This window comes from Sturnira hondurensis, unplaced genomic scaffold, assembly GCF_014824575.4.
Source record: "Sturnira hondurensis isolate 20B ecotype Veracruz unplaced genomic scaffold, ASM1482457v3 Scaffold0010874, whole genome shotgun sequence".
Lineage (NCBI taxonomy): Eukaryota > Metazoa > Chordata > Mammalia > Chiroptera > Phyllostomidae > Sturnira > Sturnira hondurensis.
The window spans coordinates 178,356-250,444 of NW_028083505.1; the positions used below are offsets into that span (position 1 = coordinate 178,356).

Sequence of the window (72,089 nt, forward strand, 5' to 3'; positions counted from 1 at the left end):
TTGGATTTCATGACTTGGAATACTTCTTTCCAGCCCCTTCTTGCCTCTAAGGTCTCTTTTGAGAAATCTGCTGACAGTCTGATGGGCACTCCTTTGTAGGACCAAAGAGGACTCTCTGAGCTTCCTGGATTTCCTGGAAGTCTATTTCCTTTGCCAGATTGGGGAAGTTCTCCTTTATTATTTGTTCAAATAAGTTTTCCACTTGTGGCTGTTCCTCTTCCCCTTCTGGTACCCCTATAATCTGGATGTTGGAATGTTTAAAGATGTCCTGGAGGTTCCTAAGCCTCTCCTCATTTTTTTAAATTCTTGTTTCTCCCTTCTTTTCTGTTTGGTTGTTTCTTTCTTTCTTCTGGTCCACTCCCTTGATCTGAGTCCCAGTTTCCCTTCCATCACTATTGGTTTCCCGTGCATTTTCCTTCATTTCAATCAGTTTAGCCTTCATATGTTCCTCTAATTTGTGACTAAAATCAACCAATTCTGTGAGCATCCTGATCACCAGTGTTTTGAACTGTGCATCTGAAAGTTTGGCTATTTCTTGGTCACTTAGAACTGTACGGAAGTCCGACAACAATGAACCACCCAGCAAGACAGGTAAGAAGGGCAGAGTCAGTGGCGGAACGGGGTGGAAAGATCGTTTGGTCCAAACGACCCAGGAGTGAAGGCTGTTGGTGGATCCCAGGAGGAGGGTGGCAACGGGCGGATCCAGTGAGGGTGCAGGGCGGCTGGCTGACTGTGATCACACATTCTCGCACAGATAAACCAAGCAAAGGAGTAAACGGTGAGACAGACTGCTCATGCTAGGGCCCCAGTGATGGAAATTAGAGCCTGAAAGCACCAACTGGAAAGACTTTCTCAGGATTGAGGGGCCAGGAGAGGTTCTCAGGCTCACAGTTTGTTGGAGAGACCCATAGGGTCCTGGAGAGTACCCGGGCCCACACACCCTGGAACCAGCACCAGAGGGGCCCAATTTGCTTGTGGGAAGCCACAGAGGGGACAGAAATCTGAGAAAGAGCGGAGTAAAGCAAAGCGCCATTTTTTCCCCCTCTCTGACCCCTCCCCCACATAAGCATCACATCGCAGTTACTGGGTTGCCCACCCTGGTGAACACCTAAGGCTCCACCCCTCATACATAACAGGTGCAAACAGACCAAACATTATGACTCAAGAACAGCTCAAAGCCCCAGACCCAGGAGATTCTGATGCATGCTCAAGATTCAGAACCACTGCCCCAGAGAAACTCTCACACTTGAGTTCTTGCCTGTTTCAACAGGATATTGTATCCGAAACTAGGGATATGTTTTTTGACACATTTTCTAGGAAGACTGACAAACTGGTTCATTAAGATAGAGTGTCACTGCAAGTCAAGGGACAGTGTTTTCTCAAGTACACATTTACACAAAGAGGTACATACAAGGATGTCAGTATAAAAAGAAAACATTTAGCTCTGGTCAAGTCACTCAGTTGGTTGGAGCATCAACCTGTATACCAAAAGACTGCAGGTTCTATACCTGGTCAGGGCACATGCCTTGGTTGCAGGTTCAGTCCCTGGTTGAGGTGCACACAGGAGGCAGTTGATCACTGTTCCTCTCTCACATGGATCTCTCTTTATCTCTCTCCCTTCCTCTCCCTTCCCCTCTCTCTAAAACCAATAAACATTTCTTCAAGTGAGTATTTAAAAAAATTAAAAAATCTAAAAACAGCTGCCAAAAGAAGAATGGGTGCAATGGTATATTATGTGGCAGTTAAAATAAAGTAGATATACGTGAATCAGCAGGGATAAATCTTAAGATATAATACTGAATGAATGCAAGTTGCACAATTATACCTACAGTGTGATACTATTTAGCATTAAGTTCAAATCTCTCCAAAAATGATGTAATTTTGCATAAATAAACATTTGTATGAAAGCATCAGGAATATGTATCTGGGAAGTCCATCTACTCATCTCTAGATAATGCCTACCTGTGGGTGAGAAATGAAAGAATGGGATGGAGGAGCACAAAGAGAATATCAACTGTAAGACTGTAGGTTTCTAAAAAACTATCACACATATGTTAAAAGGTTAATATTTGTTAAATCTGGGTTGAGGTGAGATGTATAATTTACAATATTATTGTATATTCTTGTGCATATTTGCAGAATTTCATAATTTTAAAATTTAAAAGTAGTATTTTATTATATTTGTGAGCACTGTACAAAAAGAAATTTTTCAAAGTCACAGCCTCAAGAATTTGTGCTCCCCCCAGCCCCAGCTTCACTGGGGCATAATTGACAAATAAAATGTATATATACTTAAGAGTAGTACTTGAAGTTTGATATACATATACATTGTGAAATATCACCACAATCAAGCTAACTAATGCATCCATCAGCTCACATACTTACCATTTATTTATTTGTGTGTGTCTGTGTGGTGAGAACACAATCTAAGAGGTAGGGCTTTTAAAAACTGAATCTTTGTGACATCTAGTGGTAGCAGGAACAGTTACAATTTAGTTATAACTAGAATCAACCTTGATTCAATGTATTATTTATATCTAAATCTAGGTTTAATTAAATTGTCACAAAATTTAAAAGCTTGTGCTTTATTTTTATTTGTGTTTTAGTAGTCTATACTTGAATATTTTTTATACATGAGGGTGACACTTTGGAATAAGTTATCTTGCATCTATTATGTGGTTCGACCACCGGTCTAAATGTGTATTATTTCATTTGTAGAGTTCCCCAGACAATGTCCTCCTGTCCCCCTGCCACCCTACTCTCTGGATCACTGAGAGCAGCAGGAACAAGCTCTGAGCTTCTCCCTTGCAACCTGCTACACACCCAGCTGGCTAGGTGTCCCTCCCTGCCCCAAACCTGTACCTCTGCGTCATCTTTCTAAGCCATATAAGGCCCCACAAGTTTTCCAGGTTCCTGGATCTTCCTATTTCCTTTACATCCACAGAATCAGCTTCCAAGTCAACCTATAGAAGGCGTCACACCCACTAGTGTTTTCTTTTTTGTTGTTGACACTATCACAGATGTCCCCATTTTCCCGCCATTGTTTTCTTTATATCCCCTACTAGACTGTGAATCACCAGAGAGTAGGAACCATGCCTTGCATATAAGTTCACCAGAGAACCTAGGATCGTTCTTGGCATGTACTAGATACACATTAAATGTTCATTAAGTGAATTTCCACTACTACAACCCAGGTTCAGACCTTCATTACCTAAAGCCTAAACAATTGCAAATAGCATCCTAAACCCAAACCACCATTTAAGGATCTTAAAATATCTCTTAGCAAAATAGCACCACTTTCTCATCTTTCATTCCCAATAAATGTACATTCCTCATTTCTATTCTTATTGTCACCAGATAGTGGCTGAACTTCTTGGCTTAGAATTTAATGAGCTTCACAATTGGATCCAGATCAACATTCTTGAACTTCCTCTCTCACTACATCCCTGCAGGGACTTGCTACTCTTCAAGCACTGCACAGGCATTCCTGGCTTTGTTTGCTCTGCTCACCTTGTCCTGCCCACCCACAATCAATTACCTTTGTTCTTTGTTTTTTTTTTTTTTTTTTTTTGATGCGTTTTGGTCCCACACTTCAGTGAAACTCTAAGTGAGTTCTCTCCTTGTAGAAAGTTAAGTACTAACTGCCAAACTGGTCATTGGGAGCCTGCATCATTATTTACCATCTTTCTTGTGCTTTGCTCCACAACTGGAAGAGGGCTTCTCAAAGGAACTGACTACCTGTCAAACCAGTGTGTGCAGTAAGTCCTCAGAGGGGAGCCAAATAAGAGATATGTCGAAATGAGGAAAACTAGGTAAATAGTAAAAGACCATTGAGGAGTCAGCCCTGTTGACATCTCTGGCCCTACTTCCGGAGGGCAGGTCAGGGTCTGGCTCTTTAAGTCGCCCCTCCCCCACCCTAACTTATGCCTCGTGCAAGCGCTGATTTGTCCTCCAGCGTGGCCCCACCAGTGGCAACCCTGATGCCTTGGAGTGCTTCGTTTGGAAGGAATTTCAGAATGATTTCGTGTTTATTGTTAAGACTATGTTCATTGTACATTCTATCTGGTGGCCAAGACCAAAGAAGAAGTGCAGGTGTGGATATACAGCATCACTTAGCTGCAACTTCGGCCACCGGAGGGGTCTTGTGGATTCCGTGAGAGCCCCTCTTATACACCCTCCCCCCTCCAGCCACATCCTGGCAGCTTCCTTCACAGAGCCAACACTTCAGCTCCTTCCTACCTAGAGATGGCCCAAGCACTAATACCATACCACAGGTACTGAGGAAACCGGAAGTGAGCCAGCGTTTCCCTGCCTTCCCGATTATGTGATTCTGTCCGGCTGTGAGATTGGAACACTGTGCCGTGCCAGTTTACCCACCAGATGTGACAGCTGGCTAAACTCAGACCGTTCGTTGGAACAGACTTCATTCGATGATGTTTTTGTTGGTGGCCTGCAGCCGCTGCCCTGCATTAACTCTGCCCACCGCTCACCCCATGGAAATGGATCTCAGGAGGCACCTTACTACCAAGGCCTTAGGCTTCCCTGCTCTGGATTGAGATATCAGTGGGCCCTCTGGGGACCACTTTTCTTCACCATTCTGGAAACTTCCTTAAGTTCCACCATTCGGGTAGATAAAAACCAAGGTTCCTTGTCCTGTGGGGTAAAAGAAGCAGACACTGTATCCAACATGTTGCCTCCCCACCCTGCTAAGCCAATCCATCTCCCTGAATAGCGCCAAAAGGAGCAGCTCCTATGGAGCGGGCACAACAGTATCAAGAAGCCAGAATGCACCACGGCACCAAGAAGAATCTTTCTCTGTAGCTTAGATAACATGAGACCATGGAAAGGTGATGTAGAAGGCCAACCTTTAAGACACCATGACAAGCTGCATAGTTTAAACTTACCATGAAGGTTCTCCCCAATGTGCTCCACAGCTTCAACCAGTGAATGAAGATAGCTACATGCCTATGGGCACCCCCTGGCCGCCATCTCTGGTCTCAGATCCCTGTGCAGGTCTCATGATGAACACCCCAATGAACACAGGAAGCATATCCAGTCCACTGCCCCTGCTATCTGCTGACCTGAAACCTCCCCTAGTGAGTAAAGATCTCAAGCCTCAGAGGAAAGCATAGTCATCTCCCCTAGACCTGAGAAATCTTTTTACCATCCAGAAATATGCATCTCTAATCAGGACCCACACTGCCTTGCAATTGGACCAGCTTTCTCTCTCCAGAAAAAAAAAATGGCATTAATTCTGCAAAATTTTTTGCCAATTCTGTTTCCAGAGAAGAGGAAGAAAGCATCACCCAAGCAAGGAAACACTGAACCGTCCACTCTCTAAGCAGGGGTGCTCTGATGTGCACAAAGAACTTCAGCCTAGATTATTTAGCCCTGGACTTCAATCAGCATCCCCAGACCCTGTACAGCAGAAACTCGACTTTTCAGAAGAACAAAGAGTAGACTATATCCAAGTGGATGAGCATAAAGCATGAGCTCTCCAGAACACAAAACAGAAATGGATTGATGAGAGGCAATCCAAAGTAGAAAGAGGGAGAGAGAGAGAAAGGGAAAGTAAAATACCAACGCAAGAGAGAAGCATTGACTGATTGCCTTCCCATATGTACTAGAACAGACTGGGGATTATATGTGCCCAGACTGGGGACCAGACCTGCAACCTAGGCATTTGCCCTGATCAGGAATCAAACCTGCAACCTTTTGATTACAGGATGGCATGCCAACCAACTGAGCCACACTGGCCAGGGCAACAATTTGAGATTTTTCACTAGAATCACACTGATGTTCAACACAGGTCAAGATTTAAAGAGAACGTCTAATCCCATGGGCTTGACAAGAACCTTTGGGAGAGAGGACCTATTTGTATATATTAAATGGAGAAAAGAAGGAAGCAGTGTCCTCCCAGAGGGGACTCTGATGAAGTCCAGCCCCTGCCCTCACCCCCACCCATCGCCCAAGTTGGCTTCTCTGGCCACGCTTGCCTATGCACAGAGCCTCAAGGATGCTTAGGGTTGGCTCTACAGTCACAAGAGACAGAGATGGAATTCCACAGCCATGGACTGGCATGTAGAAAACTCCATTCAGACAGGGTAGGAACAATAACAACAAGACTTCAGAGAATATTTTTTTTAGTTTGGTTGAAAATCTTGCCAATGGAGATTTGGAATGCAGACTGAAGCCAGTGTCACTGACAGGAAGACATTGTTTGACTCCAATATCTGAAATAGACCTCTCCCCTGTACTTCCATGGAAACTGTAAATTTTTCTAGCAGAGGAGCCCTAGGAGATCATCTGATCCTAACACCTGAAAACATGGTTGGAGAGATCAAGACTAGCAATGGTGGGAGAGTCTGCACTCCTTACATCATAAGTTGCAGCAGACCAATAATTTCTTTCTCCCAAAGAAAGACAATTCAAGTGATGGGGCAGTGAGTCCTGGGCTCCATGATAACCATATTAGATGACACCAGTGGCTCTCAGGACATAATGGTTTAAGCTGCTACTTGTGGCTGGGTATTCTATTCCCATTGGCCCTTTTCCAGCATGTTTTCAAGTGCATCATATCCTGTCTTCCTTTAAAAGGCCTTGAAAGCTTGGGTTGGTAGATACTATTGCTCCCACCTTGAAGAAAAGAAAATTAAGAACCAGAGGAGGGTGTACTTGTCCAAGATCACTCATAGGTCTGAGACACAGAGTCAGGTTTAGAATAGAGCTGGCCACACTGCCCAGTGCAGGCTCCTTCCACCATCTCACACTGACTGTGAGGGTTTTGAGGAAGTCAATCAGTTTGATCAGCCTCGGAAACCTATGAGTAACATGTGCAGATATGAGACAGATCATCATCTCCTCTCCCTTTCACAGAAGTTTGAGTAGTTACTTTTATGCTTGAATGTATGTCAGGCCAGGGTTTCTTTGCATTGTGTACAAACGGGGAACTCTGACGTAATCAGTAATTACCATCAGAGATAACTCCTGGCAATTGGTGTGAAATCCATTCTTGGATTGCAAGGTCTACTTGCAATGTGTTTTTCATGAGTAGGCTAACACTGGCAAAAGAATTTTTGCAAGCTTGAGAAGGCATAAATTTTCCCTGGCTATTCTGTTTCAGACCCAGGCTCTTCAGTGATAAAGAATTATGATCAGGACCTGGCTGGTGTAGCTCAGTGGACTGAGCGCGAGCCTGGAAACCACACGATTACAGTTCGATTCCCAGTCAGGGAACATGCCTGGGTTGCAGGCCAGTTCCCAGCATGGGACTCACGAGAGGCAACCACACATTGATATTTCTCTCCTTCTCTCCTTTCCTCTAAAGATAAATAAATAAAAATTTAAAAAAAGAATTATGATCAGGAAAAAAACACAAACAAACAAAAACCAATGACTTGCACTTCCAGGTTTCCCAGCCAATTTCCCCTGTCCCTGCTTTTTGGAGTACTAGGGTTTAGGAGACTCAGATGAAAGTCTCACTCAGGCATGAGACTTGATGTCTTTTCCTGATCCTTCTGAGCACCTGTGGCCAGAAGACAGCTCTGAACAACTGTGAATTAAGCAGTTACTGCTCCAACATTTCAACTGACACTGTGTCCTTCATATGAGGATGAATCAAATAGGCAGGCAGGTCCATGGCTGTCGGGGTTACTCAGGACAGTTGTAGGCTTTACTGCATGGTTTGGGCATTTCAGAGTGCCCCCAAAGTAAATAAATGCCAAAGACTTGTTTTTCTCAGATCATAAAGAAGTAATTGTGATGTTAAAGGCAGCAGAATCTGGTAACATCATTTTCTTCCTGGAGCAAGATGGGAGGAAACTACTGAATCAAATCCTTATTGAGTGCAGACAGAGCAACAAGAGAGCTCCCTCACCCCGTGGCCAGCTCTGTGTCACCACACGCAGAGGCTGGAGCTGTAAAGAGCTGCCTTCTTCCCTAAGTGACTTGCAAAGAGTCACAGAGCCTCAAGCAAGAATCTAGGGCTGCAGACAGCCAGTTTCCATGGATGGCAGCTTCCTCATATATGGGGCTCCTGTGTTTAGACCACTAAGTACCTGACACAGGCCAGTGCAGAAAAATTACATGCCCAAGTGTCAAGAACTACTCCAGATTGAAAATAGAATGGAAAAGAAAATACAGCTGAAATTATGTTGAGAGTGAAATGTCATTCAATTGACAAAAGAAAATCTTTTTCTGTAAAACAGTAAATTACCCACAAGGAAGCTCCCACAAAACTGTCAGCTAATTTCTCCGCAGAAATATTTCCAGCCAGAAGGGACTGGTGTGAATTTTTCAAAGTAATGAAAAGCAAGAACTTACAATGAAAAATACTGGGTTGGTCAAAAAGTTCATTCTGTTTTTTAAGTAAAAATAAAAAATACATTTTTCATTTAAACCAACAACGTTATTGAACAATGTATTAACCATTTTGTTCCACTACCTTCTGCCATCTTTCAGGCAATTTTGTAATTCCATTTTCTAAAACTTTTTATCTTTTTGAGCAAAGAACTGTTCCAGATGCCTACTGAGGTCTTCCAAGGAATTTATTTTTTCCTATTAAGAGAATCTTGTAAAGAACAAAATAAATGGAAATCTGAAGGTGCAATGTCTGGCAAATACAGCGGGTGAATCAGAACTTCCCAGCCAAGCTGCAACTGTTTTTGCCCGGTCATCAAAGAAACATTCAGTCTTGCATTAACCTTATGGAAGATTATGCATTTTCTGTGACTAATTCTGGATCATTTTGTCAAGTGCTGCTTTCAGTTGGTCTAGTTGGGAGCAGTACTGGTTGGAATTAATCATTTGGTTTTCCAAAAGGAACTCATGATAGAAGACTCCCTTCCAATTTCACCATAAGACATATAACATCATCTAACATCATCTTATTTGGATGAATACCGACCGGCCTTTGGTGTGATTGGTAGTGGTTTATTTTGCTTGCCCCCTGATCTCTTCCATTCCACAGTATTGTAAAGTATCTACTTTTCATTGCCCATCACAATTTGCTTTTAAAATGGAACATTTTGATTATGTTTACATAGAGAATTGCTTGTGGAAATATGGTCAAGAAGGTTTTTTTATTTTTGTTTTTTTGCTTAACTTATGTAGAACTCAAACTTTAAACTGATTCACATAACCATGCTGGTGCAAATAATTGTCAGTGCTTGATTTGGATATTTTGAGTATGTCAGCTGTCTCCCATGTGGTATAATGGTGATTGTTCTCAGTTAATACCTTGATTTGATCGCTCTCAACTTCAACTCATCTACCCGACCATGGAGCATCATCCAGCAAGAAATCTCTAGCATGAAGCTTCAGAAACCACTTTTGACAATTTGATCAATCACAGTACCTTCTCCATGCACCACATTAATCTTTTTTTTTTGCATTTCAGTTGTATTTTTACCATCCTTGAAATAATAAAGCGTAATATGAAGCTTCCATCTTCAATATTAAAATAGCTACACAAAATTTCATCAATTCTGATGTCTTTTTTAAATGCAGGCTGATATGACAGCTATCGCAATACAATCTAACAATATTGTTTTGAATAAACTTAAAGACAACTAAATGCTGCTAGAGCCATCTTACCAGGAAAAAAACAGACAAACTTTCTGGCCAACCCAGCAAGGCTATCATTTAAAATTGAAGGAGAAATAAAGAGCATCTCAGACAAGAAAACCCATAGGAGATTGCTATCGCCAAACCAGTATTACAAGAAATTTTAAGTGTCTTCTTTAATAATAAGAAAAAAAGCAGAACAAAAAGGAGAACATAGTTAAAAGAAAAAAAACGGCAATAAATGCATACCTATCAATAATTACTTTAAATATAAATGGCTTAAATGCTGCAATCTGATGCAGACTCTGGCCAGTGGTGTTGTGGATGCAATGAACAAATTCACACAGACTACACAAGTCCTGTGGAGAAAAAGGGATGGCTTGGCCACTCTCTGAGAGAGAAAGCACCTCAACCTTTGCCTGGACAGGCTTTTATTGCTTTCTAATAGCATTACATCAAAGAAGATTCTCATTCATTATGCTCAGGTTTGCTTTAGGTGATTACTTTTTACAGATAACAGAGGAAAGAATGTTACTGATTACTTCTTATAGATTAACAAGGAAAAATGTTGCAAATGCAAGGTAATGATAAGAATGATTGGTTTGATTACACTGCCTCCTTGGGAGAATTAGCACAGACTTCAGGAAGTTACTTTAAAGATATGCAGTAAACATTTTCTGCTTCAAGTCAGGGTGAGGGAGTTTTAGCAAAAGTAAGTGTCAGAGCATCCTAGGTATAATGCAGGCCTGGTTTCCCACATGAAAGCTGATTTGTGGGTTTGGCTTCCTGTGTGCCGACTCATACCTGCTGATTTTCTGATAGGGCTGGGCTACATTTGCCATTGCCAGGCAGATTGGTTCCCTATACCAATTAAAAGGCAGAGAGTGGTGGATGAAGAAGACCCATACACATATGTGTGGGAGCGACTTTTGCAAGTCCCCCTGGGTGCCACAGATGAGAATGAATATGAAAGAGATATGAAGTGATCTGCTTAGGGAGGAGAGGTGAGCTGTGGCCAGTTTCTCAGGGGAGACAAAGGCCAGCATTGGCTAGTTTCTTCGAGGAGAAAAAGGCCCCGAGCGCCCTCCTTCATAGCCTTTTATTGGGTTGTAATACACAGGAATACTGGGCAGCAAGGATCAAACAGTAGATAACATTTCAAAGAAATCTGAGGGCTTAGCCTGAGTCAGTGTCTGTCAGGAAGAGAGTTGCAGAAACTTTGGGAGACATACTCATTTCCTCTTGGACCCTTATCATATGAATGAAAGCACCCTTAGCAGAGCAGATTTCACAGGTTTATCAGCAAGTCTTTGTGATGCCAGATTTTTCCCCAGGACACGCTCTAGCAAAGCAAGGAGCTGCACTTCTCCTCGATAGGTATTCACGCTTAAGGGGATTAGAGCCAGGAAGCATTTCTCCCAGAAAACATGGGGACTTGGCCTATGTCAAAGCCAGGGGGTGAGAGTCCATTGCTCTTTGTTGCAGCAACCCCCCCGCCCCAAGTCCTTCCATGAAGGCCTCCCAAGTCTGGCTTAGGTTGCCCTCCACTGTGAGGGGTCTTACCGGTCATTGACTTCCGATCAAGCTTTGGGGGCAAGGAGAGAAAACTGAGGCAGTGTTTGCTACCAGAGACAAGCTTTGTCTCCTGTGGCTGGCATTCCAGAGGTTGTTCCTCGCCCTTAGCCACAAGGGGTTGAGATACAACTCCTAAAACCAGGCAGAACGGTCTGCAACACATGTGCTGACTACAGGAGAACCACTTCAGACTGAAAGATACACAGACTGAAAGTGATGGAAAAAGAAATTTCATGGAAATAAAAATGAAAAAACACTGGGGTAATAATACTAATATTAGACAAAATAGACTTTAAAACAAAAAGTATAATAAGATATAGCCCCTGGCTGGTGTAGCCCAGTGGGTTGAGCACGGGCCTGCAAACCAGAGTATGGCCGATTTGATCCCCAGTCAGGGCACATGCCTGGGTTGCAAGCCAGTTCCCAGCAGGGAACACATGAGAGGCAACCACACATTGATATTTCTCTCCCTCTCTCCTTCCCTTCCCCTCTAAAGATAAATAAGTAAAATCTTTAAAAAAGATTAAAAAATATTTTTAAAAAAAGATACAAAGAAGCCCCCAGCAATTCCACTTCTGGGTACTTAGCTGAAGAACTCAAAACACTAATTTAAAAAGACACGTGCATCCCTATCTTCACTGTGGCATAATTTACAATAGCCAAGATATGGAAACAACCTAAGTTCCCATCAATAGACAAATGAACAAAGAAGACATGATACATATATATGATGCCAGATTGCTCAGCCATAAAAAAAGAGTGAAATCTTACTATTTGTAACAACATGGTTAGACCTAGAGGATATTATGTTAAATGAAATCAGACAAAGAAAGACAAACACCATAATTTCACTTATATGTAGAATCTAAAATACAGAAATAAATGAACAAACAAAGCAGAAACAAACTCAGATACAGAAAACATTGTGATGGCCAGCAGAAGGGAGGAACTTAGGAGGCTGGGTGCAAAAAGGGAGGACATTAAGATGTGCAAATTACCAGTTATAAGAACAGGCACAGGGCCCTGGCTTGTGTAGCTCAGTGGATTCAGCACGGGCCTTCGAAACACACGATCGCGGTTCGATTCCCAGTCAGGGCACATGCCTGGGTTGCAGGCCTGTTCCCAGCAGGGGACTCACATAAGGCAACCATACATTGATATTTCTATCCTTCTCTCCTTTCCTTCCCTTCCCCTCTAAAGATAAATAAATAAAATCTAAAAAAAAAAAAGAACAGGCACAGGGATGCACAGCACAGGGAATATAGTCAGTATTATTGCAATAACTATGTATGGTGTCAGATGGGTACTAGACTTCTGAGGGGATCACTTTGTAAGTTATATCTAATCACTATGTTGTATACCTGAAACTAATATAATACTGTATTTTAACTGTAGTTGAAAAGCTAAAACAATTAAAGTTAATATGTATTTCAAAGCTCTAATAAATAAAGAGTATGGCACTGCATAAAAATCCACAGAGATATTAAAGAACCAGAGTTTGGTAACAGAGACTCAATTATATGGGGAGTTGGAAAGGTTTCAGAAGGGTCAGCTGTGTGATGTGCTGGGGAGGCTGAATTCTAGGCCCAAAGAAACTCTGGTTCTGCTCCCTTGTCCCCAAAGACCCCTGCATTCCAAGTGTGAGGTGGATATACCGGGGTCTGCTGGACATCAAAGGATCTGCAGTCTGGGTCAGTGGACCAGTGTGAGCAGTGGCTGATGACCAGAGGGGCTTCCCTAGCTGCTGACTCATGTAGGACCTCAGAATCTTTGCTTAATCCTCAAGTTAGGGAAGAACAAACAGTTTCATAATGCTCAAAATTGAGAGCCCCTATAATGACCAAGACTGAATTTTTCATTTGCCTTGTGGGATGTGTGCTTTAAGTCTAGAGTAAGTTTTCTTAAAATTAAGCCTGATGCTTTATTCCCAAAATATTTTTTCTTACAAACAAAAAAAGTGAGAATTAAAGAATGACAAAATTGTTACCTCTATTCTTGCTCCCTAGCCTGAAAAAGAGAGTATTACTAGACCCTCCACATTTTACATACCCCTGATCCTAGAGGGAACCATCATTCTGAACTTTGTGTTAATGATTCTTCTAGCATGTAAATGTATCCCCAAGCAAAATATTCAGTTTTTGTATGCTTTTTTATTTTTATAAATAGAATAATATAGTAATTATTTTTTTCTATTCAGCTTAACCTTTTTGAGGTTTAATCATGCTACTCTGCTGGTATGAGTGTGACACAATTTAATCATCCATACTCCCGTTAATGAAGACTTAGATGACTGTCAGGTTTTGACTGTTGGAAACAATGCTATACTCTGAATATTCTCCCAGATGTCTTTCCGTGTACATGTGTAAAAACTTCTCCATAGACACACTTTGGAATGAGCTTATGAGCAACATTTCTGGGTAAGACCCATCTCTCTTCCAAACTGGCTTTATTAATTCACACCCCTGACAGCAATGTATGTGAACTCCCATGCATCTACCTCCTTAGAAGATTTGAGATGGTCAGACTCTTAACCTAAAGAAAAAGAATGCCTCTTCCTGGCATCTATGTTTCCATGCCTATACCCTTTCTTGGAGAAGAGAAAAACCTCATGACATAGATTTGGAAGAGTTTTATAAAGGACGTAAAGTTCTCCCTAAAGTTCAAGGCTAGACCTGAAATTTATAGGAAGCTTGGGACCCACAGACCACCCAGTGTCCATTCAAGGAAGCATGCTGCATGGCCTGTGTCCAGTGCAATTGTCCACTGATTGTTCCAGAACAAATGATGCTTCTCTGTATTCTTACCCATCCTTGCCCCATCAATAAGAACGGATTAAGTGGCACTACAAAGCATCACTTCCAAGCAAACTGAGGAAATCTTTGCAGTTGGATCCTAGGAGGAAATGACAAATCTAAAGCATGTTGAATATTCCTGACACAGTGGCATCCTGTCCCACTTTTCATAGACAATTACTCTCACCTCAGGTAATCTTGTCCTCGATTACACACATTCTTTACAGTTTATCTCTCATGTGCCTCTTTTAGCTGCTTTGGGAAACTCTCATGCTCTGGCAATGGGATCATATGAATAACTGGTTGCATTAGGGAATCCAAAGCAGGATTTTAAGGCCTCCCTGGAAGCCCATTTATAAAGCTATCTGTAGAGGAAAAAAAATAGACTTCAAGTTTGGAAGAAAAAATTCAGTTGGGACTTCATATTTTGAAACTTGGAACAAGCTGAAAAATTTATTGCTCTTAGCTTTGTTGATCCTGTGAATCTTGATCAATGTTCAATGCAACCTAAAAAGCAAAAATGAAAAGTAAATATGTTTTAATACAATTAGGACTGTGAAAGTGTATAAGCCAAAGAAAATAGAGTTAGGAAATTTCTATGTGACTATGTAAATGAAGCTTTTTCATGATTTAAAATAGAACCCAAATTCAATATAATAACTGTATCCTTGATGTATTTATAACCCACCCTCTCTTCTACTTCTCTTAACAGAGAAGAGAAGAGACCCTGCAACCAAGCCACAACACTGTGCTATGTCAGTTCCTTGAAAGCATCTTCCTGTCTCCACCCTCTGGGTTTATCTCAGCTGATTCCTTAAAATCAATTCCTCGAAGAGGCATGTCCAGGCTGGGTCATGTTTCCCTGCCCTGTCCTCTCAGCCCCTTCTCCAATAGCCTATTGCCTCCAAAGGGCAGGAACCCAACCTGTTTTGTTCACTGTTATTTTCTAGCACCCTGCATAGTACCAGAACATTTAATAAAAATGTCCCCACTGACTGATTATCACCTAGTTCTTCCAGCTCCACCTTCTGAAAAGCTTTCAAAAACACCATTTGCTATTGCCTACCACCCATGTCAGCTCTGCCTGGGTGACTACAATAGTTTCATAAACTTCTTCTCTTCACTCCATTCTCTGTTATATGCTGCCACTCCATTCTCTTTCACATGCTGTAGCCAGATGGCCTTTTGAAAATGAACTTCTAATCATATTGACCTTTAGGATAAAATCTAATAATCTAAGCACAGGTTAGAAGTCCTTTCATGGACTGGCCTTCTCCCCTTCGTTCTCTCCCCCGCCCCCCTGCTTCACACTCTCTATCATCTGCGTTAGCTGGGTCTTCACACTTGCTGTGCTGTCAGGCCCCACCTCACCGCTGAGGGACAAATAACTGACTTCCTTCAGGAAGCCTTCCCTGACCAAGGTTCCTCAACTAGGCTGCTGTCCCACTTGTCAGCGCACATGGATTAAGGTGACTACATGTATTCGCCTGCCAGGACAGTCCCCGTTTACACCTGCTGATCTGCTTCATTATCAACACTCCTTCTTTCACTCTCGAAGCATACTAACTTGGACAATAAATTCCTTGGTCATTCTACCAATGACTATTAATCTCTTACCTAGTTGTCGGTTTCTTCCCTAAACAAGGTCAAAAACAAGGTCTTATTCACAACAGCCTCAGGCACAATTGTTGGTGTGTAGAAAGCACTGTATATTTCTTAAATGAAAAGATTTACATACCACTGTAAAAGTATGTATTTTCATCAAGATACTTATTTGGTTCCAGGGTTTGCAACAGAGAACCAAAATATTGGTAGCCCAAATTTAAAGATTATGTATTTCGCCAAATTACTTTAAATACATACTTTGAAAATTTTAAAACCTGACTCCAAAATACATATATCACCCTCTGCACAAGAGGACCCCCTGCTACCTCAATGTAAACTTCCAACTACTGTGCCATCAGTGCTGACCCATTTGGAAGGAGCCAGACGTGTGCCCATCCTCGTCCTGCGGCCAGCTGCGCATGCTCACAAAAGGGCAGAGGGCCAAGTAGGGATGTGGAACACCCTTATTAGGGAACTGGTTTTCTTCATATGGAGCAAAAGGCCCATCTACCAACCAACTCTGGCCTCATGTGCACAAGGCTTTTCCAAAGTAAAAAAAGAAAATCTGGTTTTTACAAAACAGTCTCCTAGAGATACTTACATCGGAGAGCACTGGTTCCTCAAGTTCTTCCACTGTGCTCAAGTTAGGTGCCCCGTATCGATCACTGATTTCAGCTAGTGTCTTGTTTGAGTCTGCTGCTGTACCCTACAATCATAAAATTCATTTAGACTTTTTTCTTTTTTTCAATATATTTTATTGATTGTGCTATTACAGTTGTCCCATTCCCCCCCATTTCGACTTTTAACTAACTTCAAAATTTATACACTGACTTTCTTAAAATTTTGATAAGAAATTTCCAAATTACATCAAAGTTCAGCCTTGCTAATTAATGGAATGAATAAATGTGTATTGATGATAAGAGAATTCTAGGAATAAATTCTAAAACTTGCATAAAAATACACTCAGAAATATAAAATATATCATTGTAAGTAAGCATGTGTCAATATCTCATAAAATTCTTGTCTTTAAAACTACAAACAGAAATCAAATGTCCAATTTTTATCCACTTTGAGGTTTTGTTTTAAAATTTAAAATACATCATATTTGTGGCTTCACATTACTAGAATGTATATTTGGCCTATCAGCTTTGATAATCTCCTGATTAAAAATTTAGCTACTGCCTTGGATGGTGTGGCTTAGTGGATTGAGTGCCAGTGTGTGAACCCAAGGGTCACCAGTTCAATTCCCAGTCAGGACACATGCCTGGGTTGCAGGCCAGGTCCCCAATAGGGGTCTCGTGAGAGGCAACCACACATTGATGTTTCTCTCCCTCTCTTTCTTCCTCCCTTACCTCTCTCTAAAATAAATAAATAAAATATTTTTAAAAATTCAGTTACTAATGTATCATAATAAAGCTTAAAATAGAATAAATTTTTCTTCTCACCTTTGGGGATGAAGTATCTTCACCTCTAGCTATATTTTCTATCTTCATTTTCATCTCCTGTAATACATATGCAAAGAAAAATATTTTGAATATACTTTTCATTTTGATTACATTTAATTTTCAAATATTTTTATTTTTACATAAAGCTATGATCAACTTAACAGTGGAAATGTTAGCACTTTTAAAGGAGTTATTTTAATATGATTAATATAAAACTGCCATTCAGTCTCCTTTAATACTCTATACTAATAGAAGACAATCATGTTTTGTTTACAATTAATACAATTTTTAAAAAATGAAATAGACTGAAACATCAAAGCTGAAGCCAAATACTAGCAAGCATAAAAAGTGACAAAACAAATTTTTTTTAACATTTAAAAAATTTTATTGAATTTGCCAGGGTGACATTGATCAATAAATTATATGGTTTCAGGTGCACAATTCTATAACACATCCTCTGTACGTTGTGTGTTCACTACTCCAAGTCAAGTCTCTTTTCATTATCATTTATCCCCCTTTACTTTATTCTGCCTCTCCCTATCTGCCCCATCACCCCGCTTTTGCTCTGTGAGAACAGTATTCACCATACTGTTTTCTGTGTCTATGAGGTTTTTTCTTTGCTTAAACTCATCAACTTTTCACCCAGCCTCCAAATGCCATCCCACTCTGACAGTCAGTCTTTTCTCTGTATCTATGAGTCTGTGTCTATTTTACTTGTTAGTTTAATTTGTTTTTTAAAATACATTTTATTGATTATGCCATTACAGTTTTCCCATTTCCCCACCTTCATTCCCCTCCATCCTGCACACCCCTTCCCCCCACATTCCGCCCTTTAGTTCATGCCCATGTGTCATAAATTCTTTATCTTCTACATTTCCCACACCACTCTTGCCCTCCCCTGTCTATTTTATCCCCACCACATATGCTACTTATTCTCTGTACCTTCTCCCCCTTCTCCTCCTCCCACTCCCCTGTTGCTAACCCTCCATGTGATCTCCATTTCTATGGTTCTGCTATTCATCTAGCTGTCTGCTTAGTTTGCTTGTGAATAAACTCTTAGAATAGGGATTTTAGAGAGAACTTGCAGTTAAATAGAATTGTACACATAGTAAGAAAGAGTTAAATATTTCTGAAGAAATTAACCTGGCCCCAGTCACTATCAAGTGCATGAATCCTACCACAGTACCTGAGCAATGTCCTCTGTAGTATTCTGAGCACATGGAAGGCCTTGTTCTTAATGTGAAAATGTGTTCTTCCAACCAACAAAGTCTTGCTATGGCCTCTATCTTTTCATTTTAAGATGGCAAGATGAACTAAATGATCTTGAGCTGATTCATTTTGGCTGTTTAAAGATTAGTGATCTCTTGAACATGTATGTGGTCACCATAATTATAGGAATACATCTGGTATATTTCTCAAGGCCATTCCATTCTCCTGTAACATCTTAGCCCACATCACCACATAGCTATAGTGGCAGGGGTCCATGTTCTCATAGGACCTTGTCCCCCAGCCAGTGGATGAATACCTGACACAAATTAAGCCAGTCAGCATCCTTCCCTAAGAAGCAAAAAAAAAAGGAATCCACTCCTCTTAGATGGTAGGAGTCACAACATTGTGAAACCCAAGAGCCTTCAAGGACTATGTCTTTCACCATGTGCAGCAAACCAGGCCATTGTGAGAGATACTGAAACTAAGGACCAAAAAATAGCAGAGTCGAGAACCCAGGTAACATCTGATTTTCATCCTCCCAATTGTACCAGAGCCCTTCACAGTTTAGTTGTAAAACCCTTTCTTCAACACAAGATCCTTCCAATAAATTTCCTTTTGCAAATGATAGTTTAAATTGTATCTCTGCAGCCACCAAGAGGCCAGGGTGAAAAGACAGAAACTGACCCATCTCTGAGCAATAGGTAAGGCAGGAGTACTTTGCAGGAGAGAGGTGAGGAGTGATAAACCGCTAGAAATATGGACTTATTGAAGTTATTGTGGTTCTGGTCACAAGGTCTAATGATACACACAGAGAGTAAATTATGAGCCACAAAACAATCCAGTCCCTCCTATAAATCATAGAATTTCAAACATTCAAATATAGTGTGAACCTTGAGGGGAAAAAAAGACACCTACTAAGAAGGGTACCACTGTGCTCAATTTTTTAAAAACAGAGCCTAGCAGCCATTTCTGCACTGGGGTTTCTCATCTAAACTGCACTCCACAGAGAAGCTATCACTGAACTGCCTGCCTGCACTATGTTTCTACCATCTGAGCCAACCCTTATAAAGAAGTTCCTGGAATCCTATTTCAACCAGCAAGACTGAGGCTATCCCCATCCCACTGGAGCAGTGCAGTGCCAATCAGGAGTGACCAATCAGGACAGTGCCTTTTGGACTAAACTGGGGTTGTAGAGTCCTCATCTGCACAAGGATGGACCAATTGGGGACTTAGGGCAAGGACTCTGCCCATATAAACCAGCTCCCTGCCTGGCTCAGAGAGTGCATTTTCCCTCTCCAGAGAAGAATGAAGACTGTGTATCATCCCTGACTGAGCTGAACCACCAAATATACCTAGCCAGAGCAGAGTGAAGCATGCCATCACAAAGCAGAGCAGACCAGCAGCACAAAGCAGACCTGCATGGAGCAGAGCAGAGCTGACTAGCAGGAGACGGGCCAGGCCCCAGGGCTGCTTGGCCTTGGAGCTGTTCCACAGCATGCTGTTTTCACAGCCTTGCTAATCACAATTGAGCTGTTTTGCATTGAATAAAGTTTCCTTCTTCACCGCACCCCAAACTGGGGATCCTTGATGGTACTGAATATAGTGTAAACCACCATTGTTGACAATAGCAATCAGGGTATCTCAATAAAAAGTACTTTCAATTCTCTTATAATTTTGATCATTGTCTTCTTGATATTCTGTTTTTTCTCCTTTCATCTTAGATCATGGAATCTCAACTGAGTAGAAAAAGGGTATGCATTTGTATGTATGTGTATGTGTATGTGTGCAGGCATGTATATCCATGTGCCCTACTATACTCAGTCTAAGCATCAGCATCTGTATATTTTAAAACCATTTATAAAACTTTGAATTTATCCTTTTAAAGCACATCTTTTAAAATTCAGTTTACCCTTACAAGTTTTTAAAAATTGTTTTAAATAATGAAGCTCTCATCTAAGCTGTTAATAAACATATTCTATAAATTTTGCTTCTATTTTTATTTAATTATGTAATAGAAGGACAACATTTACATGACAGGTGCTAGCTATACACATGCAATATGAAATACCCAGCTGAAAAGTATAGCTCAGTCATTCAGAAGTTTAGTCTATATGACACATACTTTTGGGATAACAAGAAGTATTGGTCAAACTAGAGGCTTGACATATCATGCAGACACAGTAAATGGAGGTGGACTTTTTTATTTAAGTTACAACATAGATTATTTAATAAAAGACATGCAAAATCCATACTGATAACATATTTTAAATGTAAATTATTGTTGGTAACACATCAAACATGAAGAAAAGAGATGCACTACTGTGTCAGAGATCAGAATACCCGATATTACAAAGAACTTAACCTTCAATATCAACCACCCTAGTTAGAAACAACATCAACCACCATAATTAGAAACAACTATCTCTTAATTAAAATGTTGATAATATCACTATTAAAGAACTATTAATATCACTATTATAAAACTGCTCACAAAGCAGTTTTAAACACATGATTTTACTTGATCTTTAAAATCATTCAGTGAGTTATTGCTAATAATATACTGTTATCTCTATTTTTAAAAAATGTAAACAGAGACTAAAAAAGTTGTAAGACTTGTTTGAGTCACACAGCTAATGGGTGGCAGGTCTTTAGACTATGAATCCATGATAACATCTAGAAAAAAACAGGTTGAGAATCCTGAGAGGTTTTAAATAAAACAAACATTTATAAAACTTCAAATTACCTTCTCTAATTGTTCTTGAGTTCTCTGTAATTCTTCCATTCTCTGTCTCTCTTTTTCTTGCATTTCCAACTCCAGCTGGAAGGCCAGCTGTTGCTGAATATTCCAAAAAAAAAAAAGGAAGTCATGTTAGAGTCAAATCAATAGCAAGAAATTTCCTTTATCACTCTGAAATGTCCCAGGATAATTAACTGTACACCCACCTACATTTCAGAAACTTACAAAAATAAATTATCACAGCTATCTAATACTTAAGCTTTTACAAATATTTCCTGAAATATAAAATTAAAAGGAAAGCTTCCTTAATTGCAAATTGTAGGGAAGCAGTTTGAACAAAATCAAGTCATCTTCTCTGTTCTTCCTGAAGCAACAAATAAGGTTACAGTAATTTTTTCAGATAAAAACCCACTAAGTATAGATGGATAGGTCTTCAAACAACCAAAACTTGGTTACAGAGAGTGAATGAGAAAATCCTAAGTATATTTTCTGAAATCATTCATAATCAACAATATATTTGGTCCCAAATCAACATATATAGCATACTAAATTTGGGGCTGAAAAATCGGGCTGAATCTGACCCGCTCCTGTTTTTGTACAGTGTTCAAGCTAAGAATGATTTTTAAATTTTTAAGGGGTGAAAAAATATTAAAGATAATAAAAATTATTATGCAAAATTCAAATTTCAGTGTCTATAAATAAAGTTTTATTGAAACACTGCATGGTCATTCCTTTACTGGTTTTGCCCTACAATAATACCACAGTTGAGTAGTTACAACGCAGACCACAGGTGGTGCTCTCTTCACTCTGTATCCCTGCTCAGCACACTAGGAATTATGGTGACACCATTATAACTTGACAGTTTTGCAGTGCCACAGTAACACTATACTGCAATTCTTATTTTTAATCAGTGTACACCCATCATGTATTATATAAACAGGGAATGGATTTGAATGTTCCACTTTAAGAGAGTGGAGAGTGGATTGTTTAATTACCAAATTAAATGACAAAGTATGGTGCTTTTTAAATTGCTGGACACTGTACTAAAACAATACAATAGTATCAACTTTATCTTATTACCAGATTAAGCACTCATTACAATATTATCAAGTCACATAAAAATGTCAGAAATATCTTAAAAGTTAAAACAATTTTTCATCACAACAGAACTTTTTCACAAAAATTAAAATGAAGTTACAACAAAAGTAAGTTTCCCAGTGGCTCATTTGTAAGTCGAGAAAAGAAACATGTTTGATTAAACATTAAATCACATTTTCCTAATGTGATTTAATTAAAACATGTTTGATTTCAGTGTCCAGGAAAAAAAACTAGCTTTTTAACATTTTTAGCCTTAGGGTAGGAAAAGTTGCTTGCAGAGCTGATAACATTGGGAGAAACATCAATAGTAAATTAAATACAAAGCAAATAACTCTGAGTGGTTTTCCTCAGCTCTTGATGAGTGGACAGATGTTCCCAACACTGCTCAGTTGTTGCTTATTCGAGGAGCCAATGCTGAATTTGAAGTGACTGAAAGTAAAGTGATTGAAGAATCAACCTCTATGATGTCTTCATGGGACAACTACAAGCAATAATATTTTCAAAAAAGTTGAGAAACACTAATTCAGTCCATCAAAAAGTAAAATCTACCAAGATGCGTTTCAACAAATGGTGATAAAAACATACATGGAACAATGAAAGGCTTATTTGGACAAATTAATAAAGCCTGTGAAAATCCCATGTTTAAAGCCTATGGGAATTCATTGTATTATTCAACAGTAGCTACTCTGAAGAACACCTGTCATGTGCATTGAGCCAGTAGTGCCGACAGTGTCCTTCATTCACTGTTATGAACTTAACCATCATCAGTCCTGTGGGTTTTTGTCAGCACTAGGAGCTGGATAAATCTTGACTTGCCCTACCACATGGCAGTTTCATGGCTTGACGATGGTAATGTTTTATTGTGAATTTTTGAGCTCGGGGTCAAGACTGAAATTTTTCCAAATGAGAATTATTCTCAACCACTATTATTAAATATTAAATGGCTCTGGAAATTAGCTTTTTGCTGCAGACTTAATAATGTTTTTTAATCAATTCAACCTAAAATTGTAAGGCAAAACAGCATTTACATATAAAACTTACATTGCAGAAAAATCATTTCAACAATCAATGTTTGAATCACAATGCCACACCGCTTTATATACTCCCAGTGCTGTCAAAACTAGAATGATAAGCTGGGTTACCATTCCCACACGAATTTGCAGCAGGTATATTTCCCAAGCTCAAACTGTAGTTTTAGAGTGTTGTTAGGCCACAATATAAGTAAAAAAAAGTTTCCATATATCAAAATCCATTTAACTGTGTAATTGAGAAGCTTGTACCAATCTTCAACTGGAAGTGATTAATAAACAAGGCAATGGCATGCTAAAGGCAAATACCAAGAAAAAATCTAACAGAATTCTACAAATACCTTACAAGAGATAAATATGCTCAAAATTATATGCACATGGATTGATATTAATATTTGGCAGGACCTTTGTGTGAAAAGATACTTTCAAAGATAAATACACGAAACCTCATTTCAGGTCAGCACTAACAAACATTTTCAATCAGTTTTGGTGATAGGGAACATTAACTTTGAACTCCAACTAAGTGAAATGTTACCTTTTTAAACAAGAATTTAATTCTTCTCAGTAGTAAGCTATATTGAAAAAAAATCTATTGAAATGATATTATTTATTTTACAAATAAAACATTTGTGAAAATTTGTTTTCTCTCTTGCTATAGCTACATAACACACCATAACACCTATCCTCAGTTTTGCCTCTAGAATATCTACCTTTGAGGAAAGGGCTTGCCAGTCCCTAAGCCAGAAACTAATTTCTCACCATCCATCCAGCACTACCTCATAAACATGCTAATAGGCTAATCCCATTAAGAGCATTTTAAAACTATAAATTTCTTTGACATTTTAAAAAATTCACACTACATGTTTTATTGAGTTTAGAGGGACAGGAAGGGAGAAAGAGAGAGAGAAAGAAACGTCAACATGAGAGAGAAACATCAATTGACCACCTCCCACAGGCATCCCAATGTGGGATCTCACCTGCAACCCAGGCATGTGCTCTGACCAGGGATTGAACCCACAATCCTTTTGTGAACAGGATGATGCTCCAATCAACCGAGCCACCTAGCCAGGGCTAAAACTACATTTTAAAAATGCAGTTTATAAATTAAAACATTTTAACAAATAGAAATAATAAACAGTGGTTAATACACTCACAAAAGGCAATTAAGAGTAATTTCTTTGCATTCCTATATTAAGAAAGGTAGCTGACATACAGGAACATACCATTCAATCAACTTCCAGACATTGACAGAGGAGGTTAAATAACTCTAATCTCTCAAAAATAATGCAAAATACAGTTCTTAAATATCAGTCATACTGGTCAACATAAATAGTTTCTTAACACTTCAGGAAATTTTCAATACCCAATTCCTTCCCTCACACAAGGAAAGTAAAATCATTAGAAAGATATTCAAATGAATTTTTAAAGCTTGTATTTCCAAAATAAGCTATTCAGCAATAAAAATACTATCCTGTTCGTGAGGACTTGGACTTGTTGGAGAGTACCTAATTTTTAAGGAATTTCCAGTTAGTATTATTATTATTATGAGAACACCTGCCCTTGCAATCAACAAGTAGGTGACCAGAGTCCTGAATCACCAGCTCACTTGATTAAGGTGAAATGCAGAGATCTCCCTGTTTCTCTCATTTCAGCCTCACTCTCTTAAGCTTTTCTCTGTTGGTCCACCTCTCCACATGTCCCTTCTCCTTCTCTTATCTGTATCTGCCCACCAACCCACTTCTTTAACTGGCCATGAAATCTTTTGCAGAATATCACTATATGTTTCACTCCCAATACAATGCTTAGAGTTCGATGCACAGTGAATTGCTTTATAATAGTCAATGTGTTACAGCTAGAGAAATGTTACATTTCTAGTACTGACAAATTTTACCTAAGTAAGATAAAGTAGATGAATGAAAGTTAAGTATCTCCACATTAACGGTATAATTTCTCTTGAGGAAGGAGAACTGCTGGGAAGTTTTCCTTATTCTGTTAGATGCCAAACAGACAGAAGCCAAAGGATCTGCTAAGAGGAAGGGCATATCCTCACTAAATGTTGGGGCCACTCCAGCAGACACTTGCCTGTTTGGATGATTATTTGACATGCAACTCAATGCTTTGCAACTTCCCCAGAAGAATAAGCCAAATAATTAAAAAATGAAGATTAAGAAATAGCAAAGTTTTCAACAACCATATTGATCCTAAGGTGCCTAGAATGTTCTACCCAGTATAAAAAATGGGAGATTAGAGACTTCTGGACAAGATGGAGGTGTAGGTAGATATACTTTGCTTCCTTGCACAACCAAAAGAAGAACAACAACAAATTTAAAAACAAAAACCAACTAGAACTGTCACAAAATGAAACTGTATAGATGACTGACAACCAAGGAGTTAAAGAAGAAACATTCATCCAGACTGGTAATAGGGGCAGCAGCTGAGGAAGAGAAGACATTGCAAGGCAGCAGCTGGAGGACTGGGTGGGCAAGACAGCAGCTGGTATACTGGGTGATCCCACATTTGCCTGTGGACAAACTGGGAGAAACAACTGGGGAGCTAGACAGACCACATAACCCAGGATTTCAGTGCCAGAAAAGAAAGCCTCAAAACCTTTGTCTGTAAAATTCTGTGGGGGTTGCAGCAGCAGGAGGAACTCCCAGCATCACAGGAAAGTTCATTGGAGATATCCACTGGGTCCTAGAATGTACACAAACCCACCTACTCAGGAGTCAGCACCAGAAGGGCCCAATTTGCTTGTGGGTAGTGGAGTGACTGAAAGTGAGGCGAGAGCTGAGAAAGTGGCATTGTTCCCTCTCTGACTCCTCCTCCACATACAGCACCACAATGCAGCAAAATGGGTTGCGCCACCCTGTCAAATACCTAAGACTCTGCTCCTTACAATGTAATGTGTGGTGAGACAAAGAAATATAGCCCAAATGAAAGAACACATCAAAGTTCCAAAAATAGAGCTAAGCAATGAAGAGATAGCCAACCCTTCAGATGCAGAGTTCAAAACACTGGTGTGAACATCCTGTGTGAATCAGGATGTCCACAGAATTGGTTGAGCATGGTCACAAAATAGGGGAAAAATGAAGGCTATGCAAAGTGAAATAAACAAAAATATACAGGGAACCAACAGTGGAGGGAAGGAAACCAGGACTCAGATCAATGACTTGGAACAAAAGGAAGAAATAACATTCAATCAGAACAGAATGAAGAAACAAGAATGAAAAAAAAATAAGGAGAGAAGAGAATTAGGAACCTCTGGGAAAACTTCAAACATTCCATCTGAATCATAGGGGTGCCAGAAGGACAAAAGGAAGAGCAAGAAATTGAAAACTTACTTAAACAAATAATAAAGGAGAACTTCCCCAGTTGGGCAAAGGAAACAGACTTCCAGAAAGTCCAGGAAGCTCAGAGTCCCAAAGGAAAGATAAGAAGAGAATCTTAAAAGCAGCAAGAGATAAGGAGACAGTTACCTACAAAGGAGTGCCCATAAGACTATAAGCTGATTTCTCACAAGAAACCTTATAGTAAAGAAGGGGCTGCTGGAAAGAAGTATTCCAAGTCATGAAATCCAAAGACCTACATCCAAGATTATTTTATTCAGCAAAGCTATCATTTGGAATGAGAGGGCAGATACAATGCTTCCCAATTAAGGTCAAGTTAAAAGCATTCATCATCACCAAACCTTTATTATATGAAATGTTAAAGGGACATATCTAAGGAAAAGAAGAAGATCAAAAACATGAACAGTAAAATGACAACAAACTCACAACTATCAACAACTGAACCTAAAAACAAAATTGAATGAAGCAAATAACTAGAACAAGAACAGAATCACAGAAATGGAGATCACATGGAGGGTTATCCAAGAGTGGTTGGCAGAGGGGCAGAAGGTACAAGGAATAAAAAGCATAAATGGTAAGTGCAAAACAGACAGGGGAAGGTTAAGGATAGTATAGGAAATAGAAGGTGCCTCATTAGCAGTAGGTAGCATGTCAGTCTCACAGTCTCAAGGAAATGGAGAAGCCAAAGAATGTATATGTATGACCCATGGTCATGAACTAAGAGGGCAGGGGAATGCTGGTGGGAAGCAGGGTGCAGGGTGGAGGGGAATAAAAGGGATGAAAAAACTGGACAACTGTAATATAATCAATAAAATAAATTTTAAAAAAGAATGGGAAATTAGATAAAAAGCTATTTCCATATTTATACTTAACTTCTTATCAATGCATTAAATAACTGGCTTCTTTCCTTTTTTTAAATATAAAAACTCAAGTTGAAACTCTAGAGTTTAAAGTACTACATGGTAGAATTATAGGGATGACTTAAATTTAGTTGAGAATCTCCCCACAAATTAAATTAGTCCAGAAGCCACTCTGGGACTTTGCCCTATCTAGTTAATACTCCATGACCCATTTGTCCAACCATTCTCTTCCCAACATTTTCATTTCCTCAGTCCTGCTACCCTAGACCTACTTCCATCAAAGGGTCTGCCTCTGCCACATATGCACTCAGACATCAAGATCTAAGTGCATAAAATCACATAATCACTAAACCAAATCAGATGGAAACTTTATAAATGCTTGGTCTTCCAACTATATCAGGGTACTCATGCTCAATGCTACAAAGTAATGCTAAGTTTCCTCAGTCAAGTCTCTGCCATCATCCAAAGCCACTATTTCAAACCCTTCACCATTCCCCCACACCTCCTACTTTACCACCTCATTCTTTTTTAAAAAGATTTTATTTATTTATTTTTAGACAGAAGGAAAGGAGGGAGAAAGAGAGGAAGAGAAGCATCAATGTGTGGTTGCTTCCCACACGCTCCCCACTAAGGACCCGGCCCACAACCCAACTGGAAATCAAACCTATTACCCTTTGGCTTGCAGGCCAGCCCTCAATCCACTATGCCACACCAGCCAGGGCTACCACCTCATTCTTAAAAAAGGACCGTGGTCCCTACTTGGTAAAGAGCAGTCACACAGAAATTGCTTTCAACTTTGTGCCACAAATCCTATATACCCACGTGTACCTACGCCATACTCTCCTCTTTCCTTGACTCAAGCAATAAAATAGGTGCCCTTCTATCCACCTAACCTAGGTTACAGACTCAATTTCCTTTTTTTCTCCATGGAAAACTGACTCTAGAAATCATCCCCTCTACTAATTAACATCAATCACTCCACTATGTTGCAAAAAACAAACAAACAAACAAACAAACAAACAACTAAAGAACCCCCCCAAAAAAACTCCTTCCTTAATAATCTGCTTGCAAGTATTACCTGTACTTACCATCTCCCTTGCTATACTCCACCGCATCCACACTGCTCCCACTGAAGTCACGACTAGTGGCCTTGAATGAACACTTCGCAGTCTGCTCTCACTCAGTCAGCCTACACATGGTTGACCACGGAGGTCTCACTAAGACAGTCTCTCCCCACGGCCTGCTTGGGAGCTCTCTCTGGGTTTTCCTTACCTCACTGCTGTGGCTGCCCCAGCAAAGACGACATATACGTCAAGATGAAGATACAAGAAAACCATATACAAGTAACCAGACACGGGAGTTTTGCAACATTTGCGTTGCCCCACACCCAGGTTGATACTGTTAATTTCAGTCACGTCTGAACTTTATTACTCGTCTCACCTGTTGAAAGATAAGTTCCTCCGCTCTGAGCCTCTCCATCATTTCCTGCTCTGTCAGAGCTAGTTCTCGTTCACGCTCCAATTCAGCCATTTCCTTTTGTCTCTAGCATTGTATAAAATGGTACCTAATTAGTACACATAACTAATTAGAGATAAAAACAACTTGTAAAGACAATTTGGAAAGCATCTTAATTGCCAACAGTGAGGGAAAGGGTTACGCAAAATATAGTCTATCCATTTGAGAACTGTATAATACTTTGGGGAAACTTGTTTTATTTGCATAAAGAGCATAGAATTAAAGTTGTACATTTAGTGTGATTATAATTATATAAACAAATCCACACACAAATGTGTAGAAAAAAGATTAGAATACCTAAAAATCTAAACGGAAGTCTTCTTTGTAAATTTTCTTCTTTCTACTTTTTCATGTTGTCTAAGATTTTGTATGATAAACACACTATTATAGAAAGAAATAATAATACTGAGCTTTTTAAAAGCAGATAAATGGAACCAAATTTTTTTCTTCTAAATTTCTAAAAGATCCATACTTACCAGTTCCTCCATGGTCACATTTTCCTTATACTTGTAAATCCACAATGCTAAATATTCTATTGGATCCACTGGGCGAATTCTCGCCACTTCTGCAAGACCTTGAGTTAGACATGTCCCAAGGTGCTTTTGAAGATATGTTGACTCCATTTCTAACTCCTAACTTCTAAAAGATAAATGTTTTTGCATTAATGCAGGACATTTTTATTTAAGACACAACAAAAGTACAACGAGGCCAACAAAGCATTACATCCTTTCACCAGTCATGGGCACCTCACATCAGGGATGGTACCAGCAGGCTGGCCTTAGGAAACTTCTAATGGATTCCAAAAAAGGCCCCACAGAAGTCACTACAACTAAAATAGTTTCAAAATCTTGAAGAGCCCTCAAATCCAAGAGTCAGTAAAGGAATACTGTCATTACTGATTATGAGAGGATTATATGCCAAGCAACGCATGTCTCACCTAATCCCTACAAAATACTGAAAAACAGATGTCATTATTCCCATGGTGCAAATGATGAAGTCCAGGCACAAAGAGCATAAGTGAACAGTCCAGGATCACACAGGTGGCACGTGGTAAAGGTGAGGTCCATACCCAACTCCTAATTCCAGAGTTGTTACCCTAATATCTGTACTAAGATGCTACTCCCAAATCATGGGAATCATTTTTAGAAAACATCACAATAGTTCACCTCAAAAAAAAAAGTCCATGAGTCTCTAAGTCCAAAGAATAAAAAACAATTAACCTTCAAAGAACAGCATATGAGGCTCCTGAGACTCTCACCCCAATTTTCTTTTGAGGCTAACCAGACAACTCTTTTGCCTACATTAAACCTTGGGCTCTAAATACATTAAACACCCTGCCACTCTGATGATCACATCTTACACATTTCCATCTGCATGACTATTTAACGTGATGATGCCTCTCTCTCTCTCTCTCTCTCTCTCTCTCTCTCACACACACACACACACACACACACACACAGCTTGGAAAGTATGTCCTCACCTGCAAGTTAAAGATCATCTCTCATTCCCTGAGCTTACCCAGGCAATGCAAAAAATTCCTCCTTCCCCAATTCCTGATTCCCCTGGTAATTCTAGCACCTGTCTGGTACCATACATAGTCATTAAATATTGACTCTACTCCTTATGCTGCACTTTACATCCTGTGTCTTTTGTAACTAACAATTTGTACTTTTTAATCCCTTCACCTTTTTCACCAAGCCCCACCACCCTCCCATCTAAGTATAATAGGTACTCAGATACTGAATACCTATTTTATGTTGGGTATGAGCAATTGTAGGGGGAAGAATGTAAGTGTATCAACACCTATCCCTGGACAAATGCACCTAACATTTTGCAAAAAAATTCTACAACAATGTCCAGAAGGCATTATGCTAAGTGAAATTAGTTAGACAAAGAATCCATTAAGTCCACATGGCTTAACTTGCATGTGGAATCTAAAAATCAAAATAAAACAGAAACAGACTCATACAAAGAGAGATAACACTGATGGTTGCCAGAAGGGAGTAGTGGAATAGGTGAAAAAAGGTAGAGAGAACATAATCAATAATATTGTGATAACTCTGCACCATGACAGATCATTACTAGACTTAGTATGGTGATCACATTGTAAGGTATATAAATGTTGATTTACTGTATCATACACCTGGAATTAATATAATACTGTGTTACAACTATGCTTAATTTTTAAAAAATGAGCTCCTGAGATTCACCCATAAACCCCAATACTGCTCTCCCTCATGCTATGGTGGCGAGAGTACAAAATGGTATAACTACTGTGGAGAAGAATTTGACAATACCTAGAAAATTACATATGTATTTATCCTGAGCCCAACCAGTCTCATTTCTAGAATCTCATCTTACAAAAATATGAAGTCAAATATGCACATGGTTATTTTGCACCAGTGCTTAGAATACCCAAACTGGAACCCCATCCAAATGTACCTCATTAAGGGACTGATGAGATACAGCAACACAATGGGTAACTGTGCAGATATAAAAGGGAATGAGGAAGATCTCTAAAACAGGGGGTGATCTCTAGAACATAGTATAAAGTGAAAAAAGGCAAGATGCAGAAATTGTGTGCACTATGACATCTTCTGTATTAGCAACAGCAGTGGGGAAAGGAATGTGTATTTGTGTGTAGGCAAATGGAGTCATAAAAACGCAAACTCTAAAACTGCCACAAATGAACCTGATTCTTTATCAAGGTGATATCGATAACTACACAGAGAAAAGAATGATTACAACTGAGTTCAGAGCACTGCATCTTCACTGTCCTTCTTCCGTGGGATATACTCCAAAGACAAGAATAACTACATTGATATCTTGATATCATTTGAAAGGGAGTAAGATTTATTTTACTCCACAATTTTAAAAGGGTACAGATTCTTACTGCTCCTCCAAAAAGATGATACATAGGAAAAGGACCATTGTCCCTAGAGGAGAAACCTCTAGCCTAAGAGTAGGGCCACACTGAGGGTCAGTCTCAGATCATGTGGTGGGAGATCCACCTGAAGCTCATTATCTAGTTCATTGTGTTTGCAGTCCATGAAATCTCAATAATATCCATCTCATGAAGGTTGTGTTTTAGTTTTCGTTTTGTTTTGTATTGTAGTTTTTTCATTACCATTTATCCCCTTTATATCCTCTTTCACCTCCATGCTTCACCCTCCTCTATGCTACACTTTACGTCATTAACCACACTGTTGCCTGTGTCCATGAAGTCCTTTTGGGGGGGGGCTTGATCCCTCCACCCCTCCACTCCCCCATCAGAACTGTCAGCCTGATCTCCATCCATGAGTCTGTCTCTATTTTGCTTTTTAGTTCAATTCATTCATTAGATTCTAGTTAAGCGTGAAATCATATGGTATTTGTTTTTCTCTGACTGGCTTATTTCACTTTTCATAATGTTCTCCAGTCCATCCATGCTGTGGTTAAGGGTAAAATTTTCTTCTTCTTTTATGACTGAGTAGTATTTCATTGTGTAAATGTCCCATAGTTGTTTTATCCACTCTTCTACTGATGGACACTTGGGCTGCTTCCAAATCCTGACTATTGTAAATAGTGCTGCAATGAAGATAGGGGTGCTTATATTCTTTTGAATTAATGTTTTGGGTTTCTTCAGATAAATTCCCGGAAGTGGAATTGCTGGGTCATAAGGCAGACCCGTTTTTAACTTTCTGAGGTAACTCCATACTGCTTTGCACAGTGGATGCACCAATCTGCATTCCCACTAACAGCGTACAAGGGCCCTGCTATTTCTACATCCTTGCCATCACTTGTTTGTTGATTTATTGTTGATGGCCATTCTGACTGGTGTGAGGAGATATGTCATTGTGGTTTTTTCATTTTTCTGATAATTAGTGATGTTGACCATCTTTTCATTTATCTATTGGCCATTTGTATGTCCTCTTTGGACATGTCTATTCAGGTCTTCTGCCCATTTTTTAATTGGATTGTTTTTTGTTTTGGTATTGAGTTTTTTACAAGTCCTTTATAAATTCTGGATATTAATCCCTTATTAGATGTATTGGCAAATACATTCTCCCATTCTGTGGATTGTCTTTTTATTTTGTTAATGGTTTCCTTTGTTGTGAGAAAACTTTTTAGTATGATGCCGTCCTATTTGTCTATCTTACTTTTGTTTCCCTTTCCTGAGGAGATATCTGAGAAAATATATTGCTACAAGCATTGCCCAAGATGTTACTGCATATGGTTTCTTCTAGGACATTTATGGTTTTGAGTCTAACATTTAAGTCTTTAATCCATTTTGGGTTTATTCTTGTGTGTGACATAAGAAGATGGTCTAGTTTCATTTTTCTGCACATACTTGTCCAATTTTCCCAATGCCATTTATTGAATAAAGTATCTTTAGCCATTGTATATGCTTTGTTCCTCTGTCAAATATTGACTATGAAGATGTGGGTTTATTTTTGAACTCTATTCTGTTCCATTGATATATGTGTCTATTTTTATGACAATACCATGCTGTTTTGATTACCATAGCCTTATAGTAGAGTTTGATATAAGGTAGTATGATTCCTCCAATTTTATTCTTTCTCAAGATTGCTATTGCTATTTGGGCTCTTTTATGGTTCCATATAATTTTTTTTGAAATATATGTTCTAGTTCTATGAAATACATCATTGGTAACTTGATAAGAACTGCACTGAATCTCTAGTTTGCTTTGGGTAGTATAGGCATTTTAATGATATTAATTTTTTTCTATCCATGAGCATGGTATATGCTGACACTTATTTGTATCTTTTTCAATTTCTTTTCTTCAATGCCTTATACTTTTTCAAGTACTGGTTTTTTATATCCTTGCTTAAATTTATTCCTGGGAATTTCATTCTTTTTGAAGCAATTGTGAACAGCATTATTAATTTCTCTTTCCGATAGTTCATAACTGGTATATAAAAATGCAACTGATTTTTGGATATTAATTTTATACCCTGCTGCTTTATAAAATCATTTATCAGGTCTAATAGTTTCTTGGTGTGATATTCAGGGTTTTTTATATACAGTTATCATGTCACATACAAATATATGACACTTCTACTTCTTCCTTTCTGATTTGGATGCCTTTTATCTCTTATTCTTGTCTGATTGCTGTGGCTAGGACTTCCAGGGCTATGTTGGATGTGAAAGGTTTAAGCAGATGTCCCTATATTGTTCCCTATCTTGTATCCTAAGGGGAGTGCTTATAGTTTTTGCATATTGAGTATGATGCTGCTAGTGGATTTGTCATATATGGCCATTATTATGTTTAGGTATGTTGCCTCTATTCCCACTTTGCTGAGAGTTTTTATCATAAGTGGTGCTGGATTTTACCAAATGCTTGTTCTGCATCTATTGATATGATCATGCGGTTTTTGTCCTTCATTTTCTTTTGTGATGTGTCACATTTATTGATTTGTGAATGATGTACCAACCTTGCATTCCTAGAGTAAATCCCACTTGATACTGGGGAATTACCTTTTTGATGCATTGCTGCATTTAGTTTGCTAATACTTTGTTGAGAGTTTTAGCACCTATGTTCATCAGAGATATTGGTCTATAATTTTCTTTTTCTGTAGAGTCTTTATCTGATTTTAGAATTGCTTTGTAAAATGAGCTTTTAAGTCTTACATTTTTTGGACTAGTTTGAGAACAGGTGTTAGCTCTTCTTAAAATGTTTTTGGTAAAATTCACTTGTGAAGCCATCTGGCTCTGGCTTTTTTTTTATTATTACTCTTTCAATTTCATTAGGTATAATCTGTCTATTCAGATTCTCTGGTCCTTCCTGATTTAGTTTTGGAAGACTGTATGTTTCTAAGCACCTATTCATTTCATCCAGGTTGTCCTATTTGTTGGCATCACAAAGGTTATTTTAAGGAATGTTATTTCTCATATAAGCAAGCCCCTTCCCAGAATTAGCTACCTCAAGCCTGCAGACGTTTTTAGAGTATAAAAAGGCCCCTTGCCCCATGCCTGATAGAAGGTGGTCAGATAAATGGAAAAGGAGAGGATTGGGATTATGGTTCCCAGATTTTGCAAACAAAAACACACTGCCCAATTAAATTTTGAATTCTAGATAAACAACAAATAATATTTAGTATATTATACTTGTATTAAAAAGTTATTCCTTACGTCTGAAATGTAAGTTTAACTGAGCGTACAGTATTTGGTTGGGCAACTGGCGCTTGGGCTCCTTTCCCTTGTCCACAGAAGCATCCCCACCTCCCCTGCCCTCCACTGGGCTGGCTGGGCGCCGCTCATCACTGCGGAGGAGATACACCGCCCTAGATGAGCCTACCGAGCCCAGGGCAATGAACTAACCCTCGCTGGGCTCAGGGAGCCTGGTCGCCGCTGGAGATCTACACCAACCCCAAAAGTCCAAACTACTTTTGCCGCAGAACCCTACCGAAACCGAAGAAAAGACTCTCCCGAACTGCGCGTGCGCCTGACGCATGCCAGCCGCACACTTGACGCACGCGTAAACTCTTGGCCCCGTCGCATCTCGTCGCTAGGCAACGAGTGTGCGCCTGGAGGGCGTCGGAGGAACTCAGCAAACGCTAATCAACCCTGCGTCAGGTGAGCGGAGCGCGCGGGGCTGTGGTGGGAGAAGGAAAACGCGAAGTAAGGAAGAGGGGGCTAGCGGGTGGGTGAGCGGAGATTGCACTGAAAGGAAGGAGAGAACGCGCGCCCAAGAGGAGGGGTCGTGAACCTAGAGCTGAAACTTGCACCTTAGAGGCTGTAAGGAGGGGCTGCGGAAAGAGGAAAGATCTGGGAGGTCCGCGCGCAATGGGAGAGGTAAAAGGACTGCGGGCTCATGGTGAGAAACCTAAAAGGACTGCCTGTCTATGAAAACACCCCCTNTTTTATATCCTTGCTTAAATTTATTCCTGGGAATTTCATTCTTTTTGAAGCAATTGTGAACAGCATTATTAATTTCTCTTTCTGATAGTTCATAACTGGCATATAAAAGTGCAACTGATTTTTTATATTAATTTTATACCCTGCTGCTTTATAAAAATCATTTATCAGGTCTAATAGTTTCTTGGTGTGATATTCAGGGTTTTTTATATACAGTTGCCATGTCACATACAAATAATGACACTTCTACTTCTTCCTTTGTGATTTGGATGCCTTTTATCTCTTATTCTTGTCTGATTGCTGTGGCTAGGACTTCCAGGGCTATGTTGGATGTGAAAGGGGAAAGCAGACGTCCCTATCTTGTTCCCTACCTTGTATCCTAAGGGGAGTGCTTATAGTTTTTGCATATTGAGTATGATGCTGCTAGTGGATTTGCCATATATGTCCATTATTATGTTTAGGTATGTCGCCTCTATTCCCACTGTGCTGAGAGTTTTTATCATAAGTGGTGCTGGATTTTACCAAATGCTTGTTCTGCATCTATTGATATGATCATGCGGTTTTTGTCCTTCATTTTCTTTTGTGGTGTGTCACATTTATTGATTTGTGAATGATGTACCAACCTTGCATTCCTAGAGTAAATCCCACTTGATACTGGGGAATTACCTTTTTGATGCATTGCTGCATTTAGTTTGCTAATACTTTGTTGAGAGTTTTAGCATCTATGTTCATCAGAGATATTGGTCTATAATTTTCTTTTTCTGTAGAGTCTTTATCTGATTTTAGAATTGCTTTGTAAAATGAGCTTTTAGGTCTTACATTTTTTGGACTAGTTTGAGAAGAACAGGTGTTAGCTCTTCTTAAAATGTTTTTGGTAAAATTCACTTGTGAAGCCATCTGGCTCTGGCCTTTTTAACTCTTTTATTACTCTTTCAATTTCATTAGGTATAATCTGTCTATTCAGATTCTCTGGTCTTTCCTGATTTAGTTTTGGAAGACTGTATGTTTCTAAGCACCTATTCATTTCATCCAGGTTGTCCTATTTGTTGTCATCACAAAGGTTATTTTAAGGAATGTTATTCCTCATATAAGAAAGCCCCTTCCCAAAATTAGCTACCTCAAGCCTGCAGACGTTTTTAGAGTATAAAAAGGTCCCTTGCCCCATGCCTGATAAAAAGTGGTCAGATAAATGGAAAAGGAGAGGATTGGGATTATGGTTCCCAGATTTTGCAAACAAAAACACACTGCCCAGTTAAATTTTGAATTCCAGATAAACAACAAATAATATTTAGTATATTACACTTGTATTAAAAAGTTATTCCTTACGTTTGAAATGTAAGTTTAACTGAGCGTCCAGTATTTGGGCAACTGGCGCTTGGGCTCCTTTCCCTTGTCCACAGAAGCATCCCCACCTCCTCTGCCCTCCACTGGGCTGGGCGCCGCTCATCACTGCGGAGGTAATACACCGCCCTAGATGAGCCTACCGAGCCCAGGGCAATGAACTAACCCTCGCTGGGCTCAGGGAGCCTGGGCGCCGCTGGAGATCTACACCATCCCCAAAAGTCCAGACCACTTCTGCCGCAGAACCCTACCAAAACCGTAGAAAAGACTCTCTCGGACTGCGCGTGCGCCTGACGCATGTCAGGCGCACACCCGGCGCACGCGTAAACTCTTGGCCCCGTCGCATCTCGTCGCTAGGCAACGAGTGTGCGCCTGGAGGGCGTCGGAGGAACTCAGCAAACACTAATCAACCCTGCGTCAGGTGAGCGGAGCGCGCGGGGCTGTGGTGGGAGAAGGAAAACGCGAAGTAGGGAAGAGGGGGCTAGCGGGTGGGTGAGCGGAGATTGCACTGAAAGGAAGGAGAGAATGCGCGCCCAAGAGGAGGGGTCGTGAAACTACAGCTGAAACTTGCACCTTAGAGGCTGTAAGGAGGGGCTGCGGAAAGAGGAAAGATCTGGTCGGTCCGCGCGCAATGGGAGAGGTAAAGGGACTGCGGGCTCCTTGTGAGAAACCTAAAAGGACTGCCTGTCTATGAAAACACCCCCTCTCCGGATGACACCTGGTCAAAGGAGCAAATCACTTTAGGCTCCATGGCCCTGTATTTTCATGACTTTGCACCTTTGCACTTGCGGGCAACTTCTGCTTTGGTTCCTTTCAGAATCAGCTCAGGTGCCCTCGCCTCCGGGAAGATGTCCAATCCCAGCCAGGCCAGAGCCTGAGAACTAGGCAGTCTTCCCTGGCCTAGTTTTGTGTACAATACTCTGCTAAAATTCCCCATGTTTTGTTGTAATTCATGTGCAGTGCAATGCTGGGCAGAAACCTCACTGATCGTTGGCTGACGTAAGTGTGGAACTGAGCACTGGCAGGTGGAAGGGCACGTGCCCTTGCTTGGGCTCATAAGCATTAGAGTCCTAGCTGATTAAATCAAGAAATATTTACTGAGCACCTACTGTGTGCCTAGCACTGTGAATAGAGTGTGAACAAAGAAAATCTTCATGCATATTGACCTGTTTTACTGAGTGCGAGGCCATGAATAGGGAACACCAGTCTTTCATGCAGACTTTCCCAGGAGCTCTGGAAACTCTCCCCAAATAGCTCTACCCACTTGGTGAGTGTGTCCTGAGTTGGTGTGGGGTGAGCTGTGAAAGCATCCCTTTGCCCCCTCCCTCTCCAAGCCTCGAATTGTGGTTCTGTTATTGTGGCTCAACTGTCTTGGCAGCAAGCCTTGCTAACTGTCAGATCAACAATATTTCATTGAGACCATTGTTGAAAGTCTGCAATTTGGAGCAGATGCTTTGTCCAGAAAGGGTTTGCCCACACTACACAGTGTGGCAGCTCGCCCATGTGCCCCCTCCCCACCAGCTACCACCCAGGACTAGGAGTGGAGAGACTTCCTGGGAATGCAAAATTAGTGATTCTATGATCGAGGAAGGGCAGTTCTACAGTGATAAGGGCAAAGTGGATTTGTAACTTTGAGTCACCTAGGGATTTCGTTATAATGTAGACTGAATCTGTAGGTCTGGTGTGGGGTTTGAAAATCTTCATTTCAACAAGCTCCCAGTTGATGCAGTGCTGCTGATCATGGACCGCCCTTGAGCCGGAGAGTAGAAGATCATTTCTCCTGGTGCACTGATTCAGGTGGGACATAGATTGGCAGGAGGAGACAAGCTCTGCAGCCATTCCCACCCTCCACCTGAGGGGGAGGAAGAAACTTTACCCTCAAGGTTCTTTCAGCTAGTCTAATACTTCATTAGACATGGGACAGATTAACAAAATAAATGACCAAATTTAATTTCATCATATGTATGGGAACCCTGCACACATGACCCCACATACATGAGAGGTTCAAAGACAGAAAGGGAAAATGAGGTATTATATGACATTCTGAGCTAAGGATCACTTTGGGGCTTCAGAGGAGAGGTAGGTCATTGCAGGACACCAAGAAGAACAGATGTTCAGTATTTAGAAATTTTCCTGGCCCTTGGCATAAGGTTAAAATGTTATCTCTGACAATCTCTTATTATGGGGAAAGCCTCTACTTCCAGTTCTTCTAGGTAGTTGGGGGGAGGGCATAGACATTTCTCTTGAGACTGAAAGTCTTGGTTGCCTTTAGCTCAAAGCAATCTGCATATCACAGAGGCACACCCTGGGCTGACTCATTCTAAATACCCCAACCTTAGTGGTTTCAAACACACATTTACCCTTTTATAGTTTTTGAAGTCAGAAATCCAAAATGAGTCTTACAGGGCTAAGAACAAATTGTTGGCAAGGTTGGTTCCTTCTGGAGGCTCTAGAGGAGAATCCATTTCCCTGCTTTTCCTGCTACTGAAGGCTGCCCACGTTCCTTGGCTCATGGTCCTGAATCACATCACCTTATTTTCCCTCTACTTCCATCATCATGTCTCCTCTGTCTGACCTCCTCTGTCCCTCTTATAAAGAACATGTGATTGCATTGTGCCTACCTGTGTAATCCAGATAATCTCCCCAATCATATTCTTTAATCACATCTGCAAAATCCTTGCCATATAACATATTTCACAGGTTCCAGATATTAGGATTTGGACATCTTTGGGAGCTCTTACTCAGCCCTACCACGCTGTACACTTCCTAAGAACAAGGACATTGTCTTACTCACATTTCAATGAGCACAACCAGGAATTTGACCTTGATGCCATTCTGTTATATAATCTACAATTCACATTTGATTTATCCAATTTGCCAATAACAGTGTCCTTTGTAGAATTTTTTTTCTTGTCCAGGTCCAATCCAAGATCATGTATTGCATGTAATTGTTATGCCTGTTTAGGCTCATTTTATCTGAATGGTTCCTCATCTTTTTTTGCCTTTCATGACCTTGGCATTTTTAAGAGTTCAAGTCAGTTGTATACCCAGTTGGGCTTTGTTTGGTATTTCCTCAAATCAGATTCAAGTTTTGCACTGGGAGCAGGAATCCACAGAAATGTACTATGTCCCACTAAGAAATATATCACATCAGAAGACATGTGACGTCACTGTCTCTTATTGATGATGTTTACTTTGATCACTTGGTGAAGGTCGTGTTGGCCAGGTTTTATCCCATTACGTTTCTATATTCCCCTTTGGATTTAATATAATTTCTGGGGAGAAACTTTGAGACTATATAAATGTTCTGTTCTCTGTCAAATATTCACTGAGATTTAGTATACATTGATGATTCTGGCTTGAGTTTCTCTATGGTGGGTACAAAATAGCGATTTTTCAGAAAACTCCATTATTACTTGCCATCTCTCTCATTCACTTACTTGTTTTTATATGGACTCATGGATTTTGTTTTACTCAATCAGTTGTAATCTATTACAGTCATTATATATTTTGATGATTAAATTGTGCCAGATTCAGCCAGTAGTGGTCGCTGCATGCTGGTTTCTGTGTCCTCAACCATTTTATTTTTCAACAATTTCTTTCTGGGACAACAAAATGCTTCAGGTCTATGGGGTTCCTACCTCAACCTTGGAATTAGCCTTTTCTCCAAGGAGCCCTGATTCCTTTTAAGTAGTGGCAGGTATTTAAAGATAAATTCTGTGTGCTCAGTGTGCTGTTCATTGCTACTAAGGTGTTTTTGCTTCTCGGCCTTTGCAGTGGGAAGAGCTATGAGATAATATATTTTTTTCTATATTCATATCTGTGTATCTATTTATCTTTCCTTCCTTAAACTGCATAATGCCTCCAGAAAATGTTAAGACCGGATCTAAGTCTTTATTAGTCACTTTATTATTAACTCTTTTGGAGTTAAAGCACATAAACTTCAGGAATATGGCGTTAGTCAGGAATAGGTGAGGGGCTAGGCCATTTCATATCACAGTCTTCCACTGTAATGGCAAATATTTATTAAGCACTATATGCCAGGATTAATGCTTTATGTGTGTTTATTGTCTCCTTTAATCCTCACAGTTATGAAGCACATACCTTTGTTACCCTTTTTTACAGATGAGAAAACCAAGGCTCACAGAGACTGGTGACTTGCTGAAGACCACACAGCTAATAAATGGCAGAAGCAAGACTGGAACTTGGTCTGCCTGATACCAGAGTCTGTGTTCGTACTGCTGCACTGTGGCATTACTCCTATTTGTGGTCCAACTCAGGCTGTACTTCCAACCCTTGAACTCTCATTAGTAGTGACTCCAGGGCCATCAACTCAACCTAAAGTAGCTTCTTGCTTAAAAAATAGAGAGTGAGTATTGTGTGAAGTGCTGGCAGAGTCCCTGACCAGCAGTAGCTACAATGCCTGGCATTTTCCCTCCCTATTAGTCCCAGGGCCTCTCAGTGTTACCTTATGAAATAAGGAAGCTTGTCTTATCTATGTCGTAGATGACTGTTGCTTCCAATCTCATAACAGCATAGCTTTCCAGGTACTCAGAGGCCCTCTTTGGACCCATGCCTGCTTAGTTGTTTCCTTTCCTCTCAAAAGTAGAAATATGTGGGTAAGTGGAGGCCTCCCATCCAAGTACTAACCAGGCCTGACCCTGCTTAGCTTCTGAGATCAGGAACATTCAATGTGGTATGGCCATAGACGTGTAAGTGGAGGCTTTAACCACATGTAACCAGCAATCTACAAAGCTCTTGTCATGCCTGAACTCCTCTGGGACCTGGTGTTTGACCTAGGAGAGCTTTAGGAAAAAATCCGTTTGAATGTAAGAGCTACTGGTATGTATGTATTTATTGATTCTTGGAGAAAAGTAGGGTACAGAAACCACTCATATTTATCCTGATATGAATCCTAATTATGAAATGGGAAAAGCCAGCATTCATGTTGCCTATCACTACCAGAACCAATAAGCAGACACAGGGATTGAATCTTTATGGGTGCTTTATTCAGATGGCTGGTGATCTGAGAAGATGGTGGGTTATGTACCCTAACAGACCATCTTAATTTCCTTTCAAGCCAGCCTTTTTTATAAAGAGGAAAAAGTGTAGGCAAGGGATTTGAACTTCAGGAAAGCTGCAGTCTGGCAAATTTCTCTAACAGCCTTTCATCCGTTGACTAGTGATTTTCTATCTGGGTCCTGTGTCCTTGGATGATATTCTTTATCTGTATCTGGGCATCAGGTTGTCTCTCCCTGGAGCACAGTGGCTCATATACCATCTTGATTGCTTATGGTCTCTTCTTTAGCACAAAAGTTCAATTGGTCATTGAGTCAATTGAGTCCTGAGTCAGGGTGGGCTGTATTTTCAGTTCTTGAAACAATAGCTTTTTACATGCATTAACTGCTAAGCTTACTGACTATTACCAAAAACTAAAAATTTCCAACTCTTGAGTTCCCTCATCAATTGGTTAGAATGTGTCTATTTTTAAAATCAAATTCGGTTTTTAAAATAGTGTGACTCTTTTGATGTGTCTCAAGCCCACAAGATGGAAACTGACTACCTGAAGAGATGCTTTGGAAGTTGCCTTGCCCAGGCACTGGCAGAGGTGGCAAAGGTTCGACCTAGTGACCCCATAGAGTACCTGGCTCACTGGCTTTATCATTACAGGAAGATCACTAAAACAAAAGAAGAGGTGTGTGTATATGCACGGATCAGTTTGCGGTGAGCGGGTGTGGAGGTGGGGGTGGTTCCAGCTTTTCCAGAGTAATCTAGGATCCAAGGCAGAATTCTGGAGCTGGCCTGGGGAGTTTTTTTGTTTATTCAGCTTGTGAGGGTGATTTAGGCCCAGATATCCTAGAAGCACAGGGAGTTTAGGTGGGGCTGGCTGAAGAAGGAGTCAGACTCACATGACTGATGGAATTGGTGGTTTTTGAGCTATTAACTGCCTAAAAGCTCATTAGGAGAGCAGACTCAGCACACCTGAAGGGCCAGTCCCAGGAACTGAAGACCTCTTTATGCATGCTTCCCTAGGGCTAATGTGATTGGACTCTGTCACTTTACCCCAGAATAGGCAGGAGAAGATCCAGTTGAAGGAGGAATATGATAATAGCCTCCAGGAAACCAAAATGACAGAAATGCTGAAGCAAGAAGAGTATCAGATTCAACAAGAGTATGAAAAGTTGACACCAGGTAGGGAGGAGGAGCTCGGCATTTGGGTGCATACATTCCAGTGATGGACACCAGGAAACCCAGAGTCATCCTGGCCACAGTGCAAAATGTGCTGAGGCCTCCATTAGCCTCCATTTTTTCTGTGTTTATATGTCAATAAGATCATAGCCAGTGGAAAAAGAAAATGTTTAAAGGTAATTCCATTTTAGATTTCAGGAAATACTTAGATGTTACTGGTTTAAAAAATTCATATTTAAAAAAATCTAATATGTCACTTGGAACAAATACATATTTTTTTATAATTACTTAAACACTTTTATTAAAACACACATCAAATTTCATGTTTTCAGAGGAATTTTGGAGAAAATAGGGCTTTATAAAATGTCAGTAGTTTTTCTTTTAAAAAATGGACACATATATATAGTCTGAAGAACATAGTGAATACATGTTAAAACAACACAAAGAAACATATAGAAAATTAGGTTAACTTGAAGGCAAACCAAATTCACCAGGCCTTTTATATATTCAAATTATGTTTGCAATAAAAAGTTTTAGTATCATAATTTAGAATAACATAATAATCTAGATAATAGATTTTGAAAGTTTTACATTTACATTTAATTCTACTTGTTTAGTGGTTATTGCTATTTTTCCATGTTTTGTGCAAATGTGTTTTGTAAACTTTTATGATAAAACTAAAGAATTGTGGGGTTTTTTTAGAAAGACTTTCTAGAGAATTGTGTGAATTATTTTTAATGAGACAGTTCATTCTCCTACAGTATTTTCATTCTGCTTTTAATTTTTGAAGTATTTTTTGTTGATTGTTATTACAGTTTTCCCAATTTTTCCCCTTTACCCCCCTCTACCCTATCCCCCCAATCCTCCAGCCTTCCCCTCACTTAGTTCATGTCCATGAGTCGTACATATAAGTTCTTTGAGTCCTCTGTTTCCTTTACCATTTTTTATCTCTCCCAGTCTATTTTATGCCTACTAATTATGCTTCTTCTTCCCTGTATTCTTTCCCCCTTATTTCCCCTCCCCCACCTGAAATGACTCCATGTGATATCCATTTCTTTGATTCTGTTCCTATTCTGGTTGTTTGGTTAGTTTTTGTTTCTATTGTTTTTCTTTTCTGTTAGGTTCATTTGTTGATAGTTGTGAGTTTGTTGTCATTTTACTGTTCATATTTTTGGTCTTCTTTTTCTTAGATAAATCCCTTTAATGTTTCCTATAATAAGGGCTTGGTGATGATGAACTCCTTCAGCTTGACCTTCTCTGAGAAGCACTTTATCTGCCCTTCCATTATAAATAAAAGTTTTACTGGATAGAGTAATCCTGGATGCAGGTCCTTACCTTTCATGACTTTAAGTACTTCTTTCCAGCCCTTTCTTGCCTACAAGGTTTCTTTTAATAAATCAGCTGATGTCCTAATTGGCACCCTTTTGTTGGTAACTGTGTCCTTTCCTCTTGCTGCTTTTAAGATTTTCTCTTTGTCTTTAATCTTGGGTAACTTAATGATGATGTGCCTTGGTGTGTTCCTCTTTGGGTCCAACTTCTTTGGGACTCTCTGGGCTTCCTAGATGTCTATTTCCTTCACCAGATTGGGAACGTTTTTTCATTATTTGTTCAAATAAGTTTTCAATTTCTTGCTCTTGTTCTTCTCCTTCTGGCACCCCTATAATTCAGATATTAGAACGGTTTAGGTTGTCCCAGAGAATCCTCAGCCTCTTTTCATTGTTTTGGATTCTTGTTTCTTCATTGTGATCTGGTTGGATGTTATTTCTTCCTTTTGTTCTAAATCGTTGCTTTGAGTCCTAGTTTCCTTCCTGTCACTGTTGGTTCCCCGAATAGTTTGCTTTATTTCATTTGGGGTATCTTTCATTTTTCAGCCAAGCTCAATCAGTTCTGTGAGCATTTTGATGACCAAGGCTCTAAATTCTGCATCAGATAGGTTGGTGATCTCCTCATCGCTTAGTTCTGTTTCTGAGGTTATGCTCTATTCTTTCATTTGGGCCCTATTTCTTTGTCTTGGTGCAGCTGATAGGTTGTAAGGGGACAGGGCCTTAGGTATTCACCTGGGCAGGGCAACCTTCTTTGCTGTGCTGTGGCGCAGCCTGTGGGGGAGGGGCCAGAGAGGGAACAGCGCTGCTCACCTGCTCATCTGTAGCACACCTTTCTATGAACTCTGTGTGAGACTGGGAGAAACTCCCACTGCGGACACCCCACAGTCTTCCGCGTCACTGTGGTTTTTCTGAGTTGGCCTGCGTGGTCCATCCACACCTTACTGGTCTGGTTGCTCTGGTTGATTTTTTCTTTAATTCCTTGGTTGTCAAGAGTTCCATGCAGTTTGATTTTCTGGTACTTTTGGTTGTTTGTTGCTTTTAGATTGGTTGTTTTACTCCTTTTGGTTGTGCAAGGAAGTGAATCTACCTATGCCTCCATCTGGGCCAGAACTCCAGAACAAATAGATTTTTATACAGGATCCTTTGAGCCCTTTTTAAAAATTATTCAAATTTTTAAAACATTTTATTTATTTTTAGAGAGAGGAGAAGGGAGGGAGAAAGAGAGGGAAAGGAACATCAATGAACGAGAGAAACAACCGTCGGTTGCCTCTTGCATACCGCCAGGGACCTGGTCCACAACCCAGGCATGTGCCCTGACTGGGAATCAAACTGGTGGCCTTTTGGTTCTCAGGCCAGCACTCAGTCCACTGAGCCACACCAACTAGGGCAAATTATTCAGTATTTTTCAAAAGCCAAACGTGGTTATCATTATATACTTCAGATATATTATTTTATTTATTTATGTATAAAGCCCCAGATGCCACCTCTGTGATGCTGTAATAGTGGTCATAAATGAATAACTTAGAATAGTTGGAAATAACTGAATATTCATTTGTCTGAAAAACTTATCTTTTGTCTCCATAATTTTTGCCACAATCTTCTGGAAAATGTGTCATTCTGTGTTTCTACAAAATACATGATACCCAGACAGGAAATTGACTTATTGGGCTTGAAATCTGACATCTTTGTAACTATCACTGCATCCGGGCATTAAAAACTTTATATAGTCTTATACAATTAGCTCGCTTTTGCTAGTTTTCAAAGCCCACTTTGATGAAAACATGAAAATATTAAGCTTATTTACATTTATATGGATATGCTCAGCTTTACTCATAAACAATAGATTTTTGAAAAAGTCTGGATGTTTCACAAATAAACAAAGATGATTTTATACTACTGTTACACAGTAGTCTTACCACCAAGCAGACTGGGGCCCGTACACGTGGCACCTTAGTGAATGACCCAACAATTAATGCTGGAAGGAGCAGGTCTTTTTTTACAACATTCCAACCCTGGGGGTGCTCCAAGCACCTCAGCTTGGAACCCTCCTTTTCCAAGAGACCAAGCACTTCCCATGCTCCCCACCAGGCCGCTAGCTGAAAACATCCCCCCAAGTTTCCTGGGTTCTTATCTGTACTGCAGTATTTGGAGTACCTTACCATGAGCCTTTCTATAGTAGTCCAGAAATCATGTGCTGTGTTACTCTGGATTGTGGTGAAACTCAGGAAAGGCACAGGTCTTAAAAGTCCAGGTAAAACCCAGGTGTAGCAGGATGGGATCTTGCAAGGAAGTCCTTTGCAGCTCCGGAGTCAGCTAAAGCAGGCACCGTCACAGCCACAGCATCTCCTTTCTGATTAGTCCAGGCCACATGGCCTCCTTCCTCACTGTAAACTAAGGGCTGCTTGCTTATTTCTCTCTTCTAAGCCCTATGGCAAAAATCCCTTACTGCAGACAGTATGTCTTCTCTCGCTACTACTCCCTGCATGGCCAAAAGCAGAGTGTGCCTGAGAGAGAGAGAGAGACAGAGAGAGAGAAAACAAGAGAGCTTCATCGATGCTATATAATCCCTTCTTCATGCTCTTCTACTCCCTTCCATGCCACATGGCCAAGAAAGAGAGAATGGCTGTGCTTGGGTTTAAATCCTCACTCTGAACTTTCTCCGTAACCCCATTTCCAAGTTTTCTTTTATGCTTTGCTAGAACAAATCTATTTCCTTTTTGTGCTTAGTCTTGAGCATGAAAATGGCAATATTGAGTTCTTGCCGTACTAAGTGTGTTTTACTCTCTGCTAGTGACTTCTTTGCTTTTTTTTGTTTTCTCTTTAGCCACTGATATCAGCAGCTAGTTCTACAAAGAAGACCATATTCATGTAGGAGAACACATAACTCCTTGAAAAGGAGTCCTGGAAGCAGGAATGCCTGCCCAGTACTTCTGATATGATTCCAGGAATGCCTCAACAGATTCCTTCTTCTGACTCATCTGGCCAGGCTGGCTAGAATGTCAAAACTCCACAAGAAGTAAATTACTAGGCTTTCAACATGAAGTACTCCTGAAATGCATCCTGGCTCCAAATCTCCTTCTTACGTTATCAGAAGGTGGATAATTCTGATGATGCTTCTCTCAAAGCTGCAAGTCCAAAACTTGGTCATCTAGAAGAGCTCTTACCTAAAGATGGTAACTGTATGGATTAAACCAAGATTTGAGGGGCTGTGGAAGGAGGTGTCTGCGGGGGCTCTCCAGCTCAAGTCCTGTTCTGATAGCTGTGAAAATTCCTTAATCATGTGGAAATTTGAATGAGTTATAGGATAAAATAAACTCAGTAAGGATTTAAAATAAATAACCGAACTAATGAGATATCCCCCCTCCCCGTGTTATTTATTTATGTATTTATTTTTGGAGACTAGGCAGTGAAAACATAGCTACGTCACATGATCATGTCTTTGCTTTACTAAACTTCGCAGTTAGGCCCTCCAGGTGTCACCTCTGCCCTAGACTGTACCCGTGTCACTGACAACACATATTTGGAAACAGCTCCAGTGTCAATGAAAGTGAAAGATTTGAACATTTTTTAAAATTATTTTATATCTGTAGTCGTTCACATATCATCTATATGCTGGTGGCTTCAGATTTATATCTTTAACCAAGATTTTCTTAAACTGATTGCCTGTTTGACGTCTGCTTGGATCACCAGTGGGCCTCTCAAAACTTAGTTTATCCGAGTGGAATCCCTGACACGCTCCCTGAACCCGTATTGCTCCCTTCTTCTGTTCGCTCAGGTCAAAACTTTTCGTTTCATCCTTTATGCTACTACTATTTTTTGGGTCACTCTGCATCTGGTCTTTTGGCCTTCTATTTAAAATAAAACCAGAACTCACCCACTTGAATGCCCAGGCTACCATTATCTATGCCTAGATTATTAAAATAGCCTGTTAACTGGTCTCCCTTCTTCTACCCTTGACCTTCTCCAGTCTATCCTTCTCAGTCTTCAAAGCCAGGATGATTTTTGTAAAACATCAGTCAGATCATGTTTCATGAGCAGCTTCCCATCGCAGTACTAGAAACATTCAAGGCACTGCCATAACCTGCCGGCCTCTGGAAGCTCTGCCTATTTCCCCATCACCTTCACTCTCCCTCCATATTCTCTCCACTTCAGATGCACTGACAAGGCATGGTCCCACCTCAGAACTTTTGCTTTCTTCCTTTTCCCTCTTCTTGCAATTCTCCCAGCTACCTATATACCTTCATTTCTGAAGATTCTCTTTTCCTCAGGTCTCTCTCAAAGGTTGCCTTTTCTTATTTATTTTTGTATTGCCTTTTCTTATTTATGTTTGTATCTATGTATTGTCTACAAAACTCAGCATGTTTCAGCACATAGACTATAATCATCCAATACAGACAAGATGAAGTTAAATCTCTTTCTCAAATGTACTCTTATTTGATTTATAAGTGGAAAAGATTTTCCTCAGGCACTACATAAAAGAGGGGATGGACTCACATGAACAAGTATAAAGGACACAGGGACAATAACTAAGGGTGGGGGGTGGAAAGGGGAGGGAGGCGGGGAGCATGGGGCGGGGGGTGGGCAGGGTTGGGAATATAAGACAGAAACCGGTACTTGAACAAGAATTAAATAAAAATTATATTTAAAAAAATTTTTAAAAAAAGAAAAGAAACTGTGGTCCCAATACTTCTGAAGTAAATCTCTAAGGCCCAAAAAGGAGCTTTTCTTTGAAAGCTTAGCAGGATTTGTACAATCACCCTAGGAAAATGGCCTTATTTTTCTTTACCAAAAATTGCCTTTTCAGTGAGGTCTTTTCTGGCTATTTAGATAGATATCCTATCTATACTTCCTATATACTATATACATCCTACCTGAACTTCCTATATATACACATATGCATCCTATCTGGATTTCTACACACATTTGATACCCTCTTCCCTATCAGTCTCCTTCAGTAGAATGTGAGCTCCATGAAGATTTATACAAGGGCTGGAAACTCATAGCAAATGTGAAAATGGCAAGCTAGCCATTTTTGATTGGCACAAGGATTTGTTAACAATTCCACACCCCTGACCCTTTCTTCTAGCCTAGGATTGGCTATATTATATGTGGATCCCAGTGCAAAATGAAAATGTGGGCTTTCCTGTTAAAAATTTATTATATATTTCATCATGGTGATGACAGAGCGTTAAACCGAATTTAACTGCTCTTCCAAATGCGGGCCCTGTGAGAGTTCACAGGTCACACATGCATGAATCCAAGCCCACTTCAGGCAGAGCTGCCTTCCACAAGCTGTATCTCTGATGGGGCCTTGGGATGGGCAGCTGAAATACATCAAAGGTCACATGACTACCCTCTCAAGGACAGGTGAGATCTCCCACTGTTCTCCAACAGACACATATATAATTGGTAATTTATATGGTAATTTCATATTTTGATATTTAACAACATTGAAAGAAATGTCTAAATTATTCACAGTAGTGATTTACAACTGAAGTGAATAGAAATGACTGATGGCTCCTTCAGACAGTCCTTCCTGGCCCTAGGGAAAGCCCTTGCCATAATGACCCACAGTCACTGATACTTCTATCCAATTTCTTCTAGTGTGCCAGGGCAGGAGAAAGAATGAGGATCCTCGCTTCTACATTTTAATATAGAAGACTGAATGGGTTAATTTTCTATTGGCTGTGTAACAATTATCCCAAACTTGTGGCTTAAAACAATACTAATTTTTGAATTTATAAAGTGTTTTTATGTATTGTGCTTTATCTCTCTTAAGAAATCATTCCCTGTCTCAAAGGTATGAAGATAGTCTCCTATGTTGTTAGCAAAAAGTTTTATCATTTTGCTTTTTATATTCAGATCTTTAATTCATCTAAACCCCATCCCCCCCACCCCATGCCTTCTTTCCTCCTTTTTGGTAAAGTATAAGGTAGAGATTACCTTTTCCCCCACAAAACAGATAACCAGTTATCTCAGCACCATTTATTGAAAATCCATTATTTATTGATTTGAACAGCCAACTCTAAGCCATGTATGTGTAGATTTCCTTCTAACCTTTCTATTCTATTCTATTTTTTAACTCATTTATTATTCACATTTCTGTAGATCAGAAGTCCAGGCAAGACTAAACTGGGTGTTCTGCTCACAGTTTCACAGACTGATATCAAGGTGTTGGCTGGGGTTACAGTCTTATCAGGGGTCAAGTTTCTCTTTGAAGCTCATTGGTTATTAGCAGAATTCACTTTCTGCCTCAGGAGAAACCTGGTATTTTCCTAAGCCCCTACCATACCAGCACCTCTCTGTTCCAGAAGGCCAGAATTCTGGCCTCAACTGCTGCTCCCAAATCATTACTCCCAATCCTCATCTTAGTTTTATTTATTTTATTTTATTTATTTATTTATTTTCAGAGAGAAGGAAAGGGAAAGAGAAAGAGAAGGAGAAAAACATTGAATTAGTTGCCTGCTACATGCCCCCAACCAGGGATCTGGTCTGCAAAGCAGGCATGTGCTCTCACTGGGAATTGAACCTGTGGCCTTTGGTTAACAGGCCAGCACTCAGACAACTGAGCCACACCAGCCAGGGCCCCACCTTTATTTTTTTTTCTTTTTCTTTTTCTTTTTAATTTTTTTCCAATTTTTTATTTAATTATTTTTCAAGTACAGTTTTCTGTCTATTACTCCTATCCCATCCCACCCCCATGCACCCCCCCCTTTCTCCCATTTCCACCCTTCTCAGTTGTTGTCCATGTATCCTTTATATATGTTCCTCTAAATCCCTCCCCTATTTCCCCTGAAATTCCCTCCCTTCTCCCCTCTGGTCCCTGTCAGCCTCTTCTCTATTTCAGTGTCTTTGGTTATGTTTTGCTTGCTTGTTTGTTTTGTTGTTTAGCTTCCTGTTAAAGGTGAGATCATATGGTATTTGTCCTTCAACACCTGGCTTATTTCACTCAGCATAATGCTTTCCAATTCCATCCATGCTGTTGCAAAAGGTAGGAGCTCCTTCTTTCTTTCTGTGGCATAGAATTCCATTGTGTATATGTACCATAGTTTTTTGATCCATTCATTTAATGACGGGCACCTAGGTTGCTTCCAACTCTTGGCTATTGTAAATTGTGCTGCTATGAACATTGGGGTGCACAGGTTCTTTGGGATTGGTGTTTTAGGGTTCTTAGGATACAATTCCAGTAGTGGAATTGCTGGGTCAAAAGGCAGGTCCAATTTTAGTTTTCTGAGAAAAGTCCATACTGTTTTCCATAATGGTTGTACCAGTGTGCAATCCCACCAACAGTGGACCAGAGTCCCCTTTCCCCCACACCCTCTCCAACATTTGTTGTTTATTGCTTTGTTTATGATAGCCATTCTCACCGGTGTAAAGTGGTATCTCGTTGTGGTTTTAATTTGCATCTCTCTGATAGCAAGCGATATTGAGCATCTCTTCATGTGTCTCTGGATCCTCTGTATGTCCTCCTTGCAGAAGTGTCTGTTCAAGTCCTTTCCCCATTTGTTAATTGGGTTAGTTGTCTTCTTAGAGTGAAGTCGTGTTGAGTTCTTTGTATATTTTGGAGATTAAACCTTTTTCTGAGGTATCATTGGCAAATATGTTTGCCCATACAGTTGGTTGGCTTTTTATTTTAATGCTGTTTTCTTTAGCTGCACAGAAGCTTTTTATTTTGATGAGATCCCATTTGTTTATTCTTTCCTTTATATTCCTTGCTCTAGGGGACATATCAGTAAAAATGTTGCTGCGTGAAATATCTGATATTTTCCTGCCAATGTTCTCCTCTAGGACTTTAATGGTGTCACGGCTTATATTTAAGTCTTTTATCCACCTTGAATTGATTTTGGTGTATGATGTAAGTTGGTGCTTGAGTTTCATTTTTTTTACATGTAGCTGTCCAGTTCTCCCAACACCATTTGTTGAAGAGGCTATCTTTACCCCATTTTATGTTACTGCCCCCTTTGTCAAATATTAATTGACTGTAGAGAGTTGGGTTTATTTCTGGGCTCTCTGTTCTGTTCCACTGGTCTTTGTGCCTGTTTTTATGCCAGTACCAGGCTGTTTTGATTACAGTGGCCTTGTAATACAGTTTGATATCAGGTATTGTGATCCCTCCTACTTTGTTCTTCTTTCTTAACTTTGTAGCTGTTATTCAGGGTCTTTTATGGTTCCATATAAATTTTTGAAGTGTTTGTTCTATGTCTGTGAAATATGCCATTGGTACTTTAATAGGTCTTGCATTGAATCTGTAAATTGCTTTGGGTGGTATGGACATTTTGATGATGTTAATTATTCCAATCCATGAACACAATATGTTTCCATTTGTTTGTGTCTTCCTTGATTTCTTTCTTCAGTGTTGTGTAGTTTTCTGCATACAGGTCTTTTATCTCCTTGGTTAGATTTATTCACAGATATTTTATTTTTGTTTTTGCTATATCGAATGGGATTTTTTTCTTGATTTCTGCTTCTGCTGATTTACTGTTAGTATACAAAAATGCCTTTGATTTCTGGATATTGACTTTGTATCCCGCTGTTTTGCCAAATTCATTTATTAGTTCGAGCAGTTTTTTGTTAGAGTCTATAGGATTTTCCATGTACACTATCATGTCATCTGCAAACAATGACAGTTTTGTTTCCTCCTTTCCAATTTGAATGCCTTTTATTTCCTTTTCTTGCCTGATTGCTGAGGCTAAAACTTCCAATACTTTATTAAATGGAAGTGGTAAAAGTGGACAACCTTGTCTTGTTCCTGATCTTAGTGGAAAAGCTTTTAGTTTTTGCCCATTGAGTATGATGTTGGCTGTAGGTCTTTCATATATGGCCCTTATTATATTGAGGAATGCTCCCTCTATTTCCACTTTGCTGAGTACCCTTATCATAAATGGGTGTTGTACCTTATCAAAAGATTTTTCTTCATCTATTGATATGACCATGTGGTTTTTGTGTTTGCTTTTGTTTATGTGGTGTATTACATTTACTGATTTGCGGATATTGAACCATCCTTGCATCCCTGGGATGAATCCCACTTGGTCGTGGTGTATGATCTTTTTGATGTATTCTTGGATGCGATTTGCCAATATCTTGTTGAGGATTTTAGCATCAATGTTCATCAGCGATATTGGCCTGAAGTTTTCTTTCTTTGTTGTGTCTCTATCTGGTTTTGGAATTAGGGTGATGCTGGCTTCATAAAAAGAGTTTGGGAGTTTCACATCATTTTGGATATTTTGGAATAGTCTGTGAAGAATAGGGGTTAGCTCTTCCTTAAATGCTTTGTAAAATTCTCCTGTGAAACCATCTGGTCCAGGGCTTTTGTGTGATGGGAGTTTTTTGATTACTGCTTCAATTTCATCTGCTGTTATTGGTCTGTTCAGGCTTTCTACTTCTTCATTGCCACCTTTATTTTTAAATGCCTCAATTGTAACACATGCCATCAAACAACTCTACCTCTGATGATTCGTAGTATTAATGCAGTTGTACTTACATTATCTTACATATCTCATTGACTTTTTAAAATTTACATTGCTGTAGTTACTATGTAATTGTCCAAAGGTTTTTAAGAAATTGGAGTTCAAATATAAAGAACTCATATAACTCAACAATAAAAAATAAAAAAACAATCCAATTTAAAATTGGGCAGAGACCTAAACAGACACTTTTCCCAAGAAGGCATACAAATAGCCAACAGATATATAAAAAGATGCTCAACTTCATTAGCTATAATGGAAATGCAAATCAAAACCACAATGAGATATCACTTCATACCTGTTAGAAAGGCTATCATCAACAAGACAAGCCCTGGCTGGTGTGTCTCAGTGGATTGAGCACCAGCCTGAGAACCAAAGGATTGCTGATTTGATTCCCAGTTGGGCACTCGCCTGGGTTGTGGAACAGGTCCCTGGTGGGGGTGTGCAAGAGGCAAATACACATTGATGTTTCTCTCCCTCTGTTTTTCTCTCCCTTCCCTCTCTCTAAAAATTAGTGAATAAAATTTTTTTAATCCTTAAAAAAGGCTTTCCTCATCTATTAAAAAAACAAAATAAAAAATAAGCATTGGAGAGGTTGCAGGGGGAAAAAGGATCCCTTACTCACTGCTGGTGAAAATGTAAACTGGAGTAGCCACTATGGAAAATAGTATGGCGGCTCCTCAAAACATTAAGAATAGAGCTTGATGCAGACACTGGCCTGCAGTGTCTGTGTCATTGTGGATGAAATGAGATGTTCACAGGGACTACTGAGTCCAGTGGAGGAAAAGGGACAGCATGGCTCTTCTCCCAAGGGGAGCAGAAGCCCTCGGCCAAAAAGCCCACCGGCCTTTTTTGTGTTTCTCGGCATATTACATGATGGTCCTCATTTACTATGCCCAGGTAGCTTTAGGTGGTTTACCGTTTACAGAAAACAAAGGAGCCAATATTGCTAATCACATCACAGAAAAGGGATATTTGCAAATGAAAAGGCAAAAGTGGTTGAACCTAAACTCATCCTTGGAAGGTTTAGCATTGTTTTTAGGAAGTTACTTTGCAGTAAATGTTTGCTACTGGGGCCTGGGCCCACGCTACACAGCATGGTCTCCTACAAGAGCTACCATATGACCCAGCAATCCCTCTTTTATCTACTCAAAAAAATCTGAAAACATTTATTCGTGAAGACATATGTACTCCTATGTTCACTGTGGCATTATTCATGTTGGTCAAGACATAGAAACAACCTAAGTGAGCTTTAATGGATGATTGGATAATGTGGTACATGTCTACAATGGAATACTACTCAGCCATAAGAAAAGATGAAATACTGCCATTTATGACAACATCAGTAGATCCTGAAAGTATCATGCTAAGCAAAATAAGGCAGACAGAAAAGAACAAGAATCATGTATATGTTTTCACACACATGCGGGATATAAAACAGAAAGCAACAAACAAACATAAAACAAAAACAAATCCTCCTAGACACAGACAGCAGTATGGTGGTTACAAGAGGGAAGGGCACTAGGGACACAGAAGAGGGTAATAGGGGTTGAATATATGGGGATGGAGGGGACCTGACTTCAGGTGATAAGCACACAGTGCAGTATACAGATGATACACTATAGCATCATAAACTTATGTAATCTTTACATAAACTTATTCATTACATAAACTTATGTAATCTTATCAATGAATGGTACCCCAATAAATTTAATAAAATTTATAAATTTATAAATTTTAAATTTTTATTCATAAATTACTAAATTTAATAAATTTAATAAAAATTTTAAAAAGACATTGGAGTTCAACACAAAATTGCGCATGATAAATAACACTAGTGCCCATGAAAAATAAGGATTAAAGAAGGGTGCTGGGCCAAAATGCAACAACTTGTATTTTTTTATTGTTCCTTTAATTTCTTGTATTGACTAAATGTGAACCGGTACTTACACTACTTACACTTACTGGAGTGCTTTTTCTTTTTTTGAGGGAAAAACTTATTTAACCCTTGTCTACTGTCCCATTGCTCTATCCTGGCCTGGTTTAGGTCTTTCAATCTTTTCCCCCACTAAATGAAATCAGATTTCTTTAGAAAGAGGATTTCTTCCTAGGTACAACAGAGCAAAAGGTGACTGTGAGACATTGTGTAGTTGTTGTCAAAGATTAAGGATGTTTTCAGAGGCCCCAGGTGGAGAGGTCAGCCTGGAAAGAGAGGCTACCAGTGACACCAGACCTCAGTGAGAAACCGAGCTTATAATTAATTGGACCTATTTGTGCCCTATTTGTCTCCCCATTTGTGGAGAACCATAATAAAAAGAATAGCCCTGGCTGGTGTAGCTCAGTGGATTGAGCTCGGGCCTGTGAACCAGAGGATCGCGGTTCGATTCCCAGCCAGGGCACATGCCTGGGTTGCAGGCTGGTTCCCTGCAGGCCAACTCCCAGCAGGGGACACATGAAAGGCAACCATACATTGATATTTCTCTCCCTCTCTCCTTCCTCTCTGAAGATAAATAAATAAAATCTTAAAAAAAAAGAATAAACAACATGTACTAGAGCAGCACTTCTCGTGATTTAATGGGCACACAAACCACCTGGGGAGCTAGTTAAATAACTGGCAAAGTCTGAGTCACTAGATGTCAGGTGGGCCTTGTCACGAGTTTGTGTTCACAGTATAGTCTTTCCTACAAGTCAGCTGGGCAACTGCTCTGCTAGTTGCCTGCTGTCCAGCCCAGCACCAAGGAATAGATAGGAGTCACACAAGGTAACTATGCTATTCACTCAGCTTCTATCGAACATCAACATACATCAATATCCTACTCACACTCTAATGATCTAAGAGAAATGTAACACACACGCAGAGCAATCAGTGGGGAATAATGACCTAAGTCCCAGGGTCTCAGTCTGCAGGTCCAGGAGACACCACACTGGGCAAGGAAGTCTTCAGCATCTTGCAGGGAAGGATCTCGGGAGCCAGGTGGGCAGCAGGACAGATGATGTCCTCAGTCCTGCAAGGCAGAACCTCCAGTGGCTGATGCCAGGTGAGATCAGCATGGCAGGGAGCAGCACTCTGGTGTGTGGAGCTCCGTTGTATCACCTGTGGTCTGGAGACTTTTATACCTTGAAAGTGGTACACTCCACTCTTCCGGGTCTCTTGATAAGTGTCTTGGCACCCCCCATGGCAAGTGTGGGTGGTCCTGCTCTGCAGATATCTTGGGTGTGTTTCCTTGACATATGTATCTGCTCTGACTAGGTATTAGTTTCCCTCTTGAATCAAAGTATCAGGGCTGACTGGCAGCCACCTTGATCGACACAAATGACTCCACTTTGTTTTATATACTTTATGCTACCTTGACCAGACCAATGCCATTTTATTGGTTCTGCTCTCCACAGGGCTGACATTCGCTTTTCTAATGTGCAGACTCTGCATCATGTCCAAACAGCTGGTCCAAAGACCACACTTGGAGTGTTAAATGCTAGAGCAGAGTTTGAGCAGAGTCTCAGACTTAGCGTTACTGACATTTTGGACATTCTTTGCTGTGTGGAGCTGTCTTGTATGTTGTAGAATATCCAGAAGCATTCCTGGCCTTTACTCAACAGATGCCAGTAGTACACATGCAGCTGATCAACCAGAAATGCCTCCAGACACCACCACACGTGCCCTGTGGACAGGGTGGCCAGCTGTCCCAGCTCACCTGGGGCTGGGGAGCCTCCCAGGTTTAGTCACCACATCAGGAAAGTCCTGGGAGAACCAGAACTATTAGTCACCCTACCTGGGACAAAACTGTCTTCAGATAAGACCACAGTCCTAAAGTCAATCTCCTAACAGGGGTTAATTAGTAGCCATTTTCTTTTAGGAAATGGTGGGGTGAATTTGGGAAGAACAAACCATTTGTTGGCAAAAGAAATATGAAACACTGTGATTTGTACAATGGTTTCTTATTTACCTCAGGTAGTTACTGTGGTAGTAGGAAGGCAATTTGTTTTGTTTTCTACTTAAGATTAAGAATATTTTGTTAAAAAATAAATTTTAAAAGGTTGGACCTACTGAGTTAGTAGTGAAAAATATTAAACTTTAGGTCAGGAATGAATTATAGCAGCACTTTCAACGTTTTTCATCTCATGGCACACATAAACTAATTACTAAAATTCTGTGGCACATCAAACAAATGTATTTTTTGCCAATCTGACCAAAAAAAACCAGGTATAATTTTCATTCATTTGTACCAGATGGCTATTGTCATGCTGGATGTTGTTATTTTTTTATTTGATAATCTAAGGGAAAAGAGGTCAGTGCCCCTGACTAGACAATCACATATTGCGTGTTTTAAAAATCTTGCCACACATCAGTTGAAAATTGCTGGGTTATAGGAATAGGCCCCATAAAATTAGTGATACAACCCAGGAATAGGCCCTCAGGCGTGGACTTATTAGACACAGTGTTGCAGCTATACACCAAGAAGGTATGAGAAGATTTATTGCTTCCATAATGAAGCTTTCAGGGAACAGCAGGACAGGCTTCCCAGGCTGGTTTGGCAATGGCTTGAGAGAGCACGGAAGGGAGACTAGCTTGGGGTTCGTATTGTGGTTAGGGAGGGGGCCCAGGCAGGAGTTCCCATGCAAGGGAAGGGGCTTGCATGGTTAGAAACTCCAGATTTGGAAATACCTGAGCTGATCACCTTGCTCAGATGTGGGGCACAAGGGTAAGAGAGTGGAAGCCTAAAAGCTGTCAGTAAACACACACACACACAAAGTGGAGCCAGACTCCAGTAAAGAGGGTAAAACTAGGAAATGAGGTGAGGTACTGCCATTTGTGCCAGCATGGGTGGACCTTGAAAATATTATGCTAAGTAAGTCAGTCAGTCAGACAAAGCTAAGAACTGCATGAGCTCACTCATATGTGGGATATAAACTGAAACTCATAAACACAGACAACAGTATGGTGGTTACCAGGGGGAAGGGCATGGAGACTAGTAACAGGTAAAGGAGGACAAATACATGGTAATGAAGATGATTTAACTGTGGGTAGTGGGTGCACAATGCAATGTACAGGTCATGTATCATGGAAATGTACTCTTGAAACCTATATGACCCTATTAACTAATGTCACCTCAATAAATGTAAGAATTTTTTCAAAGGGGTAAAACTAGGAAACTCTGAGTGGCCTCAATCCATTCAATCTACCAGAAAAGCACTCCAGGCATGTGCTGAGGTCACCTAGTTTGCGCCTGGGGGCAAAGAATGCAGCCAGATGTTCCAGAGTAGTGAAAAGGGTGAGGAGATCCTGAATCCTCACACAGAAGCAAAGAGAGAAGTCCAGGAAGCTTGTCCTCTCGCTGGGAGCTGCTATGTCTTGGATGTCACAGTCCGCCCGAAGTAAGTTGTAACCTTTGTCTACTTTAAAGGAGTCCGTGCTGTTTGGTTCAGTATGTGCTCATACTGAGGGCAGTGATAATTTAATCAGTTGCTACTGACATTCCTTACATTGTTTCCAAGGTGGGCTTTGTTGTTGTGTTATTACTAAAAAAAAAAAAGGTGCAGTGAACTTTCTTATATATGTGTATGTTAGTAAGTTTCTGCTAGTATAGCTATGGGTTGCTAAATTGAAAGATACAGTTGACTCTTGAATAACACAGGGGTTACGGGTGCTGACCCTCCACACAGTTGAAAATCTACCTATAAATAAGTTTTGACTCCCTCAGAACTTAACTACTAATAGCCTACTGTTGACTGGAAGTCTTACTGATATCATAAACAGTCAATTAACACATAATATGTATGTTACATATATTATATACTATATTCTTACAATAAAACCAGCTAGAGAAAAAATGTTATTAAAAGAAGATCATAAGGAAAAGAAAATACATTTACAGTATTTATTGGAAAATATCCAAGTATACATGGACCCATGCAGTTCAAACCTGTGTTGTTCAATGGTAAACACCATTGCATTTTGGTGGGCAAAAGACACAAACAGACATTTTACTGAGAAGTATGTACACGTGACAATCAAATGCATGAACATAATATGTTCCACGTTGTTAGCCATTAGGGAAATGCAAATTAAAATTGCAATGACACATCATTACACGCCTATTGGAATGGCCACAGATAAAAAGTAGTGACAACACCAAATGCTGGAGAAGATGAGGGGAAACTGGATAACCCACACTTAACTGGTGGGAATGTAAAACGGTACAATTACTTCAAAAACTGGTTTGGCAGTTTCTTATAAAAGTACATCTATTCCCTGGCTGGCGTAGCTCAGTGGATTGAGTGCTGGCCTGTGAACTGAGAGGTCTCTGGTTTGATTTCCAGTTGGGGCACATGCCCGGGTTGCTGATAGTACCCTGTTGGGAGGATGCAAGAAGCAACATGTATCTCTCACACATTGATGTTTCTCTCTCTTTCTCCCTCCTTCCCCTCGCCCTAAAATAAATAAGTAAATAAGACCAGTTTTTTAAAAGATTTTATTTATTTATTTTACAGCAAGGGGCAGGGAGGGAATTAGAGGGGGGAAGAAACATCAATGTGTGGTTGCTTCTCCCGCGTCCCCTACTGGGGACCTGGCCTACAATTCCATTCCCAGGCATGTGCCCTGACTGGGAATGGAACCAGCAACCCTTTGGTTCACAGGATGGCAATCAGTCCACTGAGCTACAGCAGACAGGGCAAAGAAATAAAACCTTAAAAAAAAAAAAGTAAATGTGCAACTACTGTATGACCCAGCAATTGTTCTCTTGGGCACTTAACCCAGAAAAATTAAACTTATGTTCACACATAAACCTGTATGCAAATGTTTATAAAAGCTTTATTCAAAATAGGCAAAAAGTGGAAATAACCCAGATATTCTTCAGTGGGTGAAGAGTTAAACTGTGATACATCTGTATGAGCTATTGATACACAATGAGCTTGGATGAATCTGAAAGAAATTGTGCTGAATTGTGCTGAGTGGGAAACTCTTATCCTAAAGGTGACGTGCTATGCAATTCTTCTTATATAAGGTTCTTGAAATGACAAAACTAGAGAAATGAAACAATTAGTGATCGTCAAGGTAAGGGACAGGGGCTTGGAAAGGAGGTAGATATGTGGAGATGGAACTGCTTCATATTTTAAGTGTGATGGTGGATACATGAACCTACACATCTGAAACATGTTGCTTAGAATTAAATACACACAAGCAACAAGCACACACACAGAAATAAGTACAACTAGGGGAATAGGAATCAGACTGATGGATTGTATCAATGGTAATGTCATAATGGTTCTATAGTTTTGTAACATGTTACCACTTGGGGAAACTAGTTAAGGACACATAATATCTCTCTATATTATTTCATATGACTGCATGTAAATCTATCATTGTCTTAAAATAAAATGCTTACTTTTTTAAAGATAAAATTCTTACCTTTTATACAGTCCATTTAAAAATATTCTCAATTATCCCAATAATGTAATTCAATTTTTATTTATTTTTCATTATTTATTAAAAAATAAAATTTTATTTCTAATTGCAATCAATTTTGTGAAATTGTCATCAGGAAAGGCTAATTTACACATCAACATGAAAACGGCCATTTTTTAATACTCTTGCCGTCTTGCTTTTTTCTGCCAACCTAATATATGAAAAAAAGTAGATATCTCTATGTGTATTCTGGATACAGAACCCTTATATACAGTTGTGCAAATACATACTGTTATTGTCCCCATTTTACCAATGAACAAACTGAGGCATGGAGATACTAGATATCGTGCTTGAACCCTTGTGGCTAGAAGAACAGTTGGTGTTTGAATTCCAAAGTGAGGGTTTGAACTCACTCATCAACAGTGCTTTCAGGATAGAGGCCACAAGAATGGAATAGTTAAGGGCGCTTGACTCAGGCAGCCCCACTTCTTCCTCTCCCAATGGAGAGGGCCTGACCCTGCAGTCCTGGGCAAACCAAGTCATGACTGGCTACCATACTGTCACAGGCTTTACCAAGGGCTAGCCTTGCCCAGGAACTGAAAACAGAAACGTAAAAAGAGCACTGCCCCCCTCCCTCCCCGGGACAGTGCTTCCAGGTCACTGACAATGCTTGCACTGCCCCTTTCTGATGGACACAGTCTTTCTAAAGGGAGCTAGCTGTATGTCTTCACTCAGAGTATAGTCTTTCTCTCTTCTCTCTCTAAGATAACATTATGTATCTCACCTCTGATCGAGCTTGCTTTGCTCTTATTGAGCAACAGAGACTTGTGGTTGGCAGCTCACTTGTCCTGTCTACCCAATAAGGGCAGCTGTGATGGGCAGGGGCGGCAAAGGATTTGGTGCCGAGCATATGGGAGATGTTCAATGACCATAGCCAGAGTCCAGTGTAGGGAGAGATGATGGCAGAAACAAAGGCAGGTGAAGGACACCACCAGTGTGTTTCAGACCAGGGGAACAACCTGTGCAAAGGCACAGAGGCAGGAGGGAGTACTGACAAGAGCACAGGGAGGGTGCGTGTGCAGGGCCTGCCAGCAAGGCTCAGGCTGTGGCGAAGGGCTGGTTCTGAGAGGGTCTGGGCAGGAGGAACCGCAGTGAGCAGGAGGGGAAAGTCTGGAAGAAATTCCAGCTTTTACTTGTTTAGCAGAAAATGAAAGGACCAAGTAAATGCTTCCCATAATAATGCCCGCTTTTAAAGTAACTGTAAAATCAGGACCATTCCCAAAGAGCCAGAACCTAGGCTGGAGCACAGCTTCCCCTGTAGCTCGTGTGCTCATCACACCTCCTGTACTCTTCTAAAGGGAGTACGGAAACTCCCACTTACACTCAACTTTATTCCCCTATGTGTGTTTAAACAGAGAAACAGACTTGGTTTATAGAGCAGTATCTTAGTTGTCAATCATAGTAATATTTGACTTACATTGGATATTTAATATGTGCCAGGCACTATGCTAAGCGCTTAATTACATATCACATTTAATTCTCACAACACTTCAAGAGTAGGGCACTTAAATAATCCCCTTGTATGGGTAAGGAAGCAACTGAGGTTCAAAGGTTAATGGCTGGCCTAAGGTCAGACGACCAGGAGGTGGCGCTCAGGTCCGCCTGTCAGGAGCCCGCACACTGTCAGGCCAGGCTGCCTAGTGCTTTCTAACAAAGGAAGACTGATTCCCCTGCCCATGAGCATTTTGCTCCAAGTCACTTACAGTCTTTTTGTTATCTCTGAGATGAAATGAAATCTTCAAAGAGCTTTCAAAGATCATTGCTATCCAGAAGCATTTAAGCTCACTCATGCATATTTTAGTTTCTTGATTATTAGCCCAAAGTAACGGAGGTTCTAAGCATTTACAATCCCAAATAACATACTTCAAAAATTCATGTTAGGTCTTTTATCATCATATAAGTGATGAAGCCCATATATTAAAGTTCTTGCCGGTGACAGAATAAGTTTCAGTGAAAACATTCTTTTGAATAATTACTACTGAGTGCTATCATTCTTGTTATCCTTATATAGATTTTACATATTTTTTTGAAAGATTGAATACTATCCTACGGAAAAATATATCACCTTTTTTCTATTTTTAGAAAGGGAATAAGAAGAATGACTTTGGGGAAACAAAAGCTGTGATATCACAACCAGATCTTTTCAGAATATGAGACAAAAATGGCTATATCAAGTGAAAAATGTAGCTATAAGAAGATTCCTGTCAGCAAATAAAAACTAGTGGATAATTTTCCTGGCAGGATGAAAATTTATGATTTGTATGAAGACACTTCAGTGCTTGGGCCAACAGTTCCTTCAAGTATAGCTTACAGCTGAGTCATAGTAGATATATCATATTGGTAAAGGTAAGGTTCTCTAGATCTTTCTGTTTTCATTTTTGGGTTCTATTTTTGAAGAAACTTCTTCCACCCTGGCCAGGTGGCTGAGTTAGTTGGAGTATTGTCTCATACACCAAAAGTTTGTAGGTTCAATCTCCAGTTGGAGTGCATAGGAGAGGCAACCAATTGATGTCTCTTTCTCTCTTCCTTCCTCTCTCTCTAAATCAATAAACATATTCCCTGGTTAGGATTTACAAAAAAGAAAAAACTTCTGACATCTTTCAACCAAAGGCAAGGGCAACATCACAGATGGAATAGAATTTCAGTAAGTGTTCCCAAAAAGCAGACCTTTGGAAGCATGCCAACACTAGTGAGGTTTCTTGGATTTTCTGTCCTCCAAAGTCATGGTCAAAAGATACCCATTACAAAGAAATTGTTAGAAGATAAAAAATTCTTTGGTTGTCATAGTCTGGATGAATGAACCCCTGAAATAAAATTATAGGGTCCGAGGATGTCACTGTTGAAAATATCACACTTGTAGATAAGTTTAGCTGAAGTGAAATAGAATAATCAAAAATATCAGGAGAGCTTTCCAGCTAGTGCCGAGCCACGGGCATCTTTTGGGACAACTGGCACAAGTGCTACAAGACCAGGGGCAAGAGAAAGCCCCACCTCAAGAAGCAAGAATATGAGTTGGACCACCCTTCAGCCAACACTAATATTGGCCTCTGCTGTATGCACATAGTTCGTGTTGGGGAGGCAGCAAGAAGTACTAAGCTGTGAGACTGGACATGGGCACCTTCCCCTGGGGCTTTGAATGTTGTATGTGCAAAACAAGGATTATTGATGTTCTCTACAATTCACCCAACAACAAATGTCTGTACCAAGACCCTAGCAAAGAACTTCATCGGGTTCATTGACAGCGTACCAAACCAGCAGTTGTACAAGTTCCACCAGGCACTGCCCCTGGACTGAGTCGGGGGTCAGGCTAACTCCTGAGAAGGAAGAGAATTTAAACAAAAAAAACAATTGAAAAAAATTCAGAAGTATGATGAAAGGAGAAAAAACGCCACAATCAGCCGTCTCCTTGAGGAGCAGTTCCAGCAGGACAGGCTTCTTGCTTGCATCGCTTTGCCAGGCTGGTGTGGGTGAGCAGATGGCTGTTACTAGGGTGCGAGGAGCTGAAGTTCTAGCTGAGGAAAATCAAGGCCCCCAAAGACAACGAACCTTCTTCCCTCCCTTCTTAAAATCACGTGCAATAAAGGTGTTTATTCTTGGGGAAAAATATCGGGGAAAATCAAGTTCACAGATAAGGGTTGTTGGGGCAAAAATTTCTCCACAAGAAATACTAGAAAAGAAAGAGTCCACATGTAATTCCAAGAAGGGAGAAAATGGTGAGAAATCATTGCCATTAATGATGGAACCTACAGCTTTTTTCAGCCAGGCTACAATTACCTCCTCACTACCCGCCACCCAAAGTCACCATTTGAGGGACATACTCCAAGACGACACTGGGCCAGAATGAAAAACCTCCAGATCATCTGTTTGAAAAAAACAGCCCTGTGGATGCAACCAGCTGAGGGGAGGCTGCATGAACTGTCACCAGGGAAGTAAATTCTTCAGATGAGCCCGGCTAAGGAAAACAGTCCCGAATGAGGAACCAACAGAAAATGATTTTATGAGAAAAGCCAGGCAGAAAAAAATTCTCAATATTTATAAAATCAGTGTTTATGAGACTCCTCAAAAACCAGTTGCTAAGTGAAAAGATTCCATGAATAAAATTAACCACAGAATAATTAGCCCAAGAGGGTCTGCTGAAGGCCTAAGAATTTTGGTTAAATAAAGCTATTAAGGTCAAGGCTCTTCAAAAAGCAATGCTTATAACATATATAAATATATGTATTTATATAATACATATTTAATATAAAGTTTATTTTTAATTTACATAATTTTATTAAATATATAATTTACTGAGTATGAATATATATTTGGCTCATTATATACGAGCTCATTTTAAAAAAGGATACCAGGGCACATTGACTCAAGTGGCAAGAATTGATTTCTCAGCAGAGGACAGATGGAACTAGGACTAATTCTGCAAGCAACTTTTTCAGAGAGGTTGCCATGTACAAAAGATTCTGACTGACAAATGATTCCTCACCCCTATTCAGGGGCATTTGAGTCAAATTGACAGGGAAATCCAGGGGGAAATTCCCCCAAAATTCTGGTCTGGATGAAGCATTTCCAGTTCTAAATTTAGAGACAATTACTGAGAAAATGGCCTTAGAAAGAGAAGCTTCCACCAGCAAGATTAGCCAGGAAGATGATGTTCAGAAAGTTTATAGGGAAAAATAATGCCTAAAGATCCAGATGTTCAGAACAAAACCTCAAAAGTGGTCGACTGTGAAGGATGATTTATTGACCCAATGAGAAATGCTAAAACTAAGCAGATTCTACAACCAGGAGGAGCTGAACCACTGTATAAGGGCTGGTCCCAAGGCCATGTTTCTTGGGACTACTCTTCAGGAACAGCCAGGTTTATGGAAGAGCTTCTGCAGGGTAATATTTCTGAGCACCTGCCTTCAGGAACATTAATATTCATCTCCAGATTCCTTAAAAACAAAATACCAGAAAAATGATCATTTCGATGGGTAAAGCTCCTAACTAAACAATCCTAAATAAAGAACAAATTTTTCAGCAAATATCATCCCAGATAACAGTATATAAGTCTAGTAAAATAATGCCATCTGGAGATAAAAAGATTCAAGGATAAGATTAATCAGGATAACAATCTTCCTAGGAATTCTTTAGGGGAGGAGCAAGGAACGAATACTTGGAGCCAGGGCAACTCTCCCCACAAACGCTGTCGGGAAGTCTGTGGAGAGGATCCAACTCAGTGAAATGTCCTGGCAAACACTATCCAGGGGAGGAAAACCTTTCAAGAAAGACAGCCAGGACACAATGTTTCAGGAGTCGGGAGTGGTTTGGAATGAGACTGAGCTGACCCCGAGCTCACAGTGCCATCCGCCTGTTGCCCACCGGGAGGAAGCGCTCTGTTTGCTGTCCTGCAGAAATTACCTCTGCTGAGCTAGGCTCCACTATTTCAACTCATCTCTTTTTGGGGGAAACAGATAACCAAAGTAAAGTAAGTCCAGGCCCATTATTTCCGCAGATGCCATCTTGTAGTGCGAGCTCTGTAGTCAGTGTTACCCAAGCCAAAGCTTTAGAAAAAGATCTGCCTGCAGTAGTCTCTGACCCATTTCTAGATAGCCATAATGGCATGAAGCCTTTCTCCACGTCAAGTTTAATTTGCTTCTCTTTAGTGCTTCAAAAGTGCCGTAGTCCTCCCTTATCTGTGAGGCTCTGTTCCCAGACTCCCAGTGGATACCCGAAAACACAGATAGTACCAAACTCTACGTATACTATGCTTTTTCCTATACCTGCATACCTGTGATAAAGTTTAATTTCTATATTAGGCACAGCAAGAGATTAACAACAATAACTAATAATAAAATAGAACAGTTATAATGATATGCTGTAATAAAAGGTATGTGAATGGCTTCAGGATCATTATTAAGTAAAATAAGGGTTACTTGAACAAAAGCTCTGTGACGCCAAAGTGACATCAGATAACTGTTTGATAACTTTTTGATTGTTATCTTGGTTAATAACCAGGTTGTCAATAACCAGATTGACCGGAGAACCAAGACAGCCACTAAGTGACAAAGGGCCAGGAGGCACTGGACGAGGGGATGATTCGCACGCAGGGTGGGACAGAGTAGGACAGTGAAGGATTCATCATGCTACTCAGAGCAACACCTAGCTTAAAACTTTCTAATCATTCACTTCTCGAATTTTTCATTTAATATTTTCAGACCACAGTTGACCACAGGTAACTGAAACTACAGAACTAGAAACCACAGATAAGAGAGACTACTATAGTCATTTCAAAAATTTCCACAAGCGGTAACTCCAGACGAGTATTAACAAAGATAATGTATCTTAGCAAACAAAAATGAAAGTCACAGCATCAAAAAATGAAGTCAGTCAGGATGAAGTTACCCCAGGAATGATTCCCAGACTTTCTTTCAGAAAGGGATGAAGTTCCCAGAGCCTTTCTGCCTTCAGAGACAAGTGGGTAGCTGAGAGAGTGGCTGTTGGAGGTAAAGCAAGTGAATAGACACCATTAAAGAAATAAAAGAGCCCAGCCACATTTCATGAGAAAGTTTCACCAAAATACACAAGTTCCCTGGGACTGTCAATCAAAATTGAATTGCTCCTGATATCCTCCAATCTGAGTAAAATTTCTTCTCTAAAGTGGTTATTCTATAGGTAACTAACTTTTCCACTGTGATTGAGTGATATTCATCGGACATGAATAATGATGGTGAAATTATCTAAGAAATTAGTTTTTAAGAGATTATCAAAAACATAAGAAAATATAAGGTCTAAAGATGCATCAAATACTTCAGAAATTTCAAGAAAAATCAAATGATTAAATGGGTACCTAAAGGAGAAATGAGAGGAGCCCATTAGTTTAATTGGGGAATGAAGACAAAACAAATATAAAGAATTGATAAGATTGGTCAATTTCTCCTTGATTTTTCTCAGATTTGAATTGTTATTTAGTTGTAGAGCAGGCAACACAAAGATTTAAGAGCAAGACTTTTGGCCTCAGCACAACCTAGGTACAGATCCAAGACCTGACCCTTACTAGCTGTATGACCATGAGCAAGTTACCTAACCTCTCTGTGCCCCTGATACCTGCCTCCTCTAATATTGAGATACTAAGTTGTTTGGGGATTCTCATGAGGCAGTGTATATGTGTTCAATAAACAGTAGCTATTTGTCATGTTTCCACAGCTCAACACTGGCCTCTGAAAACCGTTACGTTAAGAATGATTAACCGTATTTTAGTGGTGTTATTCCATCTCTTAGTTCAGATTCTTTTGGAGATTATTTTTGTCATCCCTAGTAGATACGTCATGTGAGCTCATAGAGGACCCCATGTAGTTTCTCAGTGAATCTGCTCCCCAGGTCTCTGCAGTCTAAGGAGTAGTTTGAAGGTGTCTGCCACCTGGCATCACCGCTCCCTCCCACCTGCAGGGCAGCTGCTGCAGCGCTGCTCACCTCCAGGGGCTAGAGCTGCACCATGCTTCCCAGAGGCAGAGCCCTGAGGCTTCAGGGCACTTGGGGAGAAGTCGGGGAAAGAACCTCTTGCCACTTTGTGCCACCTGTTTCCACCTGGCTCTGAAAGCAGGCCATGGTTGCTCCCAGTCCTGAAGAATTCTCTTGAAAGATTTACAAGTGCTCTTCCAGGTTCTGCTTGCCGTCCGTCCCTCTGCTCCACTAAGGAAGTAAGGCATGAGAAGCAGCTTTTCACTTTAGCGAGATGTGTAACGATGTATGTACAAAGTTGTTCATCAAAGTATGTTTACAACGGTGAAAAACCCAAAGCAAACATAAGGTTCACCAATGGGGGACTGTGATACGTGGCTAAACAATCACACAATTTTGGTGTACGTATGGAATGGTTGGGTATGTGTGTGAGTGAGGGGGCTGCAGAAAGGAAGAGGGGTTTGAAAGGATGCAATAAAAAAAGGTTTGGTTCTTTTACCTTATTCCAAAGTTTTAAATTCCAAAATGTTATTGCACTGAGAATCTACATGACTAAAGAGAAGCCTTCCCTCCCTTTTAGCATTTCTTCCTTCTGGCTAAATTGTCCCCTTCCAGTAACTAAGGGATGGGAAAAAGAAGGAAAAGACAGGCAGGACTGGAGGTTGCTGGGCCCAATCTTGACCACCACCGACCACCACCAGGGGGGCAGTATCAGAGAGAGCAGAGCAAATGTACAGGGGAGGACCTCTAGGGGTCTTGTTTTTCCTAACTGGCAGAATGAACACCAGAGTCTTGTGCTGTTCTATCCTAGGTTCCGATATGCTTAACATCTAATTTTTTCTTAAGACAAAGATATGAACATTTCCTGAACAATACAGAACAAAGGCAAAAACACACACACAGAGCAATTTTGAGAGCTGATCACAGAAAGAGTACTTCAATTTGGTATTTAATGTCTTGTATATTTCAGATTGTTAGGTAGATAGAAAGAACAGAAGGCATCAGTGGAATTCATCACGGAAATATTCCGCTATAACCATCATGCAGTCATTAACAGAAGCAATGTAGAAAGTTATGTGATAACATAGCAAACGTGTCATCTCAGGGCATGTGTGAGTGCGTGCATGTGTCCACGCCTGGAGAAGAAAGATGGTCATTTGAGTGCTAGCGTTACTGCTGAATTCTCTGTTTGTTACACTTTTCTGCATCACTTAAACTTCTTCACAATGATAATGAATGCTTTATAAAATTAAAAAGAAATAGTTATTATTACCATTGGGGAAGTAAAATTTATTTTTAAGTAAAACGTATCCATATGAATCTAGGCAGCTCAATTTCTTTACTTTAAAAAGTATGAAATGTACATTTGTAACTTTAGCTTTCACTGTGACTGTTAGATAGGAGGCTTAACTTCCAAGTCTTTGATTTTCATCAGGATTCTTCTACATCAGTCGCCAGAATGGGACAATAATTCTTCTGTTTGCTTTCTTCACCCACCTTTCCTCTGGGAGGAAAACCTACCTCTCTGGTTGTTGAGATCGTTAGGGACCTGCTAGGTTTGGGGTCACATTTTTTGATGGGCGGACTAAACATATTAAATGTCAGACTGTTTGATTTTCCCCATTGTTCTCTTGAAGCTGTTCACATGTGTCAGAATTCAGCAGGTCTTCACGCTCTCAGTCTCAGCTTCTCCCCTGTAATTTGTGGGGAAGTCAGGCTCGTGGTGGGTGATGGGAGACACGACCACATTTTTCAGTTTAGCCGCTTACCTATCTCTCTGAAGATAACCCTAAATAGACAATATTACTCCACCAAAATACAAGAAGAACTCACTGAAACTGCTCTTCTGTTATAGCACTACCCTTCAGACTGTAATTACTTTAATGGCCTTTTCAATTTCTATTATCCAATGGCCATGGCTAGTCTTTTGATCACTAATACAATCAACATTAGCAAAATGCTTCTAACTCTTTCCTACCAGGCATAGTCCTTAAGGCACCTCATATTCAAAAGTCAGTCTCTGGTTATTCTACTTACGAACATTTACCTCCATCTTCCACTCCCCCCGTGACATTTAAATGAGTTAATTCACATGAAGCACATACAGTACTGTGCCTAGGACATGGAAAATCCTCAATAACATCAGTGCTGCTGCTATGACCACTATCGTTGTTGTCATTGTTATGCTTAGACCCACGTAATTTTCAATCTGTATTTGCCTTGCTGCTGTGGGTTCCCCCGTCCCCTCCCAGCCCACACTACCTACCTCCACCATTTTCTGCTTTGACAGAAGCCCCAGGCTGTGTTTCCTCTCACGGCCAGGTGGTGTCACCAGCACTTCATAAACACTCATCTGAAAAGGCTGGTTATTAATAAATAATTTCAGGAGGCCTTCTGCAGCGATTCAGATCCAGACCGCATGTCTGCTTATGCAAAGAGCCAAGCCTAGACAAAGAACCTTTCCACAGATGGCAGAAAGGTTTCCTTTCTGTGTTTGTTAGCCCTTGATTTTGTATAAAATACCCCTGCTGTAGCTTCCATATTTCTCATTAACTATGCTAAGAAGATATAAGCAGACCAAGGGACAACTTGAAAATAATGGTCATTCATCAGGCACCTATCAGATGCCAGAACTGTTTTAGGGGAGACAAGGACTCTGCCCTCCTGGAGCTTAGAGACCAAGCCGAGGCCAACTATGAAGATGAAGCTAGAGAAAGGACAGAAGCCACTGGGCAGATCATCTTTTTTTTTTAATTATTTTTTCTTTTTTATTTTATTTATTTATCTTTAGAGGGGAAGGGAAGGAGAGAGGGAGAGAGATATCAATGTATGGTTGCCTCTCATGAGTCCCCTGCTGGGAACTGGCCTGCAGCCCAGGCATGTGCCCGGACTGGGAATCAAACCACGATCGTTTGGTTCACAGGTTCGTGCTCAATCCACTGAGCAACACCAGCCAGGGCTTGGGCAGATCATCTTATAAAGCCTAAGAGCTTAAAAATGGGGCAGCTCCAGGCTGAGTCTGGTCCAATGACAGCCCCCAAATGGGCAGCTGACAACGGGATGCTGGGCCAGGCTCTCTGAAGGAAGCCGGCTGTCCGCTGTCTTGCATGATGGGTGTAATTTCAGGCTTGATTTCAGGTATGAGGTGGAAATTTTGCCAATGCAAAGATGTGTCAGTGTATGTCTGTTCCACCTGGCCATCCATGTATTATTTATCCATTCATGTGAGATCAAT

General features: G+C 40.2%; 2 protein-coding genes and 1 pseudogene across 7 annotated transcripts; 2 read left to right on the plus strand and 1 right to left on the minus strand.

The window, feature by feature from the left end:
• Positions 1-3,798: 3,798 nt before the first annotated feature.
• LOC118996155 (GRB2-associated-binding protein 3-like) lies at positions 3,799-10,550 on the plus strand (annotated as a pseudogene).
• Positions 10,551-14,393: 3,843 nt separating this feature from the next.
• Positions 14,394-29,398, minus strand: DYDC1 (DPY30 domain containing 1). Its single transcript, XM_037059429.1, has 6 exons — positions 29,252-29,398; positions 28,701-28,802; positions 20,934-21,026; positions 16,982-17,038; positions 16,138-16,242; positions 14,394-14,438 (listed from the first exon to the last, which is right to left on the minus strand). The coding sequence occupies exons 1-6, from the start codon at positions 29,396-29,398 to the stop codon at positions 14,394-14,396; spliced, it is 549 nt and encodes a 182-aa protein (XP_036915324.1).
• Positions 29,399-35,288: 5,890 nt separating this feature from the next.
• DYDC2 (DPY30 domain containing 2) lies at positions 35,289-47,843 on the plus strand. Of its 6 annotated transcripts, XM_037059444.1 has the most exons (7): positions 35,294-35,351; positions 37,935-37,973; positions 38,688-38,771; positions 41,100-41,182; positions 42,515-42,669; positions 43,043-43,166; positions 47,313-47,843. In XM_037059444.1, exons 4-7 carry the CDS (start codon positions 41,158-41,160, stop codon positions 47,330-47,332), a joined length of 324 nt encoding a protein of 107 aa, XP_036915339.1. In that variant the 5' UTR covers positions 35,294-35,351; positions 37,935-37,973; positions 38,688-38,771; positions 41,100-41,157; the 3' UTR covers positions 47,333-47,843. The 6 variants fall into 6 exon arrangements, with proteins under 6 accessions (XP_036915342.1, XP_036915339.1, XP_036915341.1 ...); XM_037059445.1 differs by lacking the exons at positions 35,294-35,351; positions 37,935-37,973 and adding an exon at positions 38,005-38,241; XM_037059447.1 differs by lacking the exons at positions 37,935-37,973; positions 38,688-38,771 and having other exon boundaries at positions 35,289-35,351.
• Positions 47,844-72,089: the final 24,246 nt, after the last annotated feature.

Coding starts and splice junctions, on each gene's coding strand:
- DYDC1 (XM_037059429.1), bottom strand. CDS start 29,398: ATGGAGTCAACATATCTTCAAAAGCACCTTGGGACATGTCTAACTCAA. Junction 28,803..29,251: donor ATGTGACCATGGAGGAACTG/GTAAGTATGGAT, acceptor ATACAATGCTAG/AGACAAAAGGAAATGGCTGA. Junction 17,039..20,933: donor CTCAAGAACAATTAGAGAAG/GTAATTTGAAGT, acceptor TATGTATTACAG/GAGATGAAAATGAAGATAGA.
- DYDC2 (XM_037059447.1), top strand. CDS start 41,158: ATGGCAGAAGCAAGACTGGAACTTG. Junction 41,183..42,514: donor AGAAGCAAGACTGGAACTTG/GTCTGCCTGATA, acceptor ATGTGTCTCAAG/CCCACAAGATGGAAACTGAC. Junction 43,167..47,312: donor GTATGAAAAGTTGACACCAG/GTAGGGAGGAGG, acceptor TTTTCTCTTTAG/CCACTGATATCAGCAGCTAG.